The 60,948-nt window shown below is 38.0% G+C and overlaps 1 long non-coding RNA gene across 3 annotated transcripts; it reads right to left on the minus strand.

Moving 5' to 3' along the window:
- Positions 1-29,821: 29,821 nt before the first annotated feature.
- LOC136790034 (uncharacterized) lies at positions 29,822-60,629 on the minus strand. 3 transcript variants are annotated; one of them, XR_010829150.1, is made up of 4 exons: positions 60,265-60,629; positions 56,342-56,407; positions 51,275-51,467; positions 29,822-30,149 (listed from the first exon to the last, which is right to left on the minus strand). It is a non-coding gene; the product is annotated as an uncharacterized lncRNA (long non-coding RNA). The 3 variants fall into 3 exon arrangements; XR_010829151.1 differs by lacking the exon at positions 60,265-60,629 and adding an exon at positions 59,186-60,035; XR_010829149.1 differs by lacking the exon at positions 60,265-60,629 and adding an exon at positions 56,668-56,818.
- Between the last annotated feature and the right edge of the window lie 319 nt (positions 60,630-60,948).

Consider the following 60,948-nt stretch of genomic DNA (forward strand, 5'->3'; position numbering starts at 1 on the left):
CTGTCCCAGCTCAGAGTCCCTGCTAGGTTCTGGGACAGCCACATAATGCACCCGCAGGACACAGTGCAGCTCTCAACAGGGATGTTACCTGAGATCCTGGAAGCAGTGCAGCTGTGCTGGTATGCAACACTGGAGCTGCTCCTGTTTGTGTCAGAGACATTCTGTTTGTAACTCACTTGGGTACCTCCGTGCGTCTGCACAGTGCATGATTTGCTTACACACAGGTGTCCTGGTTCCTCATCTGCACTGAGAGGAAGCTATTCCCAACTGCTACTGAAGAAAAGCATTTGAAGGTTGATGAATTTGCATGCTGTGGTAGTGGAAGCCCAAAAGATAGCTAAGGTAGTATATGCATAGTGATACATTACTGTTTTTGCAAAATAAGGAAATTAGAGACCTCAACAAAACTCATTTTAGGAAATAATAAGTGAGGCTAAAGATAATTTATTGGAATGGCAGCTCTGAAATTTTATTATTTTTACCAGAACATTTTTTAATTCATTTTTCAGAACAATTTCATCCTACTTGTAAAAGACAAGAAGAGAAAGGAGAAGAAAAGAAAACAGAAAACTTCCAAAAAGCCATCCTGAACAATCCAAAAAGCAATATAAAAATTAAGAAGCAAGCAGCACATTCATATAGAAAAATGCTAACATAATGAAAATGTCTGTAACTATGGAGATAATATACTTTGAAGCAACCTGCTTATAACAAAGTTTCACTTACTGGATTACTTCAAGTATTTAATAACTTGTAGTACTGCCAAAGCTCAGACTAAACGATAGTTATTTTCCCTGTCAAAAACTATTCAGCTGTGCAATGTCAAGCCACCAGAAGTGTTCTTTATTGTATCCGTATGAGAAAACCTAACCACATTTCATTTTTGTAGAGTAACAGTTTTCTTTTTGTTAGCATGCTATGAATGTATTCAGAGATCAAAAAGCTGTTATTTAAAACAAAATGTTAGAATGGTTCAAATTAAAAATAAATTATACTCTTCTGTTTTACTGGGAATAAGATGAGCAATCCAGCCATGTGAATCTACATAACTCAGACAAATAATATGGCAGATGAATTTACAAAATATAGATGTGTTTGTAAAGATATATTTTAAAATCATCCTTTAATAAAAATCTTCCAGTTTTCAGAATATCACAAAGCCACACAAACATTATGAAATGTTGAAGACACAGTAATATCACTGGCAAGTTATTTTGCTGAAATGTGAAAGGACTGTCTTCTTATATGGTCAGGTCACCAATAAACATCTTTCAAATCCATCTTTCAGAAAGCACAGGAAAAATTTGTGTGTGCAGAACACAAAGTATTAACTTCTCTGTTTTGATATTGTATGTGATATTTAGTCTCCTATGTATTAACTTATTAAAATGTCTTTGGAAGTGTCTCTAACCTTCTCTTGCACCTGACAGTTCAGTTCAAAATGAACACATTGTATTAATGTAATAAATATAATAAGAAAAACTACAGAATTTAAGATTTTCCTTGAACAATCTTGATTGAAGGCAGACAGGGCCTTCTGGAAATACGATCTATGGTTTAACAAGCTGTTAGAGTTATAGAGTCTTCTCACCTTCAACTTTAGTCTGATATTTCTCTGTTCCCTTAAGAAGTAGTGTTATCGTCTATATTTGCTTTGATGTGTGAGAAATCATTAGCTTGCACTTGAGCATTCATAATTCCATACTGACGAAACCGGGTGTTGAATCTAAATAAATAAATAAATAAATCTTACGTTCTGATCCTGACTACTTTTGTTATTCTCATTCATTTTGTCCATGATTGATGGACAAATTTGTTCACAATACTTGTGGTTTCTTTTCGGTATTGTAATGGAGAATTCTGGACCTTTAACTACTGAAAAAAGTTAGGAGGCTTGCCACTTTGTTTATGTACTTGCCTATATAACAAGCACCCTTTAAGAAAACCATGCCTGCACAGACATGCAGACAAAACGTTTATTTTAATGCAATTCATATTACACACATATTACACACTTATATGCTTTAATGTTGGCCTCTGCTTAACCTGTCTTTTTTACAGAAATTCCACATGTAGTGGAATATTTAGCCACCCATAATTATCATTTTTTTTGTCCACAATGTCATACACAATAAAAATTCATGGAGAGAGATCTACAGGAAAATAAATAAATAAACAAATAAATAAATAAATAGATAAACGAAAGGAAAAAGAAAAAAAAAGAAAAAAAAGAAAAAAGAAAAAAGGAAAAAGGGAAAAGGGAAAAGGGAAAATCAAAAAGGGAAAAGAGAAGAGAACAGAGAACAGAGAAAAAAAAAAAAAAAAAGAAAAAAGGAACAGAAAACACCTTTAGAGACTGCAAAGAGAGGAGTGGAATAATAGAGTCATAAAATCACAGAATCATTTAGGTTGGAGAAAACCTCTAAGATCACCAAGTCCAACCTTTAACCTAGTACTGCCAAGTCTACCACCAAACCATGTCCCTAAGAAGCACATCTACATGTCTTCTGAAGACCTCCAGGGATAGTGACTCAACTACTTCCCTGGACACCCTGTTCCAATGCCTCACAATCCTTCCAGTAAAGAATTTTTTTCCTAATATCCAAACTAAACCTCCCCTGGTGCAACTTGAGGCCATTTCCCCTCATCTTATTTAGTTTAGTAGAAGAGCCCAATCCCCACTGTGCTACAACCTCCTTTAGGGTAATTGTAAAGTACCATAAGGTCTCCCCCAAACCTTCTTTTCTCTAAGCTAAACAACCCCAAAAGCCTCAGCTGGTCCTCATAAGACTTATTTTCTAGACCCTTCACCAACTTCATTGCCCTGCTTTTGACATGGCCAGCACCTTGATGTCCTTCTTGTAGTGAGAGTGCGACCTCACCAGAGCTGAGTGCAGAGTGACAATCACTTCCCTAGTCCTGCTGGCCACACCACAAGTCAGGATGCTGTTGGCCTTCTTAGCCACCTGACCACACTGCTGGCTCATATTCAGGTGCTTGACCAATACCCCCAGGTCCCTTTGTGCCAGGCAGCTTTCCAGCCACTCTTCACCAAGCCTGCAGCATTGCATGGGGTTGTTGTGCCCCTGGTGCAGGACCCAGCACTTAGCCTTTTTGAACCTCATACAGTTGGCCTCAACCCATCGGTCCAGCCTATCCAGATCCCTCTGCAGAGCCCTCCTACACTTGAGCAGATCAACACTCGTGCCCAACATGGTATCATCTGCAAACTTACCAAGGGTGCACTTGATCCCCTCATACAGATCATTGATAAAGATATTGAAGAGAACTGGCCCAGTACTGAGCCTTGGGAGACACCACTACGAACTGGCCTCCAACTGAATTTAACTCCATTCACCACAGTTCTTTGGGCCTGGCCACCCAGACAGATCATTACCCGGTGAAGCATATGCCTGTCCAAGCTGTGAACAGTCAGTTTCTTCAGGAGAATGCTGTGGGAAACAAGTGTCAAAAGCTTTACTGTCTATGTAGTCTAGGTAGACAACAGACAAAGTCCAGGTAGACAACATCCACAGCCTTTCCCTCATCCACTAAGTGGATCACCTTGTCACAGAAGGAGATTAGTTTTGTCAAGCAGGACCTGTCTTTCAAAAGCCCATGCTGACTGGGCCTAATCACCTGCTTGTCCTGTATGTGCCAAATGATGGCACTCAAGATGATGGGCTCCATAACCTTTCCTGGCACTAAAGTCAGACTGACAAGCCTGTAGTTCACCTGGGTTCTCCTTCTGGTCTTTCTTGTAGGTAGCCATAACATTTGCTAGATTCCAGTCAACTGGGACCTCCCTGGATAACCAGGACTGCTGCTAAATGATGGAAAGTGGCTTGGTGAGCACTTCCACCTACTGCCACAGTACCTTTGAGTGGACCATATCTGACCCCATAGACTTGTGTGTCTACGTGGTGTAGCAGGTCACTAATCATTTCCTCTTCGACTATGGGAGCTTCATTCGTCTCCCTGTCTCTTCCAGCTTCAGCTTCCAGCTCAGGAGGATGGGTACCCACAGAACAACTGGTACTACTAAAGACTGAGCCAAAGAAGGCATTAAGTACCTCAGCCTTTTCCTCATCCTTCCTCACTATGTTTTGCCCCACATCAGTGAAGGATGGAAATTCTTCTTAGTCCCCTTTTTGTTGCTAATGTATTAACAGAAACATTTTTTATTGTCAAAAAAAGTCCAAAACAGAAATGTGGAAGTGAAAGGACTGTAGAAATAAAGAAATCTATTGGAAGATAGCTGCTAGCAAAAGGTAAAAAAGAACAGGGAACTGTCTGTGTGCTGCCACATGAAAACCATAGGAAGAAAGCATCAAGAAAAAGTTAACAGAAGCATTTACAAGAAACATATGGCTGCCAGTGAAGGAAAAACACAGAAGGAATGAAAAAACTGGTGAAGAAGCTATAACAGCTGATATCACAGAAGTAGACAGAAACTGTCAGAAGAAAAGATGGTACCACTGATATTCTGGGGGACGCACATGCAGCAAAAGAACCTGCCAATACTGAGATTTTAGGTAGAATATCCAGCAAGCCTTTAACTAAATTCATATGTAATGAAGTTCACAGATAAAATATTTTAGGTATTTATTATTCAGTAGCTGTTCATTAGGTTCTGTCACACTTGTGAAAAAACAGATACTCCACAGATATCTGGATTTGCCGCAGATCTGCTTCCGCGCTGATGCTAGACATTCCCTGTGTGTTTCTCAAGAATGGGTTTAGAAGTCTACTCTAACTGAATTCAGTGGAGAAAATCACATCAATTTATTATTTTTTTTTTCAATTAGGATATAAAAAAGTCTCTTTCCAGTCTATCTTCTGGAATACATTTATTTTTAAAATGTGTTTTTGGAAGACTATTCTAAACACATGGGCAGCCTATTAGCTTTTTTATCTTGCTGGGTTATTACCACAGAATTAGCAATAACAGAACCATCTATTGCACATTCAGTATGCAGTAGAGACTTCTGCTGAGCCCTAAGGGAATATAATTCAGCAAGGAAGAAAAAATATTCCTCTCTTCTTTTTCCATAGGGTTGTTTTCATTTCCTTCTGCCTTCCACTGGAAGACATCAGAGCTTCCCAAGAGAGGCCAGCCTGAGTCTGAAAGCCAAAAGGCCTAGAACAGAGAGACGTGTGGAGTTACTCTTTTTTTTTTTTTTTTAATGTCTATTCAATATCTCCTGCATGTAAAAGTTGTATACTGGAATTAAGGAGAAATGTTTGTCAATTATTCCATTTAAAAGCAGCCAGGAACTATGCTGTGAGATCATATTTATTTTATTGTACATGAAGATGTGCAAATGAAGCAATATTAATGCAGGTAGACAGGAAACAATGGCAACCAGCAGGTCAAAAGTGCTTTTAGACTTGCCATGCCTGTCTGCATAGCTTGTCCTCAACACAGAAGACAGAGAATTATGCATCATTGGCAAGAAATGATAGGAAGCATCCAACCCTTAAATATGATTATAAAATACCCAATCTAAATGTTATAACTAACCTTTAAGTGTTTGAAGTAAATGTTTAAAATAGTTCTGCTTTTTCTCATCAATACCTTGAAATTCTAGGGTGCCATGTAAACTTATTTTGCTTTTACAGCCCTCCATCATGGAGGAACACATTTGCAATACAGCATTCCTTGAATAGTACAGTAAATGAAATTATCAGAAGTTATTTTTGCATATTCTGTTATTTCCATTTTAGAAAGCAGAAGTTAAAACTCAAAAGCTTTAACAAAAGTAATGGCAAGGACAGGGACACAAAAGCAAACACTCCATAAGAGCAAGAATATAATCTATGGTGCTCTAGGATTATAATTCCCTTAACATTTACTTCATGTAAAATAATTCTTGCAGAGTATCTGCCTTCAAATCTTGCTATGGAGAATGGGATTCATCTCATCTAATTTTCACTATTTAAAAATTCACTGTAATCTAGCTAAAGTTACTGATCTAATCAATGAAGAACCCTTTACTCCCAAAGGCTTCATATCATCTTAAAATAGGATCTAGAAGTCACCGATTCCAGAAGTGATATCGTTTGCCTCTTTCTGCCACTGACTACTGAAGGAGGACACCTAGGTGTGTCTCAGCCTACCTATCTAACTTCTGGACATCTGAAGCAAGATGAAAGAAATCCCCTGATTTAAATACAAACATTAAATTAAATGGCATGAAACACTTCCCTGTTTTATAAGACTACTCTTCGTTATGGCAGTTAAAGGATTGGTATTTTTTTTAAGGTCTGGGACTTTGAAAAACTCTGGGAAAAGGACTATGAATACAATTTTGAAAAACAGGCAAATAATTCTGAAATCTGACCAGAACAAGGCAATTTGGTTTCTAGTTTCTAGCAAACAAGCATGCTTGTTTTTCTCCCACAGAAGAAGCTATCATCATGAGTGAAAAGGTTCAGAGCTTGTCTCTGCAGAACCACAAGAAAGAGTCAAATCAATTAGAAACAGTCCGACACATTTAATCAGCTCCCTTAAGATTATGCTTTTTCAAACTGGTGAGAGTCAAAAAGTTATATAGCAAAGGGCTAAAGGCATTTCCTCTCTAACCAGGACAAGATATATTTCAATTCTAGAAGTCTTTGACCTTCCTTAAACTAAATACAAAGTCTGCTAATGATCCGAAGTTTATGTCTGTAAAGTAGTTTCAGGTTTATTCATTTCTCCAGGCCCATTTTTCTTGGGGAAAGAGACTATAGGCAGATAGATTAGAGGCATTTTTTTGACAAACCAAGGCAGCTGATTATAATTATGTTACCACAAGACAGCGTTTTCCATTTTTATACTCAGAGCCATGAATAACTTACCCAACACACTTTGATATTTCTTCAGACTATTAATTGTTAGCTGACTAATCTAGAGTTCTCTGCATGTGGGTTTTTAAAGTATTTTCAAAATAACTTATTACAAAACTTAGCCTCAGAGTTATTCATGATCTCTACTCTCTGGGCTTGTTCTACTGAAGTTATTTCAGCAGGGAAGAAGCATACATTTGAAAATTCAGTGTTTTTTGTATTGTGAAAAAACAAGGACTTCATCCCATTTCTGACTTGATGATATTGAAGAACGTCAATAATTCTTGGAGCAATAGATGAAGGAAATTATCTGTGCTCCATAACAACTTAGTGAATTGCAAGTAATATTGACTAAACTTTCAGTCTTGGTGGTGTTTTCAGTGAACAAAGCAGCAGCTACACTGTTAGTCATAAACTGGAATTATAAGATATCAGAAAAGTCCAGACAAACCCAATATAGTAATTCCTTGGGTTTGTGAAAATATTTTTGAATCATTTAAGCTATCTTGAACTGATGACCAGTCATCAAACTTTCTTTTTTCAAGGTAACGCAATTGTAGAGATTTGGGGTTAAAAAGTTTAATTTTAAAATTACTACTGTATTTAAGAGCCTATAAAATGGTGGATTGAAAGTGATGAAGAATGACACCAATAAAAATACTAGAATTCAATTTACCTTCAAGAGTCATGGCAAGCCATACCCTGTGGGCCATTAAACCAGTCTGTAAGGCTCTGTAATTGAGGTTTAGATGGTTCACAAACACAGAAAAAAGATATTGTGTAAGGCTGGGATGTTATAAGGGTAAGCAATTCAGAAGCAACTGTTCCCCACAAAATACTCCAAGGAATGAGAATGTAGGCAAAATGACAAAATTAATTATGAATTTTGATTATTTCTGAAATATTACACAGGAAATAACCAAACCAGATGATTTTTCTGCATTCCGTAAATTACAACAAAATTATATCCATCAGAAAATTATCCAGCACTGGTTTCTCCCTCATTATTATGCATTGCTGTGGAATTTAAAATTAAGAGTTTGACAGAGACAATAATAGTATAGTCCATGTTATATATGCATATAGACATATAGATATATATTCTAGATATATATCACACACAAATCTGTACAAGAGTATTGAAAAAAATCAGTGATCCCTTGGACATAAATATATGGATATTTGCTTTTAACCTGCTCTAGTAAAAACTGCTTTATGAGTTCTTTTGGCAACCGAACCGGGACTAGCCTGAAATCCTCTTCTTGCTAGGAGAAATGTGAAGTAAATCTGAAATCCCAAAATGCAATGGCAAATCTTTGGAGAATCAACTGTTCAAGAGTGACTCACCTCCTCTGAGAAAGAGAAGAAAGATAAGGAATTCTGGGGAAGATGCCACAGGAAAAACAAAGGATGCAACTAGTTCAAATGCCCAGTAAAGGGGACTGGAGGCTTAATTTACATGTGCAGACCTATACCATATTGCTGCTATCTTTATACGGAGAGGAGAGGTGAGGTGAAGAGATCTGTCTCTGGAAATAGCGCTGAGCCTGGCTATTCATCCATTCTACCACTGGTTGCTGACTTGGCTGGCTCTGCTTGCCCATACCAGCCCCAGACTGGAACACCACTACCTTGGCACTCACATCAGATAACATAAGAGTGGTTATAAAGCAGAATATATGCTCTAAAGACCGATACCCAACCCAATCTGATCTAGACACAAGGAAGACCTTGGCAGAGAAAAAAATATCTGTCCTATTAGTGGTAACATCACACAACCAAAGTCTGTTGTGGTTTCTTGCATGTTCACCAAACACAGGTAGAAAGGTATAACATATTTCCTCAAAGGTGGATGTCATCTTTTCAAATACCTTTCTGGCTAACTTTCTAACCACAAAAAGATGGTCAACAAATTAATAGTAGTTGGGGTTTTCAGCCTCAGAAACTATCTTCTCAAACTATGTTGGTTGCTTCCTTCACTGAGTTTTGGACAGATATCCATTAATTCTTCTTTCCTATCCTGAAACCTACCTTTACATGTTTTCTTTGCATGTCTTGCACCAGCCTCTTCTTGTAGGCCAGACTGAGACGAATACAGAATTTTCACATATTCAGCAGTGGACCACCTGGTAGGGCATGCATAAAATTGCTTCTTCTGTATGTGTTTCATAATGATGAGCACTCTTAGTTTCCATGCCCCAATACACCTTAAAAATTATATCCAAGTGATTTTATTTTGATGAGCAGATATCATGTTATCCTGCGAATGACATGCATTTTATCTGTAACTCTGTGCAGGATAGTGGCTGAAGTTCAAACCACAAAGGCAAGCCACAGGCAAGCCATCCAAAAGCAGTGCCATTGTACAACAGAGTGAGCACCCCACAGTTTGCCAGGAGGGCAAGCAGAGAGCCTGGAATTTGCATGATTCAGTCTGATATGTTCACAAAGCATCTCTGTCTCTATCAGATTTGTACTACCAAATAATCCAAAAAAAATAAAAGTAAAACTTAATGTTACCGACCATAGTACCTCAGTCTGGTAGAAACCAAGACTGTTGATAGACCCCACGTTTATAAGATGAAAACTAAGTTGGAGGTACACGGTTCTGTTTGAAACTTGACACAAAGGTGTTTCTTCTGGATGGGAGGTCTCATATTTTTTTTCTAAATTATGTTAATGACATTCCACCACAAAGATTCTGATATGAGGAAAGCCACAAAAGTTAAATTGTTTTTAGGGAGCTGTTGGAGGCCATTGCTTAAGGAATGCACATCTGGAAGCACAAAGCGTGCACAATGTGAGGAATTGGCTCAGCTGATCTAAATCAGTCTAACTCTGACCTTACAGAAAGAATTAAATTTAGACCTGTTGAGGACACAGCTGTAATGTCAAGAAGAAAAATAAAATGGAAAAGGAAATGCAAGCTCTAGAAATTAAGAATTTGGCAAATTTTATTCCTACAGGTAATGCCTACAACCATATTTAGCTTTGTGGACTTTGATGGAATTACTCACTAATCTTTGAAAGAGAAGATCAGTGCTAGAGTAATAATAATAATAATAATAATAATAATAATGAATAAAATTAGAAAATAATAAAATAATTAATAATAATTTGAAATAATAATAAAATTTAATAATAATAATTTAATAATAGAGTAATAATTTCCATCATGTTTTCTAGGGTCAGTCTACAATGTCCTACAGTATAAATTGCTCAAAGCTGCATAACTGAATGGACCCCCCCCCAAAAAAAAAATAAAATCTATTCTCTGGCTAATGTAAATCAGAGAGGTATAAGCACAGATCGCATACGGTGACAGAAATGTAAGGAAATGATTAAAGATTTAAGAAACACTTGAAGTATGCAAAACACTAATTCTTCCAGAGACTGTCTTCCAGGGACAACTTGAGGAAGCAAGGTCTATTTTCTAAATAAATGTTAGTTCCTTGGCCTGAAGCACAGAAAAACAGGAAAGAGACAGTCATTGGATAAACACAAATTTTCTTGATTAATGATTTTTTCTGCCATTGAAATTAAGTATTAGTCATGATGAGAACGTAGTTTTTAAACAACAGTGCCTTAGGATTTCACTTTTTCACCTCCTATTAGCACTATGTTTTATAAACTTACTTCAAGGAAAACAGCTTAAACAAGTGCCTTAGCTTTTAGCAGTTATCTGGATTGCAAACAGCAATGAATTTACATGAGCAAAACACAAGAAATTTCACTTCAGAATGTCATTTGGAAAAAATCCATGTTTTCCCTTTCATGAAGCTGGGGCTTCATTAAGTTCCCAGTCACATTGTTGAATGTACCAAGTTACTCTAAAAAATCCAACTCATGTAAAGGACAAGAGGGAAAAGACAGAGGAGAAATCTTATGTAAGCAACACGCTGTGATGGCACCTAGATAAGTAGGTCACCAAGAGCCTTGGAGTCTGCTTGTAGCTTTTGAGGACACCCAGGTCAGAGGACCAAGTACAGTGAACAACTTCTGATGACAGAGGTGGGACGGGATGGTGAGGCCCCTACAGGCAAAGGAAGAGCATAGCCTAAAGCAAGAGATGACTGCTAACCCAGAGGGAACTTGACAGATGTAGGGAGGACTCAGCAAATGGCATCCTTTATCCCACATCCTCACAAAGAGTCCTAAATCTACCACCTGAATACAGACATCCAGGTGTTTGCATGCTGAACAAACCACCTGTATTCACACTTCTTGGTGTTTATGTGGGAATAAAGGTGCGAGTATGAATGGGCCAAATCATTTTTCCTTCAGATTTAATTTTAAATAAAATCATCTTCCCCTTCCATAACAGCTTGCATAGAGCTCTGTTAAATTGTTGCTAAAACATTTCACCAGTATTACCTGCAGCTGGACCTGGGGCCTCCCTATTTCCAATATTCAGAAGCTCAAAACTCACTCTTAATAACAGACTTGCCTTGGGGGCACTAAAAGTCTGCACATATCTGTATTTCTGCTCATGAAGTTCCCCAGACATGAGTGCTTTTACTGGTCCTGTCCAGTTATATGTCACATTTGTCTTGTCTGTAGGGTTTGGTCCTGGAAATGTACTCTGAACAGACTCCACCAGAGGAGTCTGGGCTGGGACAACTTTAACAAATCCTCTCAGCACAAGGCAGGATATCATAAGTTTACATAGGAGGTCTGGACCATTCCAGAAAGTGTTTGTGAATTTGAGCCTGATTTAGCCTACACACATGCAGTCTATTTGCCATTTCCATTACAGATCTATGACACCGGTGCAGCATACTGCTGAAACACAAGACTTACCACTACACTTCTGGTGGAAACCTATGCTGCCACTGCCAGTGCTTCTGCTGAGTTCCCCAGTATTTAGACATACAAATAACATGTATCTAAAGCTGGCTTTGATAATAACAGTCTTTTATCCAACAGCCAAAGGGCTAAGTTACTCACCCACACTGCTGCTCTCACAACTCTGCCAGAAAAGCATACCTTCCAAGCAAATACTGTAGCATCCTGAATAGCACTCTTTACATGATGTTTTCTCAGTCCCTGCTCTTGAAGCTGTGCCATTTTGTAGAACTACCTAAATGATTTTTGACACAGAGTATGAAATTCACATTTCCACTTTCTCTGAGTTTTGTGACATCAAGCATCATTCTAGTGGTCACATTCATGAGACAACAAATATTTAATTAAAACTACCTTAATGAGAGATGTATTACTTACAATCCTCTCTGTTCCATCCCCTGCATTTATTCCCACTGATAAAATTATCATCAAGTTTATTATGTTTGTTTGGAAGATTGTAAAGACTCGTGATTCAGCAAACAGTAGAAGGAAATGAATTCAGTTATCTCACTTTCACGGCAGCATACAAATTACTGAATTATCAGATTAAAGATGGACAGTGTAGTAACATCATGGCCACTGCATAGGAAATGGGTAAAAATGAAAGGCAATATAACAGCAATCATATTGCAAGACATTCCTCTACCCGCCCCCCCCCCCCACCGCCGCCATTTAGTTTGCATCTTTGTGGGAGTTTCCTCCTGTCTAGAATAGTCAGTTTTCCACTCCAGGTTTAATCCAGGTCCCACAGTTTCACTACTTCAGGTATCAAATCTGCCCTAGCAAAGGTTTTTCAGATTTATTATATTATATATATATATATATTCCTATATAGCTCTTGTAGAACTCAGATCCATGGTTTTGCTAGCTAGCAGATGGCCAAAATTTTACACCTTCATTGGAAGTGAAGACGGATCTACCACTGCCAGACAACCCAGTCATGAGACTAATTAGTTCAGGCATCACATCATGTTTATTCAGCTACAGTTCTTCTGAACCACAATCTGGTTGCTCTTTACAGATTAAGATATGGTACTATGCCACACAGGCATACAAACTTGTTTGAAGATAGTTTAAGTTTTCTAATATGTCACTGAATTATTTAAATCTAGACATAGCCTTGCTGAGGAAATCAAATCCCAGAGACTGTGGTAGAAATCTCTTTTTATCAAATGCATGATCTGGGTAAGTCCCCAGAGCATAAGTTTTATCGCATCATGGGTAGTAACACGCTACCTAGCTGAAAAATAGCATATGACTCCTTCATCATAAGAAATCAGCTTCAACCAGCATAAACAACAGTCCACCCCAACATAAAATCACTATAAAAATCAAATATGAAATCAATCATCAGGATTTGTTTCAGAGAACGGCTAATGATCAAACTTCACCACTTAGACAAGGATTTGATTCCTAAGCTGTAGAGTTCTGCTTACTCAGAAATCAACCTTAAAGATACATAGAACTGCACAGAATTAACATGGACCAATTTTTAACTTTAAGGAGGCCATGATGATTAACAACTCTGAACTGCAGGTCTTTTGGGGAGAATGTTTTTGTAACAAAGGCACATTTTGAGCAATCTCAAGCAAATTCAACTTTTTGTTTCAAACAGTGGCATTAAAATTCAGGAATAAAGCTAAGAAAAAAAATAGTTTATACATATAATTTGCATAATTAAGGCTTGTGGTACATAAAAGACCAGAATGATGACTCTAATGTAAGCTTTTTACATTTTTCCTTATTAAATGTATCTAGCTTTCTCATAACTCTCTGCTGGTGGTCTGGTTATGTGACCGCAAACTCATTTTATTCTCTTACTTCATTGCTGTGAATGCCAAAGAAAACTTGTCCGTAGATCTTCTGGAATGCATATTACATTTACTGCTGGACTGAATAGGCTTTTAGTAATTAAGTAGATCTCACAAAGCTATATATACTCACTATACCTGGCTTTGCAGCCAGAGGGAAAGTGAAGTGGATGGTGTGTAGCAGAAAATTGGAATGGTGTGCAGCAGCCAAAGGAAAACTGCATGTAGCTGGAATGAGGGTAGGACAAGTGTTGGATATGGACAGAGTGGCAAAATACCAGCTAGGAGAGGGATTGATCCCAGAAAACAGAGTTCCCCTTGCTTTGAAAGATGTGTAAGTGGTAGATCAGACAGACCTAGAACACATCTTAGATCATTCCAGTAAATGTGTAAAAGGTAAAATTTTAAAAACAGGAGAAGAAGCAGAGTAGTCAGGAATTTGTAAAAGGGCCAGAGAAAAGTTGAAGTCTAAAAATGATTAGTTGTGAGAGAAAGGAACAAGTCTGCTTCAGCTTACTGTATGCAAGCATCCAAATGGAATACAATATATAGAAAATTAAAATTAATTATTGCCAATGCGGTGGAAGATAGTTACCGTCCCTTTCTGTTTGTTTTTTTTTTTTCCTTTTTCCACTCTCTTTAAAAAAAAAAAAAGGGTTTGAAAACATACAAAATTGCAAAAAAGAAGGAAAAAGGTAAAAAGTTAGTGATTATTAATATAATGATTATCTGTAGCATACGTTGGATTGTTGAATAAGCATTGTGAGCATAAAGTGCTCACAAGAAAGGTTTTTTTTTTTCTGATATAACAATGGTTTAGATTTTTCAGGTGCTTTACTGTGCTTTGTTTTTTGTTTGATTTGGTTTGGATTGGTTTTGAGTGATCTCTGAGGACTGAAAGCAGCAAGTATAATATATAAAATAACAGCATGAAGATAAATTCATTACATTTCCATGACAATGGTTATTTGTAGAGAGAACTGTTCAATTCTTTGGATTATAAGGCAACGTGTTCAAATATGGTAAAAAGTTTTTATAGGGGTTATCAGCAAGACATTTCTGGGTTTGGCAGTTGAGATTCTGGTAAGCTTATTTGTGACATCCAGTTTCAATACACAAGGGAGCTGTTTTCCAGGGTCCTCTTTGCAGCTGAAAAGTGACTGTATTGAAAATCTTCACATGACTGAAGTTCCTTCTCCTGCACTGCCACCAGTGACAGAGGTTTTGCAATGGCTGTGCAGTGCCATGAAGCTAAGAAAATCCATAACCTCTCTTTTTTTTTCAATGGCTTCTATTCAGTGCTATTGCCTTAAGTGATTTTGGAGCTCTCCTTAAAGCACCCTGCTATAGACAAAGAATAGCTCAATTCAGTAAGTTTGATCTAGGGAAATATAGGAAATAACACAGGACAAGAACTGCCTTTAAGTCACTGTGTTTGAGACTGTGGTTAGACGGTTGCATCAGGATTAAAAATAACTGCAGAATGCTATGATACTGAGAAAAGATTGCAGGAAGGTATGTGATTTTTGAAAAGGCAGTCTTGCTAAATGTCCCCTCACATTTACAGCTCTAAAACTGGCAAGAATTTTTCTTAAAGCAGAAGCAAATGAATTCCCAGGTTTGATCATCCCTGTCACCGTTGCACTTTTGCAGATGACACTTCTGACAGCAGGCTCTCAACAAAATGTATTTTAGCACTTCCAGCCCCAGTATCTCTGTGCCTTAAAATTTTTGTGTAACTACCTCTGTTTTACCACAAAAGAAAGAGTGGCACAGAGATTTATTTTATTTTGTTTATAAATAAAAAAGAGAGAGAGAAGGAGAAAAAAAAAATCTGACATAGGTATTTTTAGGCTTCTCTTACTGTTTGTGCAAGACACAACACCAAAGCTTATGGACCTGATCTCCTCAAGGGCTGCTGACAGTTTCCTGCAGCTGGAGGAAATAGCTGCAGACCTATTTTTATGCCTTGAAAACAGAGTCCTCAAAAGCACCTTATCTCAGCTCTCTGTGTCGTGATCTCCTTCACTGCTTTTTGTTTTGTCACCACTCAAGAAATGGCTTCTTGCTTTTGTGCTGAAAACCATTGAAAACGGGGCTTTCATAGGATGGCCTGACTCTGTGCTGACACTCCAGACTCAGTTGCCTCATGGACATGTTAGATCCAAACAAAACCACAAATTTTAAACTCTGTAATTGCTAAACAAAGTCACTCTCAGATGGATTTTGAAGATGTCTGTGGCCTTTGCAGTGTGGGAAGGCTGGGCCGCCTCTCAGCTTCTCTCAGGCCTGAACCTCTCCATGGCTGGAACACATGTGGGCCAGCTGCTTGTCCCTGAGAGCAGGAACAAGTTCTGCATCCCCTTTCTATAAGGCTGGGTTAGTTATTTGTCTGAGGGACATCTTGGCATCAGCAAATAAACATCACTTTCAGGAAAGCCTGTGTGTACACAGTCTTAACCGTTTACACAAGAACAGGATGCTTCTGAATAAAATGCTAAATTTAGACTGAAACTTTTCATTCACCAAAAATTTCTGGTCAAATAAAACCTTTTTTCTCGTTTCCCATCATTTTGAAATCTGTCCTTGTGAGCTTACAAAATGCTTAATGATTTTCTCCTTGAACATAACAGTACAAATATTTCAATCAGAAGTTAAAAAAAAAATGGTAAACAGCAAACATATTTATTCATTTTTTTCTTCTTCTTCAGCCAAGACGTGTCTTCACAGATTCACAGAACAGTTGAAGTTGGAAAGGACCTCTGGAGGGCACCTGGTCCAACCCCACCCCCCACCCTGGTTCAGGCAAGGATACCTAGAGCAGGATGCCCAGGACCACATCCAGCCAGCTTTTTGTTGAACTTCAGGGTGTTCAGTAGTCTTTGAGCTAACTCCCATATAACTTTGGGGACAATTAAATGTTTGTTCTCTAAACAGGTCATTCTAATTCCAGACTATAAAACTTCAGTCATTAAATGTACTATGCCCCCAGCAGATATACATTGTATACAAAGCAAAAAGCTTTCTTTGAAGTGAACTTGTGGTTTTCATTTCTCTGCTGCACCAAAACTTGTATTTTCTCACAAAAATCTTTCCAGTTGAGGTAGTACTATAACTGGATATTATTATATGTAGAAGCAGATGTTGGAGAGACAGGCAGAGGATAGGAACAGGTAAGTATGAAGAATTTCTGTATTATTTGCTGAGGACTCTATTTAGCTGACTGTTCTGTCAGGAATGTTCACATTGCAAAGACATTGATTTTAAAGTCATTCAAAATGTAAATATGTGACATGCCATTAAAATTTTGACGTCTTAGCCTCTGCTATAGGGTCCATATATATATATATATATATATATAGCCCCACAGTAGGAAATTATGCATTTCTGTATGTCAGTAATAAGCCCAGGCACATACATGATTTGAAAAGCCAAAGAAGAAAAAGAGCTGTGGTGCACAGCATGGAAGACATCGTCCCCGAAGTTATAATGGGGAAGAACTGCACGTAACTACTATGAACAAGTTGTGCTAACGCTGCTGTACAACCTTCTTCTCTTTGTCTGCTCTCTGGACAAAGCACATCCTTGGTCCCCAGCATGAAGTGCCTTCTTTTGGGTTTCTACACAAGCATGCAAAAAAAAAATATATATATATATATATATTTGTTGGAACTGGAAACAAAAAGTACCAGTGCTGTTCTGAGAGAAGATTTATTTTTTTCATCCTGTTGAAGGTATCACTGGAGATTTTGTGCTTTTTATATTTATAAGATTTCATATGAACGTAGTCTTTCTGGCTGCAAAATCAGGTCCAGTACACAGTATGGTGAAATTAAGCACTTTCTACTTTCACAAGCTAACACAGATATAAACCAGTAAGGGAATGTCTTCATTTCCTTTTTTGTGATTTATGCAAAGAATCAGGAGTGTATTGGTATTTCCATATTTGAAGTCTGAGAGCACTGAATTTATGCAGCACTTTCCAAAATAATCATTATAGGGATATGCATTCCTCATTATAAATAAGCCACATAGAATAAATCTGCTTTTCTAGACAGTATCTTAGAGCAAGATTCTATCAAGTCAGTCCCCAAGAGAAGAAACTATAGCAGAAATTACAAATAATAGTCCTCTGTTACTGCATGATGACAAATTATTTTTTCTAAATATATAATATATATATATATATATAGGGATCTCCAGCAGCTGATGTGTCATTTCATTTCTGAACATTCAAGCCATCTGTATGTTAATGCCCCAGGCAGCAGCTGTAGTTTCATTAGGCAAAAAATAATTAGGGTTTGCTGTCACTGATAGCTGGGAATAACTCTAAAGAAAGTAAATGGGCGATCTGTCTTTTAATAAATATATTTGTGTGGTGAAGAGGGTAGAATTAAGCTGACAGATGACATGAAAAAACACACTGATTACTTTTGGCAAGAGCAAAACCCCTGCTACCCTATATATTCTTAGTTTAAAAGCTCTGAATGTCACAAATAGTGACACTGCATCTTCTGTAACAAGATTCCTTGGAGCAATATTTCATGGGTTTAGTGTCCACTAGGACAGTGGCCAGCTCTGCGTATGAGGTGCAGACATTTAGGCATAGGCATTGCATTGTGCCCAAACAGAGAGGAGGAGAGGGCAACAGAGCACCTCTCCCCACCCCAGAAGTTTTAGGGAGGGTACTTAGCACTGGTTTGCTCATTGTAGCTCAAGGCAGGGAGCGCAACAAATTTTTCTTTACAGCTACACTGAGTTTTTGGCTGATGTGGCCATAGCTTTGTCAAATGGCCATGCTTTTGGTCTCAGATAATCAAATTGTCACAGAAATCTTATTTCCTCCAGGTTTTGCTCCCTTCCTCATCCTAATCAGCCATCACAATGGAGATTTGCTGACGTGCTCTCAAAAATTATGAAAATAAATTTCACTTCACTCAAGAAACCATACACTTTCCCCATAACAGCTCCGGCATGCAGCTAACCTCTGATTAAAAATAACTATGTTTATTAATACAAAGACATAAAGGTATTAAAAAAATTGAACACATTTCTTGTACAGCTAGATTCACTTAATGGTATTATTAAGCGTAACACAAGATTTCAGAAAGTTTTCTTACTATGGTATGTGGACAGGATTTCAGCCCTTGAAGAAATGCTTCACTGTTTGTAGTTTGGGATGCCAGACTTTTAGGAAAGCCATTGCATGCAGGGGAGTTTGTTTTCTGCTTTCATGTCTATAATAGGAATTTAACACCTGAGAGTAAAAGACTCCCTGTGAGGCAGGCATCGCAAAGCAGGATGACGTTTCTGAGAAAAAAAAAAAGGATTCTCTCCATCTGGTTTCTTGACCTCTAAGTCCTATCCAGTAAATGCATAAAACAAATTGTGCTGAAATACCCACACTGTATCACTGATTTCTCTTGCAGTAGGAGAATGGACATTTAGGTCCTTTATAATCTGATGCTACTCAGAAAAGAGGGCCTAATATAAAGTTTAATTGCTGGTAAAGCCTATAGTAAATATTTGCAATGCTTTTCAGCTCCCTTCTCACAGTTCTGTACAACAGACTAAACTGTAACAACTTCAGATTTCAAACTGATGTGCAGAAACACTGTCACTGAGATAAGTTAAATGCTATGTGTGCCTAACATAGTGTCACCAGGGTGAAGCTCCCTGTTCTAGAGAGAGATGACAAACTTGCAGCTTAGTTCTCTGCTACCTGAATCCCAGTATGTTTTCTGAGTAACTTTGAAGGAAGAGACCAGCCATCATGACTTCATTCTGTATTATCTTTGAGACCTGGCAACACTATTATCCTCAACATTTCACAGAGATGCTTCAGACCTTGAAGAAAGTACTCAGCACCTCCTCAAGTCACATCCACACGTTTCTTGACAGCTACACTAAGAAAAACATTTGTTAGGAACATATGTCCTTGACAGCTGCATAATTAGGCATTTTCATTTCCCAGAAATATGAGATTTCAAGCAGGCTCTGAGCTGGTAGAGCAGTGAGTTTTTCCTCTTTCATTATGACAGAGCAGGAGACATCCATGCTCTCTGCCCTCTGGTGATACTTGCAGTAACAGCAGGAAGCCCCAGACAGTGCAGGAGCCTTATCCTAGTACAAGCTATACAGATAGATGTCACAAAGCGTATTCAAATAATTATCAAGGTCTGCAATTCCACATCTGAAAGCAGTTTGAAAACTTATATATCTGTCTTGCCATACTGAACTTAAGACTGTTTACCTAAAATATATGGAAATGCATGCATGAATGACTCAGCCCTCTGGTAGATATGTAGGTAGGAGAAAAATGTCCTGAGTAAATAAGCCAGAAGGCTTAACAGTCAGATGATGTAGACAAGCCCATCCTCCAGGCCCTCATTCCTTTTGAAAAACTGTCATCATTTATTACACTGGAGCACAGAGCTCAGTTTGAATGGGCATGGTCACCAGCATGGAGGAGGAATGACTGCTACCTGGCAAGGCAAAGCGGTGGTGTCATAACTCTACCAGTCATCAGGAACAAAGCAGTAAATGGAAAAGAGAAGGGCAGCATAAAGGCTTTCTATGCTGTTTGTTTCAGACACATACATGACTCTTTCAGCACATCAGTTTTCAGTATGCCCAGATTGCATTGTCACATACATGGCCTGAAAGTCCTTTAGGCTGAAACTACATTGAATGTATTTCTTTCAATAAACTTATCAGTAAATATTCATTTCTCACTGCATTTTTACAAGTCTTCCCAAATACAAGGATTTTTCTAGAAAATGTTCACAAAAAAAATCTGGGACAGATCCAGACAGAGACTTCCTTTGTACTGCCAGAATTGTTTAGCCAATTCATCCACACCGGGTTCCTCATGGTCTTTCTAGGTCATTACTACCAATGAGCTGGCATATGATGATGGTGCACTCCGTAAAAACTTCCACCACATGGGTCATGTACACTTGACTTCATCTGGATCTGTGGATATTTGTTCATTGTCTAGGTCCCTATAAATCACCTCCCATATAGCTAATTCCCTCATGTACTGGATTCTCTTCTCCATAGTGGTCCACTTGCCTGGTAGACATACAAGTTCTTCCTTGAAGGGATACCTTTCCATCACAGCTGACAGGAGATGCCTCCAGAGGCTGTAGCCTGGTGCTCCATTTCCAATTGCTTCGTCAATGCCTGCATCTCTAGCAAGGGATCCCAGCCGCCTGGCTTCCCTGCCCTCTAATTCCAGACTATTGGCTCGAGTGTCCCAACACTAGAGCAGCCAGGTGACAAGGTGCCCACCTAGAAAACGACAAATCTTTTCGCACATCTCATAGCTCACACTGGTATAGGTTTCAGGTAGTTACTCTTGTTTTTTCAAGATCTTCATCCTCCTGCCCCTCTGATGGCCTGGCCTTGTCTTCTCCATACCTAGTCTTACCAGGAATTTCTCCCCATTCTAAACGATCTGACTCTCTAAACCATTTTTTCATCTTGGTTACAGGTGCAACTGACATTGGTAGAGTTTGTTTCCCTGGCTCAGCCTTGGGGCCTGTTTTAGGGCTTGGAGTGGCCGCTGGGCCTGTCTCAGGGGTTGAAGTGGCTGCAGGGTCTGTCACTGGGTTTATATTGGCACTAAGTGCAGCTCAGTAAGCATAGGCCAAGCCCCAGCACGTTGCAGTGATTTGTGTATGTCAGGTACTGCCAGAGCGATGATACAACTTTTTCAACCACTCAGCCATATATATATTTTTTTTTTTTTTTTTCAGATTTCTCAGTTGTTCAGGGGTGAATTTTTTGAGTTGCATATTGTGAAAACAGCATTTCTTTTATGAACAGCGCATTCTCACACATTCTACTTAGTGAAAGTAATGACAATACCACCAGTATCTATCCAAATCTGCTTCTACTTACTACAAGGCAAAATTTGAATTCACTTTAAGGCATATTTTTCACACAGCCTGTTGTTGAATCTTAACACTTAAGAACGTTCTTCGAAGTCTGGCTTACCTGTAGGCACTTGAACTACTGACATTTTTTTTTTTTTTTTTTTTTTTTAGTTTTTTAAATGTATTTATTTATTTTAGAGCTGGGAAGGCAGCTTAGAATCAATATAAGTAATTTCACTGAAAACAGACAAGGGGAAGGAAGTACTCAAACTCCTCAACATTAAACTGTAGAATCCAGGAACACTTACCTGCCAGCTTCTGACCTTCAGTCACTTCCAAACTACTTCTTAGTGAAGTAGTACCACCAGGGTTTTACCATACTGAGAAGGCAACACCAACATTAACTAGCTCATAGAGTCTCTAAAACCATTTCACAGAGATGATAGAAAACATGAAGAAGAAAAAGCAGCCTACTGGGGAATACCAAGTCTGTTTCACCATGAGAGAAAGTCACCCCAGGTAACCTGAGCCTCAAACTCCCCCTGGATAGGCAATTCCCCCCCCCCCCCCCCAGCTCCTCATGCTTCCTGTATAGCAAAGGTCAAATGATCCACACCTGGCAGATTTCACATAACAAGGGTGGAGCCAAGAGACCTTGTGGAATAGGCTCATCTACCTGGCTTCAATGTTTTAAGGTCAATTGCTCCTTATCACTAATAGAAATAACCTGACAAGGGGCTTAGTGGTTAGAGTTGACCTAATGAATTAACTACAAAAGGTACACAAGGGTCATATTTCTGTTAGTCATTCTGTGAGGAAAATTTGTACAGAGCCTGTTAAAAACAAAACACAACAAAAAAACAAACAAACAAAACAAAAGTAAAGACCTTACAGGCAACATTGCTATCATAGATTTTCATCTGTCTAGTCACGACAGATAAAGAACATAGCAATCACAATTACTTTTCTTGACATTAATGTTATTTAAATTTGCTTTTCTGAGATCTCTTCTTTGAGGCTTGGAATATACTTGGCATTCATATCCTACAGAACTACAGACTTTTATTTAAAGGAAAATTAAGCAAACACTGAGACACAATTATGAAACTGTTGGGAAAAGTATTTCACTTTCATTAATTCTGGAATGAGAAAAAAAATCTGAAAGATCAGATACCTATTCTGTGGGAATGGGATACCAATCCACTCATATAAATCACTAAGCTTGATCATGGGATAGATTTATCTGAGGCATAAATTAGGGAAACAGAAGTAAGTGACAAATTACTGCAAAAATGATTCGTTCTAGGCCAATTGTGCGAAAATAATGACTCTCTCATCAATTTGGCACCCTGTTTAAGTGTTTTGCCATTCTTCTGATGAGGGGAGTCTATCATCAAACACACTAAAATCCAGTTAGCTGCTGAAGCAGCTGAAAAACCAGACTGGAGATCGACTACGTCCTCGCCAGAATTTCGTCCGCAAGAGATGGAACTGTGGGGTGATCTGTACCTCCAAAAATTAAAATTCTGTTTTATACTCTGTACCAATTAACCTTAGCTTGAATTTCCTCACGGGAGAGTAATTAGCATTTCCATGAATTTGGCAAGCATTGTCTATTTCCATCTCTCATACTGCTTCTGGATTATTTCAATTATAAGAGACCACAGGAAATTATGGCTAGGACAGATTTCAAGACACGCTATAGTTCAGTCCTCTCTGAAACCCTTCCGCTCTCCCTTCTCACCAGAATCTACAGGGTAACTTGGTTGTTACTCTTATATTATCTAAAGCAGATCCTAAAACAGTATTAGCACAGTGGTTGGTTTTCCTTTGTACTTTGCCTGGCATGTTTGTTCCAGAACAGCAACCCAGAGAAAAAAGGGAATAAGACTGCATCCGACCATTTCTCTGCCTTCTGCACTGGCTCCAGACTAAACTTATTATTCAGACCATAGCATCATATTCTCTGGTGCTTCTGTTCTTGCATGACCTCTAGGTAACTTTTAGTGTTAAAAGAAGAAAGCTGCATTGTTTGTAACAACCTGACAGAGTATATACAGGAATGTGCTGTGATACTCTAGTCACTATTTCTATGCTGAGAAAGAGAGGCCACATCCTCAGTTAATATGTTGGTCATTGGGTCTTCGTTAACTTTTTTGATGTTTGGATGCTTTTATAAAATTAGGTCTTGCAAAAATGCAGCATAAATATTATCAAAGAAACTAAACCATAAGAGATGGCAGCACGAGCTACCTCAGTAATTGAAATGAAAGTATATATCGCTCAATTTAAAGAAATGAGCATTACAACTTGTAAGTCATTCTGTTTTGAAAGAAAAAAAAATCTTCTAAACTGGATATAAGATTCCTTACTGAAGACATTTGGACCTCACACTTTTGGGATTTTAGTGGTTTAGTTGGCTATATTAGTTCTCCTTCTGTGATAGAACAATGGTATAACAAAATCGAATTTTCTGTATTATTTTTTTTTCAGAGACGAATGTCAAGGGAGCTAGAGAAGGCATGAGGATCTAGAGCTGATTCTAATTTGTAAAGCTTTTGTATAACACTGAACAGAGGTGTCTGCAGTTTCATTCTCCTTAGTGATACAACGACTACCAGGAGACTGAGCGAAATCCTTATTTAAAGTTTAGTTTCTTGGCTTTTGTCTTTAAATGCAGCTAGCCAAAAAGTGAACAGCTGTGCAAAGAACAAGCAGGTAGCTTTGATTTCATCAAAAGAACCCTTTTTCTTTTTCTATTTCTTTTTTGTTTTTGCTGTTTGAGTAAGTCTTACATAAATTATAGACATACTAGCTGACATTTTTCTGACTGGCCAACCTTGAGGCCTCACGTTGCCAATGCTGGCTGCACTGATGTCTTATTAAAATTGTGCAAAACACCTGGTTTAATTAAGTTTCTTGTATATATTCATTAGTAAAAGAGGTTCATTGAGTAATGATTACTGTTTGTGACAAAACTAGCATTAATCCTGCCTACCAGAGAAACATTTCTCCATGTCTTTCAGTAATCTGAAGTTTAAATGTGTTAAATAGGTGAGAAAATTTATCCTTCCATGGTTTTGATGAGCTTCTCTACCTTGTGTGTATTTGGAAAGAATATATTCAATTCTTTTAGTTTTAATAACTGTATCAAAAATAAATGTTCTCTGTAAGCCATGCTGATCTTTCTGTAGAGATGTTCTGCTATCTTGTTAGGCTTCCTATGCCAAATAATGAGGAAGTTTGGTATATTGAAGTACAAAATGACTTGTACTGCTTCTTAATGTACTGTGTTCTACAAAGACTCATATTCATCTAGCATCCAATCAAGGTGTGTGGTGAACTCAATAATTTGAGGCCTTCTTTGATAACTCTCTTTGCTGTGCAAGCACTCCGAGTTTGTGTTCTGTAATCATCAACCGTCTCAGATTTTTCTAATTTTATTTTATTATTATTGGCAGGAAAATAAGTTAAATCTGGAGATGGAGAAGGAAGTGTACAGGAGACAAGGACTTCTGAAAGCTAAATTTAGATCAATAGATAGGAATATCAAGTTCTGACCTCCTAGTGCTTCCCTTGGAAAATGAACGTAGCAGTGTTTATTCCATATCTGCAGTAAGAGAACTTACTGTTCTGGTACGCTTAGCTAACCATCTTAGCAAGATGGTTCCAGTCTCCAAGCTCAGAAATAACCACACCTTAGTCTGGCACAACTGATTTTTGTGTTCCTTGCACTAGCTGTTCCTTCACCTTCTCTTCAGATACAAGGACATGCATCTCTTCCACGCTCCTTCATTAATAAACAAACCAGGATAGATTAACGCCCCTTTCTTCAAGTCAGTAAGATACCTGCCTTTGGTTTCAGTGAGAATTCAGGCCCTAACAACTGAAGTTTCTTCTGGATGGTGTTTCTTCTGTAAAGGGTAATTTCATTTCCCTTTTGAAGACTTACAAGGATGTAGTAACAGAAGTAAAGGCGTAAAACAGTACCTGAGGCATAGGCTACTTTTGAGCCTGCAGCAAACTATAGGTATGATATTATCATTTCAGACAAACATGATCTACATAATGTGATGTGTTCCAGCATGCTTACAGTCTGTCAAAGGCCAGAAAATGTGACCTTCATTTTAAGACTGTATGGAAAAGAAAACAAAAACAACAACAACTTAAGAGAAGGAACTTTTCCTTCACCTAAATATTATTTTGCAACTCCTTCAGGTGTCCATAAGGAATTGTGCCACCACCACCAAAAAAAAAAAAAAAAAAAAAAAAGACATTGTGGCATAGAGGTATAATGTCAGTTCACACCAGAAGACATTCTTCTCACTGAAGTACAGTTAAACCCCACAAACTGCCAAAAAGATGCCCCAGAGTAATGTATTTACAAGTTAGTTTTACATGTTGGCATTATTTATTTGTCTGGTCTTGCAATCAGGGCTTGATCTATCTCGGGGGGAGGGGGGGGGAGGGGGGAACATGTAATGCTGCGCAAGGTGGTTTGGTGGTATGACTGACAAAATAATTTCAAAATTTTGAACTGCTTGTATAGAAGCAAAATACAAAAGAGTACGCTATCCCCAAGGGAAATGTAGAAACTACCTGTTGCTTCTCAGGTTAAAAGTTCTCCCTTAAAAGATTAACATCAGCTGTTTGAGTACAATTATTACATATACATGAACATTTTCCTCTCCAGTTTGCAACTTGGAGGGCAACATTTTTCGTGATACACTTAGACCAGGATTCTGATTCAGAGGAGTCACAAGAGAGCTTTTGAAGCAAGAAAATTTATTTAAGGAGGTTCCTTACAATAAATTTTTCCTGGCGACCAGATCTGGGACATGGGATGCACACAGGTTTGCATCCCGTGCAACTGCAGGGCTGCAGTAAGAGAACATACTGTTCTGGTACACTTGGCTAACCATCTTAGCAAGATGGTTGCAGTCCCTAAAAAGGTTTACCTCAGTTGTTTGAGTACAATTTTTACATATACATGAACATTTTCCTCTCCAATTTCCAACTTGGAATGCAGCATTTTTCATCATACTCTTAGATCAGGATTCTGATTCTAACAATGGTTCCTAATGCAAATTTCCAGAGAAGAGAGAAGCAAACCAGTCCTGTCTGCTTTGAATGAGACAGAGATAAAAAAATTAAATGAAGGAAATAAACCTGTAGGAATGTTTTCAAATAATTGTCATTGTCCAAAAGCTTTAAATTGGTTGAATCCTTGAAAGTTAATTAATGTAAACTCAGGTTGCATCTCTTAATTTGAAGTAGTAGGATAGACTTGCATCATTGCAGAGCCTCAGTCACAGTTTAAATTGGCACTGCCTCTAACTTCACAAGAATGAAAGAGGGAAAAGCATATCTTTCTACCTTGTTTCTGGCTTATGTCAATGAATGTCACTGAAAGGAATTTTTCCTTTTGGCTGTTACTCCTGGATGGCACAATGCCAGCACAAGGCAAAAGCTTTGGAAATAGTTTTGTATGCCTTTGGGTGTGGGTGAGTTATGCTAACACAATCTATATGCAGGGCAGCTGTAGGTAGATGTGTCCCTGCTGTGTTCACAGTAGGAAGTCAGAAGAGAGCTTTTGTAGCAAGAAAATTTATTTTAGGAGGTTCCTTAAAATTAATTTTTCCTTTTTCTCTTTCAAATAATCAAATCTTTCTTGGCTGCAAGACGTTCGCAGATATACAGAACAAACATCCCCCTCAAATCCAGCCAGCTACAGATCAGTTCTATCGGTCTCTAAAAGAGTTTTCAGAAAACTTGACAGACCTAGGAATAAAAGGGATTTTGTATTAACGAGAACATTACCTCTAGCTTTACTTGGTTATTTTTTTGTCGCTTGTTGAAAGCAGTAATGTCTTTTTTTTTAAGGCTAACTTCAATAGCACCTTCTGCATATGCTTCTCTCTGTGGGTAACGCAGGGTTTGGGAAGACACTAGTCATAATGTTTTGAATCCTCTACTCCAGTTAAAGTAAAATATACATTGGGACAGGGGCTTTCACAGTCCAGTCCTACTGAGGACTGAGGACAGTAACTCCCTCAGTAGCTCTAATTTGATGTGTTCCATTGCAAAGTATACAATAGCTATAACTATTGAGAATGCATGTAGATGTACCTTAACCTCAGCAGATTCCAGTATTGTAGCAAAAGAGGTGGGGTAGTTCCTGGTTCTTCCTGCACCAAAATACAGGGTTGTTAGTACACTTTAGTCCATACGCCTATCTTGTTCTTTAAGAATATCTGCATCCCTGGTCATTTTTCCTTCATGCAAAAGTTCCCTTGCCACTAACAAAAACAGCCCTGAAGTCAAAGAGGTGCAAAGCCATCGCTTACGCTCTTCCTGTAAATTTCCACTTCAGCTCCTCTTCTTCCTTGCCTGTTTTCTTCTTCATCAGTGAAGAATATGCTCTCTAAAGATGAAATTTGCCTAGATGATCTGAAGCCAATATGACAATTTAGTTCCATATTTGTGCCATTTGATGAAAGAATTATATCTTGTCCTTCTGGAAACTGTGTAGAAAAAGGGCAAATCCTATCACCATCTTCAAGTTCAAGCTCTGGAAGTTCAACCTGAACTTTCTGAAGAGTTTACTTTAAAAGAATTTATCTTCCTACCCAACTGTACAAACCAGTGTCTCAGCGTCCTTCTGTGCAAGGAAGACGATATAGTGGGTACACACCCCGTGTAACCCTGTGGTCCCAGTATTGTTATGAAAATGAGTAGAGGAAAGCCAAACAGAGCAGTTGCAGGAAATTTCTTTTGTTATTCAAGTATGCCTAAATTTAAAAAAAAAAAAAAAAAAAAAAAAAGAAAAGGAAAAAAAAAGTGAGAGTTTTTTTTTCAGGGGAAGATTTTGAAAGATTGTGAAACTATCCATTTATGGTGCCTGAATTTTCCTTTAAAGAGGCCCCTGTATTGATCTGTGTACTCTGTAAAGTTGAAGATTCCTGTGGTGCTACGTGCAAAGGAGATTCTCATTTTGTGGATGTCTGTATGGACAGAATGTAGAAAACAAAGCTGTGGTGATTTATTAAATGTTTTCTGGGTAAGTGAGTCTCTCTTCCCTCCCTTTCTCTCCTTCCTCCGGCCAGGCAAAGGTCAGGACAGAAACGGGAATGATGTGGAAGGAGGAACTGTGGCAGTAGTGTCTGGATCTCCAAACAAATGCAAAGACCCCAAGGTTTTCTTCAAAAGGTTTTCTTCAAAAGGTTTTTCTTCAAAACAAAGGCAAAATCTCTTCAGATATGTTCCCTCAGCACCTTCCACACAAAGGCAGTGAAGGGGAGTGTTGTTCAGTCATGGTTTGCCAGGCAGGAAGGGCACTCAGTGGGCAAGAAATTTATTTGTTTCCAAGTGGAAATCTACTGATACCAAAAGCACCATTTTGCTATGGAGACACAGAGGCCATGTCCCTCCCACACACAGTTTACCCAGATACTTGTTCATATGCTTACATGCTTACCTCTGTCCTGAAATATTACTGAAAGAAGATGAAAAAGGAAAGGCAGCAAAACAAGCCCCAGCTCAGCAAAGCACTGAGGGTTTAACGTTCAGATGATCAGGCCTCCAGTTAAAATCGGTGAGACGAACAGCATTCTGCAAGGCACATCCAAAAGATTTTAGTGAAAACTTTTATTTTAAATCAATAAAGCATACAACCCTTGGTATAAAACCAAGCAGCAGACAGTGACCTTAATTTTGAGGTATGAGAAATAATAAATAAATAAATAGATAAATAAATAAATAAATAAAAGCTGTAGGTAATCTTCAATTTTGCCTTGTGGCAATTCACCAGGGAGCACAGCACGTTGTTTTCCCACACTAGCAAGCAGTCCCTAGCACATGTCTGGCACTAGAAGGACACAAAGTACTGTGGAGAGGAAGTAAGCTGTGCTGAGGTGGCAAGCTTTCAATGATGGTCACTTTCCATTCAGCCCCTTCAGTGAATGCAGGGAGCCTACATTATTACATTCTCAGTTTGATAGGATATTTGACATCATCCCTGCTTTATTGATATGCTGCATGTACCCCCACACTTAGTTCTCCTTGGCTGTCAGTTTGAAGAAAAGTGGAAAGCTCATCAATGGTCCAAAAAGGTTTTTTTGGGCCATTATTGTTTACATTGGACTGTCCACTCCAGGGGTTATTTTGGAATGTGCTTGCATTGGCGTTTAAGATTTTTCAGAAGAGAAAAAGTTTATATTTACATACAAAATATTTTTTTTTTAGAAGAAAGGTCAGAACCATTTGTTTTGTTCGTTTAACCAAGATGCACTTCATTTTTATATGTTCAGTTCTTCATATTTTTGTTTAAGACTTCAGCCTAAAACGTATGGTATGGGCCACTGAGATATTTTGTTTTTATTTTTCCTCTTTGTCCCCTCTCCCTCACTCCCCCCCCCCCCCCAAAAAAAAAAAAAAAGAGGGCATATTGTCTTGAGGAATGACATCTCAAGGAAATGACAGAATAATATAATATAGCCCCAGCTACCCACAGTTGTTTTAGAACAGAAGACTTTGGAAAACAGTGAAAGCAAGGACCAAACTAGTTTTTTCTCAGGAAAAATACATTATTTTAAATACCATGCAAATATTTGTAACATCTGAAATTCTAATGTAATTTGCCCTGAGGTCTTATACGTCCCACTTCTTCACCAGGAAGGGACCTGTTTAACCCATGGACAGGAGTGGTGATTATAGCTCTCTTGGTAAGTAGTAAGGGAGTCAGTGGGCTGCGATTTGATCGACTTCTGGTCTTCTTTAGGAACTACAAATAAATGAAAACATCTTAGCCATTGTACAGTTTTTATTCCCTATGAAACAATTCTATACATGAATAATATTCACTTGCCAATGGAAACAAAATTTTAAGTCTAATATTCATGAGTTAATATCTATCTATTATAATAGAAGCACAAATATAGATTTCCAGCAATCAAAATGACGCAAATAGTCCTAAGACTCATTGCTAAGTAATTACAGAAAACTTATTTATTAAATAACATCTCTACTTGAAACTAAAGGTTTCAAAATCATGCTCAAGAGACTAAAACTTAGAAAATGTGCAAGTTAAAACCACTATATTGCAGCTTCTCTCACCATTTCTGGCAGCGCACAGGAATGAAATCCCAAACAAATAAAAAGTAACACAATATCTCTGCTATGCACTTTGCAGCTCAAGTGCAAGAGGCATACAATGCTCATGTTTACTGTACATCCACAGTATGAGGGGTATTTCTCACTTCAGCATTTTCTGGAGAAGACATAGCTAGGTGAAATATACTAAAGCCCTGAAAAGCTCTGAGTGAGGTCGTTCTCACCTATACTATGAGTAAAAGAAAAAAAAAAAAGAGAGAAAAAAAAGTGGGAAGGGAGTAAAAAGGAGACTGAAATGTCCTTTCTTTCTGCATCTGCCTCCACTTGCAGACAGAAAATGGCTTGGCCAGACAGAGGGTCAGGGTCAGTCTATGCTTTTATTTTGACACAAAACACCATGGTCCATTTAAACTTAGGGGAAGGACATTGCCTTCAAATGGATTTTTAGCACAGACCACAGAGAGGCTATTCTGTAGTTTAAATTAACAAGGACGTGCCTTCTAAATTTTGCTCTGAACGGGATCTGGTTTTGGTGGGGAAAAGAGGTTTGTTGCTCCCTCAACATTACTTATAAAACATTAAAATAAACAATAAAGCTTTGTCTGAAGAGAGAGATTTGACAGCCAGTACGCAGGACTCCGATATATGCACGATCCATTCAAACTGAACAGCCGTTGTATTCCGAGAAACCATGGCAGACTAGTGGATGAAATCCTTATTTGCACAATTATGCACTTATTGGAGTGGCCTTTCCCATAGTCCTTTCACAGGGGGTTTAACTCCATGCCAGTCGTGTTTACTCCTGTCTTCTATCCCGATGTGAACATTTTTCACCCTTTGAGTAACAAGGGATCTTGTGTGTGAAAATGTTATCTCATTATACCTTACAAAGAAAGGGTCTCTAATTCAGAAAGATTACATTGTCATTAATTGCTCTAATCGTAGTCTCTGTGTGTATGCTCACTCCAAGGAATGCTCTCACAATTTTATCTGTCATAGTTTTTCTTTGTTCAAGTTACCAAAAAACTCCTTAGGAAAACATTTACAGTATAAAAACTGTAGCTTTATAAAAATTTCTGTAAAAACCCTAGCCCTTTTTATACAAGAGAGACAATTCAGATGATCAGGAATAAGTCTTACGAGACCTCTGTCTCTGTCTTTGGCTTTGAATACCCAAATCTCTGACAATTGGTGAGATACATCAGGCTTTAAAAAGCTGGAAAGCAGAATCAGACCTTCTGAGTACAACATGGACTCGATATTGAACCAAGGATATCTCAGTATTCTCCTAGAAAAGAAAGAAGTGTAAAATTTCTGGTTTGTGTGCTTACAAGGAGGCTGAACAATGTGGAGACTCCCTTGAAGTTTGTTTCCAGATTTCATGACTCACTAATGGTGACTTTTTCATTTTGTTTTCCAAACTATCTCATTGTTTACTTCCAAAATTTCCATTGACTTCAGAGGAAGTCGGATGGCGCCAGCGAGGTTCTTATAGTTTAAGAAAGCCATCCAAATTTGTCACTAGCTTGAAGAATTTGGTTTGAGAAGTCCTTTTATATGTGGGTTAATTACTGTGGTAATGAATACAGCCACTTTTACGTACCAAGATATTTTAGCTTCTCTTCATATTGTAATTATATGTATTATCTTACATCATTAATTAAGTTCAAATGCTCTCTTCTTAACCCTGTCATTAATAAGCTGTAAAAAATAATAATAATAAAAAAAATGTCCAGATTGAAACTAAAGAAAAAAATCCACTGTAAAGACCACTTGTAAGAGCATGATCTGTTTTTTTTACTGCTGGCTCTCAGATACTGCCTCAGGGACTTCATTTGGGTGGTCAAGTAATTCTGCCTGATGAGTAATAAACAAATAATTCTACACCCAATTCTGTTTTATTCCCACTGAGTAGTAGTTCCTTATGCAAGTAGTTCCACTTCAGAGTTTAGGCATGCAGTTAATCCTAGCTATTTATATGGCTAGATACCACTCCCTGAAACAAAGGATACAGTAACAGGCCATGTGTAAAAAAGTAGAAAATTGTCCAATAAAATGTAAAAAATCCCATGCAGAAAAGATAGACGTTATATTCATGACTCAGACACCAAAGTAATTAAAATTTTGGTTAAAAATAAAACTTCTCAACATAATATCTTAATGCTTTTTTCTTCCCAGATTTGAAGGGCATTCAAAAAACTCACATACCTATTTTTTTAGTAACAAGTATTTTTTTTTAATAGGTGGATTATCACTTCTGCCTTGATCTCTTTTACACAGTCATGTGTTAATGTTAACAAGAGCTTTTTTGATGTCAAGAATAATGCACTGAATGTTAAGTGTTGCTTTATATTATCTTTGGCAGTAGATACTTAGTAATATTAACCAGCTCTGCTTTATTTTTTTCTGGCAAAAAATCACTTATCAAAAACCAGTCGTTTTACATTTGCTACTAGTGCCAACCATAGGAACCATAGGATACACAGAGCTTTGGGACACAGTGGTGTTGCTGGAACTAAGTATCTCAAAGACCTTTCCGTTTTTGCAACCTCAACAAAAAATAAAAGACGTTTTTTTTTAATATGTTTTTTCTATTTTTTTTTTTTAATTTTTAGTTACAGTGCCTTCTGGCCACTCACTCCAAAACACTTCAGTGGAAAATCTAGAAAGAATTCCTTTATTAGTGGTTTAACTGAAAACAGAGTTTGGCAGCTAATCTTCTAAACATCTAAACATGAGCAACTACCCTACTCCTCCTCTGGAGGAAAACATATGCTGCTCTCCAGAGAGCAAAACTCAGAATGTGAAGTATATACGTGTACATTTTGATATATACATTCTCTGGCAAGGGCTTTTTAGAAAATACAGCTCTAGCTCAAGTTCAATAAAAATCTGAACAGTTTAGTCCAGGAGATTTATCTGCTAGTTTTTAGAGAACAGATTTTGACCCCTTTATGGAAGTTAATACATCACAATTAGCAATGAGGTTAGGTCAGCATCAGCCAAAGATGGAGCAGAGGCCTCAGGGCCAAAAATGTCACAGGAAACACACTGCTTCTTCCCTTGAAAGCTGGCTAGATTATAACTGCAGGCAGAAAACATGGTCAGCTTGATTTTACAATATTTAAGAATCTTAAAAATTGGTATATTTGAAGATTATTTGCAAATATTGACCCATATCATAGGACATGTTCTTGTACATGGATATACACCAGTATATATTGATACACAGCAAAGTCTCAAAGAGTCCTGCTGCAAATTTCCTTTTATTGAGCTTTTCAACAGTGTCTTTCAAACAGTCTGTTAATCTCTGAGTTCACAACTGATGTAAGGAATTTGGGTTCAGGCACCTGCCTATCTTGTTGAACTTCCGTAGCTACAATGTTCTCTGTCTACTCTCAAGCACCTTAAAAACTTAATCTGGAAAAGCTCACACAGCTGTGGCTGGCACTGCTTTGGCTCTGCATTGTGAGACTGAGTGCTACCACCTTGTCATGGTTGCTTTTAATCTATTGCTCCTCTTCATCTAAACATCTGATATTTGAGTCTTGAGGTATCTTTTTTCATTGCAATCAATACTGTGAGCCATAGTGGGCATGCTAATTGACAAATAAAAATAAAAATAAAAATAAAAAATCCCCAAATAAATCTCTAGGACTGTGAGCAAGTATGATTTAAAAGAAGAATATAGCTGTATAAAAGGAAGGGAAGTATATGTTATTGTGCCTTAAGACAAATTTCAACAGAAATGAATTTCTTATTACTACTTGATGTTCCAAGGCAGCAGAAACTTTGAAAAATATATTATCTATATTCTTAATAACTCATAACTATAATAATGCAAATATTAAGAATGAAAATTTAATGTCAAACAGGATAAGGATACTTCTCAGGAAGTATATGCATTTAAGGACTACTGTAGGAACTGGCACCTCTGCATTAGTTCTAGACATGTTATACTTGGCCACATTAAAGAGATAATGATGATCCTGTTTAATATTGCAGTAATAAAGGAAGGGAAAATAAACCGATGGTTCTCCACTTCTGGCTGTGCACTGTCTTTCCATAGCACTGTTCTCTAGAAAGGTCCCTCTTTGTCATCCGACAAATTGTCTATATAGAATGGGGATGTTGACAGCTACAAACCCCTGATACATGCAAGATACATTTCTAGGTTTTAGATCTACCCAACTGCCTGCTAAGATATTGTTCTGAAGCTTTGGTAGTTTAGCTAATTTAGTGTGAGTTCTATCCAACATTTAAAAAGATTAAAGCACATACTGTGAGTTCATCTATGGGGACTTTTATGCTCCCAAGTATGAACTGCTGTGGGGTACAGGAAAAATCTTTCTGTGCTCTATTTTCTTGCTGCATTCACTGGGAACAGCAGAAGTTCAGAATCTCTGAAAACAATCCTCTGTTATTTAAGTCACTTAAGCTGTTGCAACTCTGAATCTTGTTGTCAAAGTTCATTAATTCAAATTAGTGTAATAAATTGTGCATTTTGGGGTTGGCCCAAGGGAGTCTTTAAAGTCGTTTTTGCCTATGGATTCCTCAGATGCTAACCATTACAGTTTGTTTTCCTGTAAAGTAGTCTATGAATTGTACAGAAATGAGGAGGATTTGACAAGAAACAGAACTATGTAACACAAAACACCAAAATACTCGCATTCTCCCTCACCTCCACTAAGGGTTTCTTTTTTCTGTTTTTCCCAACCCAAGAAAGTAGAACTGTTGAGACAGCACCCGCAGTCCTTTAAGAGCTTGTCTATAAGGGTAGCTGTTGCTTCATTTAGGACAGAGAACAGAAAGACTTCTTTTTTCCCAGATATAGTCATAAATCTCAGTAGAAGGCATCAACTACAACTTAATGTGCCACAAGGCTGACTTTTGCATTTTCTTGGTTTCTTTGAAGTCATCTGAGCAGATCTGGGACATAGCTGTGCCCTGTGATGAAACCCATTTTTTCAGAGCTCTGAAAGTATCCTCACAGAGTGTGCAAACCAGTCACATCACTCTTCTGTTCACTTTAGCACTCATTCCTTTGAAGATGTTACTAATGTCTTGAGTGATATATTCTGAGTATCTTGCTTTTTTTTTTTCCTAAAGAAAAAGGTGCAAGGCATGAAACAATTTCATGTCCACACCTATAAAGCACTGCTGTCAACTCCATTGGAAGTAGAGTATTTATGATGATACTGTCCCATGAAAGAAAGGCAAATCTTCTGTAAAGTCTCCATACAGGAACACAAAGGCGTTGTTGTACTAAAGAAATAATGACATGCAAACCAACCAAAAATGCATAGCTAAAGGTCAGGGACTGTAGTAGTTTTATGCTCTGGAGATTCTCTGGAGTGTTATGGAAATTAAACCCGAATCATGTGGTGTGGGTACTCATGGAGCAGAACAACTGAGACTAGGAGAGATGTACAGATCCTGAACAACTAGGAGTTTAGTCCATAAAGAAGCACCCAGAAAGCTGGTTGCTGTCTCCTAACATCCTTCTTTGATGAGCAACAAGAGGACAAGATGCAGCACATGACCCTACTACATTCCCTGTCCTGGCAAGTAGTTAAATCCATTTAACTACTGACACAGCTTTTTAATGCATAATGCTCATACAGACATGTTTAGATAGAAAGATGAAGGAAACATTTATTCAGCTACTCAAATTATCTGTATGCTTAATGAGGAAGAAATCTCTGCCTTCCTTCACACGAATAAATATACATCATGTGCCTGAATCCTGTCAAAATTATAAATATTTTATATAAAAATGTTTCAAGGCAGGTGATGCTTCATCTAAAAATAAAAATAAATGCTATTTCACTTCAATGAGAAACAAAAACATAACTGAAGGCATTCAAATGAAAAAGAAAATTATATGGGGAAGCTGCTTCAATTAGAATGACATCAAAGAGCTCATTACTGTATCTCTAGTTAAGTAAGCATGTTGTCAGTCTAGCAGACTGGTTTTAATTTGTTCAAACCACCCTGTTGTGATTATTTATACCCCAATATTTCTGGCAAACATACTTAAGAGAGTTAAATATCTTTCCTGAAGGACACAGCAGCTTGCATTGACTGACTTGAGATGCAGAATATCTACATTTATGTTCAATATAATAAAATGAGCTATTTAAATAGGTTATTCTAATTAAGTACCTCCAACCCAAATCAGAATCTAGCACTTTCAGTAAAAAATAAATAAATAAACAAAAATAACTTTATTTTTTTCCTGATTTTGCATGTGCTCTTCACTGTTTGGTTCTGGAGAAAATTTATGGGATGGACTAAGAGCCCTGGTGACCACACAGCAACTCTGCTGCAGTTTGCTGTCCCCTCAGACATACCAATGCAACTCTTTATGAGAAAGGCATTTTTGCCTTTTTTTTTTTTTTTTCAAATAGATCATTTCAGTAATTCAGCTTACTGAGCAGCCCCACATGCTGTTGTTTTTGTGCAATGAGGATGAGGTTTCTCAACAGATTAAACCAATCTATACTGGCTTTACCACAATCCTCCCTCCCTTTCTCTCACATTCTCCACTCCTCTTACACTGGCACTGATGGCTCCCAGTGACTCGGATCTGGTTCAAAGCGCTTAGCAGAAACCCATTAGGGTTTTCTGTAGAGTTTCAGAGTTAGTACAAGAGAGGCAGTGGGGGAGCCAGAGAGAAGTATTAAGATGAGACCATGGCTGTGCTGACACAGATTGGCTTAATTTGCCACAGAAGTGCAACCTGAGGGTATGGCAAACACTAGCATGGGGGATGTAAGCCACCAGGGCAGAGGAGGAGACTGGAAACTTCTGAAGCCAGCTTTTCCAGCAATGCCAACAACTTGAGTAATTTCAGCCACAGGGCTAAGATCGGCATAGGTGGAGCCTGGTGTCGCTCACGGTATGTCCTGTCACAGCTGGGCCCCCTGCATGTGCCCATGCCGCTTACTGCAGAAGGCAGGGAGTGGTGGGGTGCAGAAGACCAGCAGATTTGCCACAGCTAGAAGTCTGTCCTCTGGAGGAAATCTCTATGGGTCATGTTCAGACAGTTTTTAGATTCTTTCCCTCTCTTAAGTAACACAGTTATTAAAGACACTGCCTGTTATATCACTTCACTAGCTGAGTCACTGGCTTTCTACTCTTCCACCCATTGCATCTGCAGTGTATTAACAAGTATTAACTGCTAGTCCCATTAGTTGGATTCTTTCTTCGGGTGATTTCTCTCTGGGATCATTTTTGTGCCTTGCAAGCAGAGCTGCAGATCAGAGTGAACATTCTGGACATACATTGACCCAGTGAAGGCTGTTCATGCTCACACAAAGAAAATACAGTCAAGCCTGCAAGGATAATGTCATGTCTCATCAATGCAGGAGGACTGTGAAGTCCCTTTGCAGACATAGCAGTGCTAGAACTAATTCACAATGAGCATTTTAAACCCTCTTTTAAGCAGTAAATTTAAAAAACAAGGATTGCCCCTTTCTCAGAATTTATGTCTTCAGGGGTTGGTAATTTCAGAACCATTTCAGGGTTGGAAGAGATTCTTAGAAAATTCCTAGACAACGCATCAGGGACAAAATCAACAGTATCATAGAGGAATTAAATTATGTTCCATTCAAATTAATCTAAAAAGCTAGGGAAGAAAAAAGAATCAAAACAATAGTACTTAAATAAGTTGCTTGTTTTGGCAAGCATCCTCCTCTATGTGATTCCATAGGAGCTGCCAGAAAGTTTATGGAAGGTTTAATATTTTTATTTCAATGCTTTTGGCCCAATTCAGAGGACAACGACCTGTGGGAAGCATTATGCATGCTTACTCAGAAAAATGTCTGAAATACCACTGTTCACTCTGGCTGTTCAAATGAGAATGAAGAATGATTTAACTGCTGGTCGTGACCAAACATGGATGACAATAGTTAACGTGGGATTCCCATCTTGGTAGAAATTTACTTCAGCATCTGCGACATTCAACAATAGAAGGAAATAGTGGAAACCAATAGCAGGATATCCTTTGACAATTCACTTTTATTCTTTCTTCCCTTAAATCCCTTTATTCTTGCCTAGTAAAAATTGTATACATCAGTAGCAGCTGGAGGGAATGCAACTTCAGACTGAAAACACTTCAATCCATCAGCAGAGAGGTGTGGCAGCTGGTCACTCTGCTGTCACACAGGAAGGAAGCTGTAGCCTTCACTCTGAGTCACGAGAGATGGGCCAAGGAGGGAAACATCCATGCTTAGACAGTGGGTAGAGTGGGGTCAAGATCTGGAGGAAAGTTGTGGCTAAAAGATATCATCCTGCAAAGCTGCTTAGTCACTGGTTTCCAGCAGACACCAATGTATATCTGTGTTCACAATAAGAAACTGAAATACTGACTGTATTTGCATTATTAAGCAGTGGTTCTATGATTCAATGATTAAATAAGAGCATCTCTTCAGAGAGAAAAACTTGATGCTGGAGATCCAGCTTCTCTATTGTATTTTCACATCTGTGTGAGCACATTACGAGCCTGGCTAGATCTCATCTTCTGGTTTGAAAGCTAGCCAGTTTGGTCAACATAGTGGTGTGCTCTTGGAGTGAACAAGCTGCAAAAAGTGGGGATAACAGGGGATTCATTTCAGAAGTGAATTCCTGATATAATTTAAAATGATAAAGCACATGCTCCTGTGGCAGTGGATTTTCTCCTGATTCACTAGTGAATGAGTAGTGAGATCAGAGTCCTGATAACTAACAGAAAAGAGGTATGCTGACCTTGGAAAGGAATTACCAGCAATGGTCCTTGGAAGGATTGATCCTATCACTCACCCTGGGGTCACATCAGAGGGGTGCCTTCTGATCAGGAGGTGTGAGATCACAGATAAGATACTGCTGAGAATACCCGAGCAGCTACGGCATGACACAAGCTCTCCACTATGACCAAAACCACCTGTGCAAGAGGGTATATAGCTTAAGCACATAATTCATCTCCAATGAAAGCCTGTCCTATCCATCAGCTTTACAAGCTTTTTGAAGTTACTTATGAACAAAGGATTAAAAAAAAATCAGCAGAGAGGAATATCATGTTCAGAGCTGGTGAAAACTAATACTTGCTTTCTGTTCCATTTGTTGTTGAGAGCTTATCGTATTGCATCGTAGTAGTACAAGTGCAACCAAGAACACTTGGTTGCACAAGGCAGCTGAAAGACACTGAATCAACTCTTAGTCAGCTGCCTGGCTTCCCCTGAATTAGCAGCAGGCTCCAAAGAAAACACTTCGAAGAGTTCAGAAAGACTACTGTGAATAAAAATATCATATGTGATACTGTTTTCTGTCCACTGCCAAACAGTACTAAACCCAAACCTTTGGAAATGCAAGTCATTTTTCTTCAGAAAACTGCAGGAAAAGCTGTGCTTTTTGGAGGAAATGTGGAAAAAAAAAAAAAGGCAAAACTGGTACTATGTCCCATCCTGTCAACACATCATATAAGAAATAGAAAGAGAGACTGATCTTCTTACACTCTGACCTGGTTATATTTGATTATATGTTGTACAAAACGTAGTTAAACACCCTATTAACAAAATATAGTTAAACAGGAATGTTATGAAAACAAGGTTAGTGTTCTGGCTTGTATACAGACAGGGAAAAGAAATCTAGAATTATGGCTGAAACTACAGTCTCCAACCATACAGTGATATTCAACGACTTATTTTACAACACTTGGGATGTTTGTATACTTAAGAATATGTGGGCCTAGTTTATTATAAGAAATCCATCCACTACTGTAATTCCTGATTTAGCAAGCTCCTTAAGGCTTGGTTTGTTTGTTTGTTTTCATTTCATTTGTATGTGTTTTTTGTTTTTTTTTTCATGCAGAAAATAAGCTAACATAAACCTCAGGGGTTAGCTACTGTCATTGTTTCTTCAATGAATGTATGTAAAGTTGTAGATTTAAGTTCTTTATGCATCTTATTGGGGGGTGGGGAGCATCAGGATCAAGTGAATCCAGTATAAAAATACAAAAATACATTGATTTTACTGGAACTGAGATTTTCTTGTGGTCCATTAACAGAACAGAACAGGGACTAAAAGCAGGTCTTTCTTTTATTCTTTTCTTTTTATCTTCCTGTGCCATTATCTTGATATTTGACTTGCCTGGTAGTTTAATACATTCCAACTAGCATGAATTTCACTGTAGTAAAAAGCTTTATTTTAAGATGAATTATTTATTATTTTTGCTACTATTATTTCAGTAAAAACACATTTTGCAAAGTCTATGAAATTATGTAATCAATCCCTGCCTCTCCACAGCTGCATGTTCCTAAAGCAATCCTCACATGACCATTCTCATTGATGTTAAACAAGAAAACTTTCTCTGTAATGCTGCAGCTCTTTCTTTTGACCATTTCCACAACCAATGACTTCTGAAAATTTTCAAAGTCAGATTAAGTAACAAAAACTGTGATTCTGTGGGTTTTATGTCTATTGAAAGAGACTTTATGCCTTATCAGCTTCAATCTTTCCATCAGAAATTAGTGTTTGGGGGGGGGGACAGAGGGAAAATTTGCACACTGGGACGGAAGCATGTGTACAAACATAAGCACACACTTAGCCGTTAAGTCATCCTCTGTGTTCTGAATGTGATTAATGAAAGCCGTTTTCTTCCATCAATGATCAAAGCTTCCATTAAAACTAAATGGCTTATGTAAAACTGAACAAAATCGCAATCCAAATCCTCAAAGAAAACTTCCAAAGCATGAGCACACGCGCAGGCTCCCACACACCACCACTGTTAAAATGTTTCTCACTGACTATCTCAGAGAAGATCTGTGGATATATTAAATCTGATATGACCATGCTGCAATTGGACTCTTCATAAAGGGTCTTAGAAAGAGCAAATGGACACATGTGGCTGAACTCTCCTCTCATGCTCATATCAGTTCAAATTAAGACTAATATTGAATTAATTTTTTTGACAAATGACAGAATTTGTTTCAAAGAATCCAGTTTCTAGGAAACCAAAAGCTTTTGGAAGATTGTGTTTTATATGACAAAACATTTCAAACAAGAAAGCATTTTTTGGTACTTTACTCGGAAAGCATTTACAGTTTGAAACATTTTTTTTTTTAATATAAAGAAAGTATAAATAAATCAAAAGTATGCCCAAACTTTATGGACTATTCCTTTTTCATTTTTGCAAATGGGAAAATCTTACTTAAAGTTGTCAGTTCCATTTTTATGGTGAAAAAAAAATATGACAAACATAATTAAATATAATGCCCAAGTCAGTTCAGCATCAACCTCTTTGTATTAAAGTAGTAGCGTGTTCTCATTCCATGGGTCAATTTTGCTCAACGCCTAAAATCAATATTTTCAGATTGTTTAATCTTACAGATTAAAAATGGCATCCAGCAAATTTGATAAATTCCTTAAAGATTTCTTTCATTTAAACAAAGGAAATTACAAGGAACTTTACAGAAAATTCAGGCACCCATGAGCCCCAGTCAAAGACAACAGATTCCCACTTACATTGAGTACATTTTTTCTTGCTTGAACAGCACAAAGTAGGTATACTCAGTTCATTCCTATTTATCTACACTTTAATTATCCATCTCTGTCATAGAAAGGTGCATCAAGTGAAGTGAAGTGAATCAAAACCTAAATTATATTGCCATTTTTGCTTGCAATAACTTTTCAATAATATGATAGTGAATAATATGACAATGAAATATAGCTCAGTGCTCTCGGTTTATTTCATTTGAGATGACAACTTTCAGAGTTTTCAATCTAAATCTAGTTTGATTGGTAACAAAAAAAAAAAAAAAGTGAATCATTGGATATGTGATTCTTTTGCCACTAAGCTTTTAAAAATCTTTGTAAGACTAGAATTATTTCTGAATTCCAGCCTTATGTTTTTTCCTCTGTAACTCAAACCCCATTTCTGCTAAAATAAAATTTGCATATGATGACAGTTTGTTTAGAGACTCAGTATAAGGGCCTGGCCCTCTTAAAAAATTTAAATAAAATAAACTAAAATAAAATAATTAAGAAAAAATAAAGTGTGTACACCCAGCAGTTTACCAAGAAATGTTACAACATTCTTAATTACCGAGGACTTGTTAACATATGAGATTGCTGCTCCATGCACACTTACACACCCACTTCACCTGGTTCACTTGAGAAATCTTCAGCCCCATTATAACTATTTACTAGTATCACTGACAGCCAAGGCTACATGATGCAGCAAGAGAGCTGATCTAGTGTCCTCTAATGGCAACATTAATCTTCCCATGCTTTAAAGGGTTGCTCCATAATTTCCTTTATAAATTAAAGAAGACTTTATCTTCTATGCTTAGACTTCCCCAACTAACAGGTTTTTTAGGGGTTAAATAGCCCCACAAACTGTAGCATGAACTGATATATAATGTTTCAAGAGCTGGTAAAATAGATGCTCTTGTGATTTTATTCTCTTAGTTATTTATCAGTCTATCTAGGTTAGACGGATAGATAGCTATCCAGATTAGACAAGTAGATATCTAGCAGGAAGGAAGGGAGAGAAAAAAAGGAAAAAGAAAAAAAAAAAAAAGATAAAAAGAGACTGATTTCATTTTGAGGACAAGAAGCACCAATTTCAAAGGTCGGAAAATTTAACCTCTGTAACAGTATTATAGTCTTAGACAGACTGGATGGATTAAGGGCATTATTATTGGTTAAGCAGTTTAGAGAAGATTTTCGGTCACAAGAAAATCTTTTAGAAATCTCTTTCTTTGATAGAAAGGTTGAAGAATGACCATGGTTTCAAGATCCTTGATAGCTTTTACCAGACTAAGAGTCTATTGAATATTGTCATCACATACATAAAATTACTGAGAAAAAGCATGAGTGAAGTCATGAGTTCTGCACTGCCAGCTTTCATAAGGAAAAAAAGGATATTGCCAGTCCATCGCCATTAACAAGTTCTCAGACCTTTCATGCACACTGTGAAGGACTAGGTCATTGTGTTGGAGCTGCAATGCATTTCCTTCCCAAACCTGAGACAGGAAACAGAAGCAAAAGGGAACAAAAGAAGCAGCAGAAGTCCAGAGATAGTTCCATTATAACCACATGTGACACTGCAAAGTATTTCCCTTCTCTTCCTCCATAAAAATATCTACATTAAATTGAGCTATGAACCTGGACAAGAAAGAGGACTTCACTCCTCCTTAAAGTTGCCCTCTTTTACTCTGTGTTCAAACTTTTGACACATGATTGGTATTACCCAATCTTTCCTCTCCTGCCCAGCAAAAACCCTGAAGTACCTGACTAACCAGCCAGTAAAGACTGGTAAATTTGAGAAAGCCCTCTGGATTAACTTTCTCTGATTTTAAAGGGAATTTAACAAATTTATTGCTTAAAAATATAATGTTTAAAAATTGCTTTTCTTTTCCTCCTGTTCCCTGAGGAAAAAAAAAAAAATCCTCATTTTTTCCTGGAAAGATATCCAGCCTAGGCTAGTGACTGAATCAAGATTAATAAGTCAGTGTTATTGCTAAACCAAAGGCACTAAAAGAATATTTGCACTCCAGGCTTCCATTAGGCTTTGTCCTGGGATCTCTAGGGGAAACATAATATGAGACTAAACAGGTTTTCCAGTAATCATATTTATTCATGCTAGTGCAGTAAGACACACTGATGATCACTCATTATTAACCAAGAATATTTTTATATTTCTAAATATATTTTCCCCAATTAAATGCATAATAAAACAGCTTGAGTATATAGTTTAATAGTTCCCCTCAGTATTAATCATTGAAACGTACACAAAAAACTAATTCACACTTCCACTGAAATGGTTAAATGCCAAAATTTAAAAAGGACCTTTCCATAACAGAATCAACAGTATTACCTCTAGGCTAATGCATACAGTAAAGGAAATTAAAAGAGGCTGCAAAGCAAAAGTAAAAGTAGAGCTGGCTCTTACTGAGTCAATGGCAAAATTCTTTTACACTGCAGTAAAACAAAACCGAGACCCAACAGCCTGGATTCACTACAAAGCCAAAAGATATTTTAAAACATAAGTAATAAAAATAAGGAACAGAAAAACAACTATTAATACTAAAAGGTTAGAAATCACATTTATTAATATTTACATTAATTCTCCAAATGCACATTTTAATTTGGTTTTAGGGTTAGTATGCATGTTATTACTACAAAGAAGGATCTATCCTTTAGTCTATTTTTTTTTTTCTTCACAGTATACATGCAGCATAAATGCATTCATATTTGTATATATCTGTACCATGTGTGTCTTCAGAGAGGGAAGGACCATAGTTACATGGGCAGGAAATAGAAAATGTTCCATTTTCCAAACTTATCCTTGCCTCCAAATCATTACAATGCCAGATTTTATCAGGAACGCTTCTTTAAAAAAATTAAAGAGAATTTCAGTTCCAGATGGAGTCTACAGTGATGTTACAAAGATAATATAAGGAAGAGAAAGTGGAAACAGATGTGTCATTTTTGCAGAGATGGATTACATTAGCGTAAAACTCTCCAAATGTTATGTGAGTTGTGACATCTGCAGCAATATGTTCAGACCTGGGTAGATCTCTTCCCCTCCCCCTGTGGATTTCCTGGGTTGGATGGCCACTTCTATCTTTACAGCTTCATAGATTGTAAGGGACCATGTAGCCTGACCACCTCACAGACTGCACGACTTCCTAGAATTAGTTCCCAAAACATGCTTGCCTTGAATTGCACCAGTAGACAACCCATAGCTGTACTTGCTATCTGTACTGTTGATCTTTCTGTTGCTAGACTGGAAAACCATTTCTTCTAAAACTTCTTTTCCCCACATATGTGTTTGCTGGGTGCAACCAAGTTCCCATTTATTCTTGTCTGCAATAACTTAAAGAGCTTCTGCCATAAATTCCACTTTTCCATCATTTTCATGGTGCTGAGCAGCAGTAGCAGACATGACAGAGGAACCAGGAGAGCAGCAGCCCTCCCACCCAGGTGCATGGTATCATGCACTCTGCTACTTGGGACCACTCACTAGGGGATCTGTTGGTCCTTCAACCCTTTCAGGCACAAAGTCCTCAGACCTGACCACCTGACCTCCTCTTCTTCCAGATGGGCCCTGTGCATTTGGAAAGAAGAGCCATCTTCTGAGACTAGTTGAAGGATTAACACTGATTTTTCACAGCCATTAGCTCCTGTGTTGTATTGCTGTTATTTTTTATTCTTAGGTAAATGACCTTCCATTTAGACACATGAAAATAGATTATCCTCTCTCTTTGCATCAGTACTCTGAGATTATTTATTTATTTATTTAGCATACTTTTCTCCCTATCCAGTCTCAGCACCCTCTTGAAAACCTCATCAATTTTCTTTTTTTATAACAGTGATGAAGATGTATAGGTCAAGAGCAGCCCTTCCACTGGAAGTATGTTCTCCCATTGCCAGTTCCCTGAGACATTTACAATTTGAGACCTCTTACTGAGGTTTTAAACTATACCATACTAGTGCTCTGGTGCCACTGTCCTTAGCAACAAATTGATCTCAATTTTTAAAAAATAAGATATCAAAAGCTGTTTTGTTGGTGTTTTGTTTTGTTTTGTTGTTTTGTTGTTGTTGTTGTTGTTTGGTTGGTTTTTGTTTTTTGTTTTTTTTTCAGAAACCTATGTAGACTGATGCTGAAAATCAGACCCTTCTATTTTTCACGTATAAATTGTTCAGCACCCTACCACAATTCCTCCAGCCACTGGGATCACCTTCTTACTCTTAAAATATTGGTGTTGGATTAATTTATTCCCATCTCTAGATGACAACAAATATTTAGATTGAGGTTTATCAAGCTAGCCAATTTAAAATTAAGTAGTTTGAATAACAGGTGCTAAATGTCCTTCTTAAATACTGTATGACTGGTGTAACTATATTTCCTCTCTCTTTCTCTGTACTCAGGACATGACTATTTACTGAGTAGTATTACCCCTTTTTATCATTATAAACAATTCTACCAGTTTCTGTTAGCAATAGACCAATATAATCCTTAGATAACTTCTCAATATATTTCAAAACTTCCTTCTGACAGTCTAGAAGTTACCCAGAGTTCTCTGTGTGTTGTTTTTTTTCCTCTTTCTTAACAAGTGCTGAACTAGTCCTGCCTTCTAACTTGTACTACTATCAAATTTCCCTTTCTTCCATTCTTATATAAATTCAATTTTTTTTTTTATTCTGTTTCCATTTTTCCTTTGAGTCAGGGTTTTATTTTGTTTGTTTGGGTATTTTTGTTTTTGTTTTTAAACCAGTGTGGCCTTGGCTCTCAATTGTGGCTTTTGGGGCATTTGGTAAAATATTCCTAAGCAGCTCCCAATTATCATTCACATTTTTCTGTTCAAAAGTTTTCTCCCAAAAGATTTAGCTCTTAATTGTTTTCAGCTTTATGAAATTGCTCTTTCAAAGCACAAAGGAGGGGGGAGGAGGTGTTGAATATATATATATTTTTTACAGTTTTTTCTGGTTTGAACACCTACCTTCACAATGTTGAAAATAGCCATTTAAGTCATTTAAAGAGCCAGTCATCATGTTCAGTCCTATGACTTGGTGGTGCAATATTCTTACCATAAGACCAAAATTAAAAGCACGGTTTGATTTGTAACTTGTTACCAGATAAATAGATAGATCTTCTTACTGCAAGACTGGACAGATGTTTTCAAGAGACACACTCACCACTGCACTTCAGATATCCTTTTTCTCCGAAATGTTCCTGAGGTATCTTGACTTTTGCTGAATGCTTGGTGAAAAGTCAGCCAGGCTTTATAATAGAACAACCAATCTCTTTTGAGAGCTGGGGAGAATGGGGCTTGAGAGGGCAGCAGTAAATCATTTTACATATCCAAAACCAATAAAGTGTATATATTGAAAAGCAAAACACAATAAAAATTTGATTTTCATATACACTACATACTGGACTACATCTGATCAGCAGGCCAACAGTCAGGCTGTGTCACCAGGATGAGTTGTCTGATGTTTCACTTTGTTCAAAAGAATTACAACTGGGCAACAACTTTGTTTATTTTAGAAACCATCCAGTTCCAAATTTCTAAATCAATTCATTGGTAACATGGTGAAAAATAAGGAACATAAACAAAGAAAAACATTCTTCTTTGTGTTCATGGTCAGAGTTAAATACATTAGAAACTGATATCCATTGCTGACCCTCTGGAGCAAGCACAGAAATTTCTCCCAAGTGTTACATAATTCAATTATGGGCTTTGTTTAATGATTCAGAGCACACTTTAGATCATTTTTCCAATGAGCTCCTTAACTAAATAATCACTATTCTCTTCTTAACAGGATTAAAAGATATGCAGTAACTCACATGAATTACAAGAGAATTAGTTGAAGTAATCACTTGAAGAGATCCAGTGTGGAATAGGCAGAAGTAATTTGGGTGCCAAGATGGATTTCCTCATTATTATAAGGAAGGAGGTGCTTCTGAAACTAATGACACTGAGTTGAAATACAGTCAAGATTATCCTGCCAAACTGTTACTAAATTAGTTTGAGAGGGTGCAGGATGGTCACTTATGGGAGACAAGCCAAAGCAAGTAAACTTCAGGTTTACTGACATATCAAAGAATGGTTGCAGACAACATTTAGGTGTGTGATATGGATTCCTCTTTTGGTATAATCAATGACTTGTCTCAACACTGATGTGTTTTGTCAACACCTGGTCAGCAATAACATTCATTAGGGGACCTGAGCAGCTGGGGGAGGGGGAGCATCTCTTTGAAGCATAGGCATGGAGATATTTATTCTTCAGTGGCAAACACTTTGATACAGCAACAACTCTTTGCTGAATGTTCCTAGTCCAGGGCTATTTCAACAGTTAGAGCAGACATTCTGGTAAATTACTTCCATTTTGTGTGCCAGAAGAAAGGCATAAAATTTTTCAAAGTAATTAGTCCTCAGTTTACTTGCTATAATAAGAGGTGAATGACTTTAGTAGGTAAGCAGAAATGTTAAAATATTTTTTTTTACTCAGTTTGGTGTCTGACAAGGAGAACAAAACAGTGTAGAATGGTCAGAAATAAAAATGTTTTTCTTGCTGATAGGAGGAAAAAAAAAAACAGTTTTATAAAGAGGGCATCACAGACTGAAAGTTATATCTTGTTTAGAGAGAGAATTTCCTTCCAAGTATTTGTAGTAAGAGCCAAAGAAAGAAAATCTAGATTTAAGAAGAATTAAAATTTCCTCTAATAGCTTAACAAGCAAAATTATCCCTACACCTATCCCTATTCCTATAAGGAATTTGGTGCCATTTATTAAAGAGTTTTAAATCTACATCACCTAGTCCCTTAATAAATGTCTGAATAACCAAGCTACAGACTCTGGTATTAAAGAGCATTCGCTCAATCTCTCATCACTTTTCTTCACTTCATATTAAAACTTGAAGTAATAATTGGAAATAATCACAGATTGGAAATCTGTTTTCCTATGTATGTTGATAAGTCATTTTTCTGTGATTCAATAAATATTTAGATGACTTGCACAAAGCAAAACACCTCCTATAGAAGAGCAGAGCCTGTATCAGGATACTTTAGAGAAGATCACTAGAGCATTCTTCTGAGTGCAGATTGTCCATTTTGCATGTGCAATGTTAAAATATTTTTGAGTTGAAAACTGTTTAGGATCTAAATCACCCATTTTCTGTTCTCTGACTTTTGGCTGTTATTCAAAAGACTGCTTAAACTCCATAAGAATACAAAATGAACCTCAACCAAACTGAAAATAGAAGAAAGATTTGGAGAAATATCAGTGGGGAAAAAAATACAGTAAGACGTTTGAAACCATTTAATCAATGACTCTTTAAACAGTCAGACTAAAATCAGAAATAAAAATTAAAAAGTTCTACTTAGAAAATGCTTTTCTGGGGTGGGGGGGAAGTAACATTACAAAACTATTTACTTTTACTTTTTATTTCCTTTAGAAGACATAGGGTTTTTTCCTTTTTTTTTTTTTGTAAATAAAAAGCACTATCAAAAGGTATTAAAGTTTTCCTGTTCATGCAGAAAAAAAGAATTCTTAACTCTACTGAAGTGAATGGCAAAACTGTTTGTAACCATTGTAGTACAGGAATGTCATCCGTGCTTTTCAGAAGGAACATTTCCACCCTGATCAGGCCATTAAACACTATAAGTAGTTATAGCAAAAGAGGGAAAAATAATACAGACTAAAAAATAGAACAGATTGAAAGAAGTTTAATGAGGAGATCCTGATAGATTGTGCCAGTCTTACTTCTAATTCAAAACAGTCTTACTTCTAATGCAAAATTGTCTCTAGTGTAAATCTGAAGCTGACATGTATGGAGTAATAATGATTAGGAGAAAATAGAGACCAAATGCCTTTCTAATTTCATTCTCATTTTGTATTGTTACGAGTCAGCTGGCTCTCAGAGAATTTAGGCAGTGGGAGAGATTTAAGAGAAGTTATCTGAATGACAGCAGTTTCCCAGATTAAAGAGGAAAATCCATTTTGTTTACAAAAGCTCAGCTGTTTCAAAGTAGCAGAATGTATCTGCAAGAAGAAGCACCTATGGTGAATATAGTTAGGAGACAGAAGCTCTGCAACTGAAAAAGCCTCCCCTCTAAACGGATAAGGCATACAGGGCATCTCTTTTCCTCTGCTGGTAATGGGCACAGACAGCACTGTAGAGCAGAGCTGCCCCCTCATCATGCTATTGACAGCAGTGATGCTGCTGCTAAAGATGAGATTTCTTTGGATGTACCCAGTATCCAAAAAGCAAATAGGAAGGGACAGCATCAATGAGTTTTTTTAAGAACACAGCAACACTGAAGAGGCTGTCAGGGAAGATAGAAAGCCGGGGTGGGGGGGGGGTACAGGCTGCACTGAAGACTAAAGTTGATGTCTTGAATTCCTGCAGTCAGGGACAAAACTTCCCCTGGCACCTTTGGGGCAGGATCTTACCCTCAATGTGCAAAACAAAAGGGAGCGAACTCACATTGTGCTGACTGCAGAGCCCAGCCAGGCTGCTCACAACAGCTGCTCATAACAAAAATGGCTCTCCTAAGATATTTTCATTTCTGAGAGGCATAGCACGTTTGCGCCGGTTCTATTTCTTAAAAAAGAGCAAATTCAACTTACTACAGGAAGCAAACCATTTCCACATCAGAAAGAATTTCATCAAGAAATCACTATCCTCAGTAAACCTTATATAATGGTTTAAAAGCAGATCTTCTTATTGCCTGCTGATAACGATGTAAATGAAACTTAGGAACCATGAAAAGGAAGTGTCTTAAATTATAGGGAGCTTGATAATGACAGCATGTTAACTTGTGACAGAAGTTACTTCTCCCTAAGCTGAGAGATTTAAAATAAATTTCAGAGCACAGCACTAGTATGTCAGTCCTGGTATATCAAGGAAGTTACTGTGGAAAACCTCCCTACACACCCAGGGGCCAGTATGGGCGAGGGTCTTCCTATGATCTGGTACAATTAAATAACGTATCTGTAGCCAGCCTTTGTCAGAATGCACATATCAATCATCCAATTTTATTGAGTAACTGGAGTAACTTTATCACTGAAATAAAACTTGTGAGACGGTGTTTAGGAACACCAGCAACTCAGAAAAGAATTAGCTTGGATGAAAATCTTACATCCTAGTTTCCAAAAGCTAAAATCCACCCCAGCTTCTCCCATCGCTACTCGTTTTCCTCTGCTGAAAAGTGACAGTGATTGATGTCTTCTCCCACCCAAAGTATGCTGCGGTTATTGCTCCTTATGGTTAGAATTAAGCTAACAGCCCAGCTCAAACACTCACCCATTTAGATGAAGTATTTATTAGCCACGAATCCCTCTGTTCTTACACCACCTCAAAGTTTTCGTGTACGTCACTGAGAAAAACAAAGGGAAGGACTCTGGCGTTCAGTCGGAGAACTCCAGCACCAAACCCTCTAATAAGGCAAGCAGGCATGGAACGACTCAGAAGGCCCAGATGTTTAAACCATATAAAGCTGAAAAAGAAAATAAAGAGCAGCTGAATTACAAAGGGGGGAAGGATACAATGTTTGTCTATGGTTAAACTACTGTAAACTTTGAAATCTGTATTATGGAATCCATTATAAAACCCATAATTCTGATTTAAAAGTAATAGTCATAAGATTCTTACTTTGCCATTATTTATGGAATGATAAGAAGGTATGTTACTAGAATCCCACAAAGTAAATTGATGGATTTCATTAAAATTGTCCTGATAAAGAGTCAAATCGAAAGAAAAAGGAAGTAATTATTTTTATTTGATGCCAATTTATTTTCATGGAGCACTTTGTGCCATAGAAACCTAGGAAGATGAAAAGAGAGGGAAAACTTTTCCTTTTCCTCCATAGCATAAGTGGCGATTTTTAATGGCATTTGAGGGGCGGAAGTGACCTACTTCCAGTTGCTTCTATATTAAGAATTCGGCTACATATTCAATACTTGCCTGAAGAATCAAAGCAGCATACAAATTCGGATCAGGATTGATATGTCAACACTTTGGCTAAATAGAAAATTTGTTGCAAAGAATGCGCTGGAAAAATGAGTACTTGAAACTCTGCCCCGGTAGGGTCCTTCAGGGACATACCTCAGATGTTTGCCTTGCCTCCCACCCTGCTCCCCCCTGCTCTCACTTCCTCTCTCCTCTCTGATGCCTGTCCCAGAGAAGCAAAAATCACAGGAGAATTATGTGCTTGTGCTCCTCTTTTGGGTCGTCCCTTCACTCCAATGGGCCATAAACCAGGTCTGCCCAAAGTGAAAACAGGACTGCTGTGGGCACTGTGCTTCTCACAGGGATCCCACTCCCCACTGGACTACAGGAGCCCCCGAGGCTCCAGAACTGCTCCTGCCAGAGTGGTTTCTCACATGACAGAGCTCTTCTATGAAGGCTACCATGACCAGATCAAAGAGGCTATCCTATATTATGGATTCCATTAAAAAAAAAAAAAAAAAGGGGGAAAGAGAATTTGGTTTGGGTTGGAAGGAACCATAAAGTTGGAACTGCCTGGTTCCAACCCCCCTGCCATGCACAGGGACACCTTTACACCAGATCTGGTTGCCCAAAGCCCCATCCAACCTGGCCTTGAACACCTCCAGGGAGGAGGCAGCCACAGTTTCCTTGGGCATCACCAGCTGAAGGAGTCCTGAGGCCTGGGAGGACTTTTTCCTCACTGGGAAACCAGCACTGCACCAGTGCAGTGCTTGCAGTGGTAAGGCTGCTCTCCTCTCCCTGTTCCCCAAGAACATTGGGTGGTTTATCCTCCTGGTATCATGAGACAGAGGATATGTCATGTAGCATCACTTCTGGGACTGTGCCCATCCCATGCAGAGTGCAGATGAGAAATAAATGAATCATCCAGCATTTGCATATGATTATCTCATTGCATAGAAACACAGGTAGGACACAGGCCCTCCTGAACTGTTAACTCTAGTCTTGTGTTATAATTAAGGGCATTAACCATGTTATAGTCTGTAGTTATGGTACAAAGAGGGGGTTCTGCCCCCAAACTCCATCTCTCTAGTTTCCATCTCAATGACCACTTCCCCCCTACTGGTTCTGTGCTGTCACTTATCTGCATCTTAAGTAATGTTTCTTCTGTGCTTCAGTTGGCTTCCCCAAGCATGCCAGTGTTTTTCCACTTCCAGCCTACGCTCACCACCTCTGAAGTTGAACAACCAGAGCTGGGTGCAGCCTTCCAGGTGAGTGCTCAGACAGCCTCAGGTCAGAGGTGCTAAAGCTCTTCTGGCTTCACAAGAAACACCTCTCCTGTTTTATTCTAGGCCATACTTACATTTTACAATGACAGCATAACTGGATTCCATTAGTCTACTTTCATATCTTGAGCTTCCTTCCATTCACTTGTTGCCTACTAATGCACTTCTGGCTTATTGTTCCTATATCCAAGCCTTAGCATTTCATTTTAGTATCCACATCTCTTTCAGAGAGCTGGAGACCTCACACTTATCCACCTTTGTGGCACTGCTTTCCAATCTTTACCCATATAAGCAATATTTTCCAAATCTGACACCCATTCATTTCATAATAGCTAATGTATTGTGTTGAGACCCACAGCCCAATGGAAGCTGAAGCCTGCAAACAAACAAAACTCACTGAATACCTGAAAAAATAAATGTTTTTATTTGCAGCTTTTCTATATGAAGTTGCATCTAGTGGTGTGCACGTGCTTCTCAGATGTGTGCCTGTGTGACCCGAATATTAGCATTAAAAGTGTGGGCTTTAAAACTGCTTGGTCATTTTGATGATTTCACACTCACAACTATTAAGCTAGTGGTCTAAGAAGCTGAATTTACTTTGGGATGAAATGTTCTCAGACAGGCTGTAAATTCAAATTACGGAGAAACTTTGATGCTCCCATTTCTTGTTACCATTCTAATGTTTTATACTGTTGATATGGATTTATTAGGACTTAAATAATCACTGTAAGAAAAGAAAAGAAAAGAAATGAAATGAAAAGAAATGAAATAAAGAAAAGAAAAGAAAAGAAAAGAAAAGAAAAGAAAAGAAAAGAAAAGAAAAGAAAAGAAAAGAAAAGAAAAGAAAAGAAAAGAAAAGAAAAGAAAAGAAAAGAAAAGAAAAGAAAAAGAAAAGAAAAGAAAAGAAAAGAAAAGAAAAGAAAAGAAAAGAAAAGAAAAGAAAAGAAAAGAAAAGAAAAGAAAAGAAAAGAAAAGAAAAGAAAAGAAAAGAAAAGAAAAGAAAAGAAAAGAAAAGAAAAGAAAAGAAAAGAAAAGAAAAGAAAAGAAAAGAAAAGAAAAGAAAAGAAAAGAAAAGAAAAGAAAAGAAAAGAAAAGAAAAGAAAAGAAAAGAAAAGAAAAGAAAAGAAAAGAAAAGAAAAGAAAAGAAAAGAAAAGAAAAGAAAAGAAAAGAAAAGAAAAGAAAAGAAAAGAAAAGAAAAGAAAAGAAAAGAAAAGAAAAGAAAAGAAAAGAAAAGAAAAGAAAAGAAAAGAAAAGAAAAGAAAAGAAAAGAAAAGAAAAGAAAAAAAGGAAAGAGCCATGAAGTCCTTTTCACGTTTATTTTTAAATCTACAGGATTTTTGACCAACACTGCCTTACAGTGACACCTTCTGGAAAAGAGGAGAGAGAAGAGCTGCTCAGTAGAGGAACAGAGTGGGGGAGACCGGGCATTGAGACAGCTTTGGAGTCCTAATTCCTGGCAGGCTTCTGATGTTTAAACACCTGTACAGAGCAGTGTTAGAACCACCCTATGGTTTCAGCTCTTTTTATAGAACATGGCTTCGTGGCTTATGGCTTCAGCACTCTTTAAGAAAAAGAATCTACCACAAAACAATTATCCTGTCTATATTCATGTTCTCCATAAAAGAATACTCAAATATAGGGTGGCAGTAGTATCACGTTGCTTAGAGTCGCACAGAAGTAAAAGTAAGCAAGCAAATAGGAAAAAAAATACATTTTTAATGGATAAAATATTCTTCCTTTTCTAATCCTTACTCAGAATATTGCTCTATTTTGAAAGGGGCATGTGTTAATACTAAAATTCTTTAACATAGAATAATAATTTAAGGATATGTACACTTCTAGCTAGGTTTGGCAAGCAAAACAGGAAAAAAAAATTCAAAGTTCCTTAGAAGAGTATAGCAGAAGATATAAAAATACATTTTCCATTTCTGGACTGCACTTCAGCTGCTGACAATCCACTGTCATGGCACAGCTCCCAGTTTCATCTGATGCTCCCTCAGTGTTAACTCAGAAAGAAGTTACGCCAGCAGCAACAGTAGTTTCTTAGGCCACTCGCAATACACTGTTGCAAGAGTGGCTCTGTTGTGTCTGGCTAGATTCACAAACAAGAAGGCTTTGAGGTTGGTTGCTATTGAAGAAAATAAAAGTTTTAAAAGTAAGCTGGGATCTTTACAAGATCCTGGGACAGTGGCATCCTTTTGTTAGCAGCGATACTCTAAAGAATAGCTTCTGTCAGAACGGCATAGAGGCAAAGATGGTATATTATAAGAAGCTGAAATCTGACTGAAAGCAGAGTCCTGGGCCCCCCAAAGAGTACGGCACTGTGATTTTCCACATTCTCGGATGTGAACATCACAAATGTTCACTCCAAAATGTCTCAGCATTCGTAACCATGCTGTCACTGGTGACCCCAGTGCCATGAGTCTACATGCATTTGTATAACAGTGCTGGCTGTAAATTTCCATCTTATTAGTTAGTATACGTAAGCATGAAATCAGCACAGCCATACTGATTTAAACCAGATGAGGGGCTGACCTTTAGTTTGGACACAGAATAATGTGGGAGAGAAAATTGTATTATATGGAAAAGAGCCATTACAACTATCAAAACAAACTTTCATCAGGTGACCTCAGCTAAATTTGGAGCATCTGAACACTATGCCCAAACTCACCAAGCCGACTGGCACTCACTCAGCCCAGAACACAGCACATCGAGTGTTGTGCCCCTGAGAGATGGGGCAGCCTGGCAGTAGAGTGTGACAAACCCTGACTTGCTCCATCACCTAGGCAAATAGTCTGTGCCCAGATGTACGCCACAAAGACATCCCAGACTTCTGGTCTCCAGAGCCATTCAGGCTGCACAGTTGGCCCATCTGGTCTTACCCAATGTGGAGCCAGCACATGCCTAAAACTTGCATTCAGTCTCAAGAAACTGAAAATCACCCCAGTGCTACCAGCAAGAGAGGACTTCCATCCCCAAGAGTCTGCTAATTTCAAACGGAGATCTTCCCAGTTGGTCTGCTTAGCCTAATTACTCATTTATTTCCAAAATTTCCCATTATCCTCTGCGTTTTGGTAGTTTGTGTTTCTGGTTCCACCTGAGAGAGGACTCCAGGTACCTAAAATAAATTCTACTTACCTTACAAAAAGGAGTAGAGAAAACTGCTATGCAGACACACATTCCAGAAGACAAGAAGACAAAAATCTGCAAAGCAATAAAAAAGATCTCATATAACCAGGGTTGATCACAGGGTCTAAAAATCAAGAAATTTCCAGACTTCTTATTTCCAGCCATCAGAACTCATTTAGCTCGGTCTTCCAGCCTTGCCCAGAAGGTGAGGTGCTCAGGTGACAAACCAGAAGCTGGGGAGTCCAAAATACCAGGTACTGTAGGATTTGCAATAAAACAAAGAGTTTGCAACCTTGGTTTTATATCTATACAAATGTAATCTGACAGTTACTCACCGTAAGTCACCGGAGCAAAAAAGGGGAAGAGGGAAAAGTAGCAGGAATGATCTGAGACCAGGGAAGAGACTAGCACAGTAATTTAAGTAAAAGGGGCTTAGGGCTGGAATGCAAACAGATTGCTATCTTAGAATTAGATTTTCTTTAAAAAAATAAAAAATAAAATAAAATAAAATAAAATAAAATAAAATAAATAAAATAAAATAAAATAAAATAAAATAAAATAAAATAAAATAAAATAAAATAAAATAAAATAAAATAATGATGATCAGATTTGTCACAATAAGCTCAAACCATTCTTTGAGGACTTGCTATAGCTGCCCTCACTGAGACTCTAGAAACACCACCTCACTAGAAATGCTGGAGAAACTGTAAGAAAAGGCTTTTGTAAAGATCAGCCTAAGACAGTGAATATGAGTGTTTCTTTTTTCCTTGAGATCAGCTGAAAATTAAACAAAAACTATTCAAGATGCAAGGGATGTATGCAGTTTTCACTGATAACTCTGAGAGTCACATGGCTATAACAAGAAATTATTTTGACTGAGATCTAATCTACTGGTCTTGAAACCACAAAATTAAAGAGAGAGGGAGGCAGAACCATGGAGAGTAGTAGAGAGCATGTGTATTTGCAAAAGGGCACATGATGCTGGCTGGTATCGCTCAGAAAAGGACAGTAAGCTTTCTGTGCTGTATATATAGTTACTATATACTGCCCCTCGTAAAATATTTAGACGCAAGTTTCTTTCCCATTCAAGTAGTAATCTTCAGGAAGGATTCTTTTACTGTAATACCAATCTATATTAATTTACTACAACAATAACAGAAGTCAGTTTGCCAGTCGGTGTTTTGTTTTTACTATAAAGCTTGAAATGGAAACTGTGGCCTTGATGAAAACTGTAAAATTCCAGTAAATGGGATTAGTCATCCTTTTGTGTGCCCCAGTTCCACATATCAAATAACAAGCAGTGACACCCTCAGCTACCAAGTGGAAGCAAACATACTTCAAAAAGGAATAAAAAGCCACAGAGGGGATGAGTAACATTTGACATTTTCATATCCGGAATTTCTGTAAATGTCTCTCTCCCAGAGGAGAAATATCTTCCAAAATATTTAGTCCATTGTAGTATTTCTCTTTGATAGAGCACTGTGAAATCCAAAGGGGGGAAATACTTAATGAGAATGTCCTAATATTTAACTCTTTGCAACCTGTAACAATATAAGACATTTCAAATCAGTATATTATAGCCAATGGCAAAGGTGAGTGGATTTTGATCTAACAGATTCCTGACAGCTGTGGAGAACTTCACTACATGCTCTCTCCCCGTTCAATAGTCTTGAGGTTTTTAATTTAATCCTCAAGAGAAGAATTCCATCAAACAAGAAGCTATTGATCATACAAATATTGTATGCTTAATCCCTTTGCTTTCGACAGAATATGAATTGCATCAGCCTTCAGACAGGGTTAATATTTCCTTGTTAGAGCTCAGTGTCCCCAGTGGAAACCTTAAATATTTGCATTCTGCACACCTTGGTCACACAGCATATTAAGCCAAATCTCGACACATTCCATTGCTTGTGCAATCCAAAACAAGGCAACTGGTCTGAAAATGTTGCATATACGTTTCTGAATTGTCAGTTGTTATTGAGGAAAGCACCTAACTTTCATAAGACTTCAGCATTCTGAATGGAGCTTAGACAGATTACCAATGCAAACTTGCTGCCAAGCACGCTTGCCTAACAGGGTTTAATTACTATGATATTCTGTGAAAGTACATGACAATAAAATCACATTTTAAAAATATAATTGCAAATTTCACAGCTTGGCTAAAAACGAAATCAACTGTAGCAAAACTAAATTCTTGCAAGTGCTTAGCACTTCTGTTATTCTGACTGCATGCCATTCATCAGAAGAAAAAATCCCAATATAATACATTACTAACATCGGTTAAATCCTCACGAAGAATACGGGTAACTCTACAGTGTTGGAATCACCCAAAGTCATTTCTCTCCGTCTTCCAAGAAAACCATGCTCCACAGCAATCCCACACTTCTTCCTGATGAACAGGGGTCTGCCTCCAGAAATTCAGCCCTGGATGCCTTCCCATATCTCTTCTGTGATGACAGGATATGGCAGCAGAGCATTAATGCTAGAACTGTACATCCAATCATACTTCCAAATACCTGTATTTGTGAATAGCCATGGTAAAAACACCCTCCCCAGGCGAGTCTTTCCAGCTCCCATGGCAGCTGGATTGTGGGATCACACCAGGAATTTCACTGCCGCCTTTGCATTGCTAGTGCAGAGAGCACAAATCAAGTAGGACTTAGGGGACCCTGTTGTCACCATTTGGAAATCAGCACTTGTCATCACCTTCCTAAAATCAGACCCCTTAAGATTTGTTTCCATCCCAACAAATTAGGATGTGAAGAGCCAGAAAGTGTGGAAAACAAACCTATCTGGAAAGGAAATTGCGTGTCTGAGTTTAACAAATCATTAGGATTAAAATTTCCACTTTACCTGATACTTCCTGATATGTCTTGAGGTAACAGTCATGTTTGCTGTCTTGAGATGTCTCTTGGAGACTATGATCACACATTGGAAACAGGCAGACAGTGAGCTTGCCTTTTTGTTACCTGCTGCCGTAATGGGCTGCCACAGAGCCGAACCCTGCAGGGCTGGCTTTGACCTGGGACAAATGCGCTGAGTGTGCCTAGTGCTGCTACCTGGCAGTGCCGTGAGATAAAAGGAAGAAGTCGTTATCCTTACTACTCATTTCATCGCCAATTTAGTACTATTTGTACCACTGCAACCACCCCCGTTACTGGGTTTTAGTACTGAATGTTTGGAGCTAGTCCCTGGAGCAGGCCACAGAGAGGAAGAACATAACTGAGGAGGGATGCTGTGTCACTGACCATTCATTCTCCCTGAGCCAAAACCACCTCTTCTCCTCTCAGAAAGGCATCATGCTTTTGCTGCTGACATAGCCACAAACCGCACCACATTCCTGTCGGGAAGTATGAAATTTTACCTTGCCTTTTAAGACGAAAAGGAGAATCCATACCACCTAACCGAGAGTATTTTACTGTTTGTTTTTTTACAAATTTATGCTGTACACTTGATCTTTCTGAAGCTGAACGAAGAAAACTAAGGCACCCTTCACTGCATTCACTCACAGGCCATGCCAGGCAATGCCCGTGGATGAAAGGGCAGCTGACATGGGCTGGCCAAGGTAGCTGATAGCACGGAGGAGAAGGCTGAGATCTCCAGGCTCACAGCAGGGAGGGCAGAGGCAGCACACACACGCTGCACAAAGCCCAGCAAACCCGAGCAGGGCTGCAGGAAAGCTGGCAGCGATGCCAGCAGAGCAGCCCCCACCCCTTCAAAGCCCTCCTTTTATGTTACAGCTGGCTGCCAACTGTTCAGCGGCTGCGGGGAGGAGGAGGAACAGGGAAACTTTACAACTGAACAGCGTATAGCTTTGTACAAATAAGTTCAGAAAGAAATGCAGAGAGGAAGAAAATACATTAACCACATTGCCCTCCTCCCTATTTTATAAGGAAATAAAAGAACTGCAGGAAAATGACATGGTCACTTACAAACATGAGGTTCCTACACCAGCTGAAAGACAACAGAACGGCACTGATCAAGCCATTTGCTAGCTGGGGCAGGGACTGCAGTTTAACTGTCCTACAAATATCCAGAGGAGTCTCTTTGAAGTCTACAAAATACAAATAAACAAAGCCCAGAAACTCTGGTATTTAAAGAAAGCAAAGACACACAAACAGATGATTCAGGACACCTGACTCAGGGCACAGTTATGAAGCTGAGCAAGACCTATCAGTAGTGCTCTATGCCCATAGCATCTGCTGAGGAGATGTATCACCCATTAAGCTAAATTAAGATGCACGCAGGAGGGGTGGCTTCTGGGAAGAAATTTCCAGTAAAGCCACACTAGCATGAACAGCACAGATCACGTAGCCTGACACAGAGCAGACCTACCACAGAATAAAAATCAGTATCAGAGCTTCCCATTCCCCAGGCTGCCTCCTAAAGGGGCCCAATAGGTATGGTGCAGGAAAGAAAACCCCAAGCAGCATGGTGCTGCTTTTCTAAACATACTGATATGGGAGATTGAAAATCATATGCTGATGATTTTCTCATTAGAATAGCACTATTGCACTATTTGCAGACTGAATTACTACTCAGCATGTGCATTATGTCCCTAATCTGGCCCTTAATAGGAACATATTGATACACGCTCCACCAGATGGAATGCATTA

Source organism: Anser cygnoides, chromosome 2, assembly GCF_040182565.1.
Source record: "Anser cygnoides isolate HZ-2024a breed goose chromosome 2, Taihu_goose_T2T_genome, whole genome shotgun sequence".
Classification (NCBI taxonomy): domain Eukaryota; kingdom Metazoa; phylum Chordata; class Aves; order Anseriformes; family Anatidae; genus Anser; species Anser cygnoides.